The 72,089-nt window shown below is 39.4% G+C and overlaps 2 protein-coding genes across 3 annotated transcripts; one reads left to right on the forward strand and one right to left on the reverse strand.

The window, feature by feature from the left end:
• Positions 1-13,983: 13,983 nt before the first annotated feature.
• GNPDA2 (glucosamine-6-phosphate deaminase 2) lies at positions 13,984-21,713 on the forward strand. The gene is made up of 7 exons (XM_068188424.1): positions 13,984-14,115; positions 15,501-15,668; positions 15,970-16,067; positions 16,544-16,726; positions 17,039-17,223; positions 17,317-17,491; positions 20,695-21,713. Exons 2-7 carry the CDS (start codon positions 15,541-15,543, stop codon positions 20,751-20,753), a joined length of 828 nt encoding a protein of 275 aa, XP_068044525.1. The 5' UTR covers positions 13,984-14,115; positions 15,501-15,540; the 3' UTR covers positions 20,754-21,713.
• Positions 21,714-24,718: 3,005 nt separating this feature from the next.
• On the reverse strand, positions 24,719-43,466 carry GUF1 (GTP binding elongation factor GUF1). 2 transcript variants are annotated; one of them, XM_068188421.1, is made up of 17 exons: positions 43,249-43,466; positions 41,976-42,087; positions 40,946-41,094; positions 40,670-40,750; positions 40,262-40,339; positions 39,342-39,425; positions 38,853-38,917; positions 36,883-37,086; positions 35,248-35,387; positions 33,953-34,076; positions 33,464-33,596; positions 31,987-32,130; positions 30,979-31,112; positions 29,060-29,161; positions 26,995-27,114; positions 26,075-26,111; positions 24,719-25,068 (listed from the first exon to the last, which is right to left on the reverse strand). In XM_068188421.1, the coding sequence occupies exons 1-17, from the start codon at positions 43,378-43,380 to the stop codon at positions 24,931-24,933; spliced, it is 1,977 nt and encodes a 658-aa protein (XP_068044522.1). In that variant the 5' UTR covers positions 43,381-43,466; the 3' UTR covers positions 24,719-24,930. The 2 variants fall into 2 exon arrangements, with proteins under 2 accessions (XP_068044522.1, XP_068044524.1); XM_068188423.1 differs by lacking the exons at positions 38,853-38,917; positions 39,342-39,425; positions 40,262-40,339; ... (2 more) ...; positions 41,976-42,087; positions 43,249-43,466 and adding an exon at positions 36,393-36,538 and having other exon boundaries at positions 36,883-37,018.
• Between the last annotated feature and the right edge of the window lie 28,623 nt (positions 43,467-72,089).

Below are 72,089 nucleotides of genomic sequence, written 5' to 3' on the forward strand. Positions count from 1 at the left end.
AAGACCTATCACCATGTTTTCCAGAATGTCTCATTTAGCCCAAAGTGGTCCAGAATTGTTCCCAGAATGGAAATGAAGTAATTGGCAGAGACAGCAGCAGAACTGTCAACAATTTAGTCATTTTATTAGTGGCTATACAAGTGTTTCATCTCATATATTATGCAACTGTACTTATGACTGCCTAACTTCAATGACACCAGAAGAGAAAGGACAGCCCAATACAATTGCAGAAGAAGAAAAACAAGCTCTTCCTTTAAACACTATCAAAAGATCTTGATTTCATGCTTGGGTTGCTGTTGTCTGTGAAGGGATCCTTATCATGCTGCAAGTTACGTAAGCTAGCACTGGCAGAAGAAAACAGTGGACTAAAAAAATAATCTGAAAGAGAAATTGCAGCTTTCATGCACTGAGATTGCACAAAGATTTGTAGGTAGAAAAGGCATTTTAGGAGAACCAAACCCCCTATATTCACAAGAACAACATGCAAATCTCCGGAATTCTTGCCGTGGTTCTCAAGCACAGCTTTCTAATGTCTTGGTGTACATTTTCAGGCTGCAACCAGAAAGTCAGCATTCAGAAGGCACATCTCCTAAGTGCCCAGTTTGCTGGGCACGCATCTGTCTGCACTTTGCATTGCTGAGGGACTCTTGATCAGCATTAACACACAGAAAAGTAGCCAGAACACCTGGCTACTTTTGAGACCACTAACAGAGGGATTATCTCTGATAAAGGTGCTATAATTTTACCCAGATGTAGAAAGGAGCATAGGATATTTTTGAGAAATTATCCCAGACCATGTGTGTTACTGGGAGACAGAGAAATGTGGGCACAGCAGGATTTTCTTGGTGAAAATCCTGAACTGCCTTGCACAGATCACTGGACAGTTTGAGAAGAATTATCCACAGCAGCCTCTGTAATCTTCTTCTTGACATTTTCCAATGAAAAAAAAAAAACTTTATGAATTAAAGACCTTAGAATTTCTGCTGCATCTCCAACAGCCAAAAACAACAATATGAACTTGCCCATACCTTTGAGGAGTCTGAGTACGTGTCCATGAGAAATAACCCTCCAGCAACAGAGTGTCTGGAATGCTTTTGCCTTCCTACCTGCAAAGCAGCAGGAACAGCTGTGTGTGATTACGTGACTGCTTTCACTGGGCTGTGGCCTTCCTAGCTAGGAGCACAGGTAAAAACAGAAAAAAGGCCAAGGCTTGGGTCAATTATATGTGATGGTCTCAAATAACTGTGACATATTGTGTATGATATGTAATTGGGTCAAGAAAAAAGTTTTTTTCCTCACTGGCTTCCACAGAAATTCTCAAGTTCTGGCTGTTTTTCTCTCCAACAGCTTTGAAAAAACAAAAACAAGCAAACAAAAAAAAAAAAAAAAAAAAAAAAAAAACAAACCAAAAACCCACCCTTTTTTTATTGCCACACTTTACCTTTTCTTTTTACTCAGAAATATCCTCCTAGGATGGTGTGTACATTCCACTTTTGTTGTGATAATACATAGATACTGTGTCACTGTGATATTACTATGGCAGTGTCTCTGCCATAGTAATATCACAGTGACATTGCATTTATTGAAAATGACAGTCTGTCAGATGGTAGGGCAAACCCTTTAATCCTAGTTCTTTGCAGTATAGTACATTGTACATCTGATGCCAAAGAATGTTTTCCTCCTGTATGCAAATACATGTGCTCCCTGAAGCCTTCAGACTCCTGAAGAAATGATGGAAGTGTTTCAGTTCAGCAAAAAACACCATGCACCCTCAGATGGTCAATCAAATATCTTTGGTTTGATAGGTATTACATGGTATTGCACCTTACTAGCTGAAGAGTTAGAAAGATAAGAAGAGGGAAAGACAGCTTTTGAGGAGAAGTTTTCAAAAAGTTCCTTCTGTGCAAGTGTCAGGACACAGCAGCTGACTGCTGTAAGAGGCTACAGGAGATCACACGGCACATACAGGACAACCAGTGGATCAGGTCCAGCCAGCATGAGTTTGTGAAAGGCAGGATCTCCTTGACCAACCTGATCCCCTTCTATGGCAAGGTGACATGCTGAGTGGAATGAGGAAAGGCTGTAGATGCTGTCTATGTGGACTTTAGTAAACCTTCTGACACCATTTCCCACAGCATTCTCCTGGAGAAACTGCTCATGGCTTCGATGGGTGCACTGTTCACCAGGTAAAAACTGTCTAGGTGGCTGGGCCAGTGCTGGTGGTGAATGGAGCTGGCAGCCAGTCATGAGAGATGTTCCCCAGGGCTCAGTGTTGGGGACCAGTCCTGCTCAGGATCTTTATTGATGATCTGGATGGGGGTCTCAAGGGCATCCTCAGTCAGTTTGCAGATGACACCAAATTGGGTAGTTTCCAAGCATTGAAACAGGCTTCCCAGGAAAGTGGTGAAATCAGCACCCCTAAAAGTATTCAGAAACACCTAGGTGTGGTGCTTAGATACATGGTTTGGTGGTGCACTTGACGGTGTCAAGTTAATGGTTGGACTTTATGATCTTAGAGGTCTTTTCTAACCTTAATGATCCTATGATTCTGTGAGTAAAATGGTCTTTCATGGAACATATTTCAAGTCAACAAGTGTCAGAATTAAGAAATCAGAAAAATAAGATGCACAAGCAATTTTTCTTTTCATTACAAAAAAAAAAAAAAAAAAAAATCAAATTTTTCCCAAATAACAATAATTAGGCTGAAAGGAAGAAAAAAAACCGGTAAAAGCCAGCAACATTTCCTTGTCTGGGGCTTTTTTTTTCCTGTTTATTTCCATATAAACAATACAGATAAACTCCAAAGAAGGTAGGGTAGGCAATATAAATTACAAATGGTTTGGCAATCCTTCCCCTGAATCAAAATTTTACTTCACAATTACTGTCCAAATAAACTTACATCCTTAAATAGCACAGCATAACATATCTTTGTGATCCTATGCACTGGAGGATCATCAGAGGAATTTCCAAGCCAAAAGTTTGGTGTCTCCCAACCTAGGAGATATGCAGGAAAGGCAGCACCTTTCAGAACAACCTCAGAACTATGCAGTGAAATATGTAACTGTTTAGGTGTTGCTTACCCCAAATCCACTGCTTTACCAGGGTGTCAGCAGTTGGGACTCAAGTGAGGAGTTTCAGATTTGGAGTGTCTCTTGCTAACCCATTGCCTCTCACTGAAGTATACACCCACTGCCCTAAAAACCATGCAGACCATCTGCACTATGAATTTGGAGAGAGGTGGAGGTATGAGGCATTTAAGCTGAGAACTGGGGAAGGAAAAGAAATCACAGCATTTTGGGCTTTGATGGGGAAACAGAAGGGTGAACTGGAAAAAGAGGAGTTTTTTGGGGGAAATTCATTTAAATGAGATGGGCTAGCTCAAGAAGCACAGTTAAACTTGTACAAGTAAAATTAATTGCAAATTAAATGCATGTGCACTTCTGAAAACCTGCAAAGAGTAACTTAAACACTGACACAAAATTGTTTTGGACCACTGTGCACAGAAATGAAACCCAACTCATGCAGAATGGGTTCTGTGTTTTGGAGGCAGTAAAACCATACTTTTCCTCTTTATCACCTTCTCTGTATCTCTCTAGTGGTTCTCTCCCACAAGCCCATCTTCACTTTTCTCTTAGGTTCTCTCAGATTTTCTTTGTATTTCCAGCTTCCACTGCTTTTCCATGGCATTAACCAACAGTATCTTCTTCTCAGCTGGCTTCTTCTGTGTCAGGAATGTTCCTCATCTGCAGATAAACTCTAAGACAACCAAATTTTAATTTCCTAATTAAATTTTAACTTTATATAATCATATTAATTCTATATAATAAAATATAATATTTATAATTATATTTTAATTTTATAGTTAAAGATTTCATAAGAATACAAGAACAGCTGGAATGGATCAAAGCAAAGATCCATCTAGTCCAGTAGGTTCTATGATGAGAAGAAGAATTTAGCATAGTTTTTGAATTAGAAGCAGCTAAAAGGATGGAGGCAACTGTCCCTTATTCTTCGTCAAAGAGCATTTGACATACCTCCAGAATGAACAGAGAAGGTGTTCTTTAAGCAAATGGCCAACTGTATGCAAAAAGCCATCCACATGACTTGTTCTCAGTACACCCCTACCACACATCAGTGAATCAGTTATGAGCTGACTCCTTCCAACCGTTTGTGGCTTCTTGTTTGTGGATTCATGCCTTGCCTAAATTGAAATCAGCAGGAGCACCTACTCCTAGACATAATCTGGCTGTGTCAGTTGCCAGCAGCAATTATGGGAACTCATGGGGAACATTGGCTGCAGGTTATTGAAACAGATGTCAGTTGTAACAACACAGGCATGAGACTGATTTCAGAGCGCAAGCAGCCCAAGGTGCCATGTGCAAGTTCCAACAGGTCCAGCCACAAATCAGACCACCACCTAAAAATCACAATTTGTAACAATCATTCATATTCAGAGCAAGCCCTACTTTCATCTGCCTCATGGAATCACAAACATTAAAATGCTTTTTTATTTCCTGCTAAGGCTTTTTAACCTTACCAGAGGTATGAAAAGGAGAGGGGTGGAGATGTGACAACAATCAATTGGAAACAAAAGCTTATTGCTATTGCAGGAGGACAGTCATTCTAGGAATAAGGCTAATAAAATTTAGAGATTAATTGTACTGGAAGACTTCTTTTTAATTTATTGAATTTTAAAGTGAATGAAGCCAAGAAATGTTTCTGAAAGTTTTTGCTACCATCACTCACAAATGTGCACCATTTATAATTCACATCTCTGCTCTGCATAGGTGAAAAGAGGAAAACATCTTGAAAATGCCAAATATGCTTATGCAAATAATCAGTACAGGCCTGTCTGCCACATGTTAAGACCTGTCCTGAGCCTGCCTCACCTTGTTTTCTATTCAATCTTACAGCTACAACAGAGGCCCCTGTCCTTCCAAGGTAAAAACCCCTAAGGTGAGAGCAGGATGAACATAGCAGTGAGTTTTACCACAGCTTACATTGCATCACAAGTCAGGCCTGGGTCTGCAAATTCTTCAAATATTTCACAAACCCACTGGTCATCCTAGCTCCCAGGGTATACCCTGTACTCTCTGAGTACCCCTTCTCCCCTAGGGAAAGCCACAGCAGGTAATATGTAGCCTGTTTTCCGCATGATCTAAACATCCTGGGGGGTGCTAGGGCAGAAAGCAGCCTGAAGAAAACAGCTCCCCCATAGCGGCTGTTGTCCCACTACACACAGGCAGCCACCAATCTGAAACTTCTGAAAGGAGTTCAGCACAAAGTACATGTTTTCCACTAACAAACAAAACATTCAAATCACTGATAACATACAATTTAACTGAAATGGGCCATTGTCATAAACATTGCCTAGGAAAAAGACTAGTTTTATAGTTAGCTAAGCAAATTACCCACTGAAAACTGTCTTTAGCTTCTACCTACATCGTTCAAACAAAGACTAGGAGAGGCCCCATCCTTCCTGCCAGAGAAGGACATCAAGCACTGTAAAACCTCAGCAGGGAAAGACCATGAGAGGAAAGTGGAAAGAGTGTGATGTTTAAGGGTGGCACACTGAGCATGGAGAGGCAAACTCATAAAGCCTTGTGTGCAAACCCTTAAGCAAAGAGCAGTGACACCCTAAGTCCCTGCTCGGCTGAGTCGGATCGCCTGTGCCACCCTTACATCCGCGTCCACAGGGAGAGTGGTTACTCCTTTTGTCAAATTGTTGCAGGTGCAACCATAAGTGTCAGGAAAGCTCAGCAAACATTAGCCATCCTAAATATTTTCCTGTGTTTTCCAGCTTTTTCTACTTTGTGACTATTTGATTTGTCCCCATGTGCCCCTGGAAGATGCAGGAGATGCTGGAGTGGTGGATACTTTCTGCCTGCTCTGCCTGCCTAAGTCAGATCCTGGCACAGTTTCAAGCTTGCTCAAGTGTCTGCTATAAACAACAGTTAAAACCAAAGGTAATGTCAACCAAAAATGTATTTCCTTTCACAAACTGCACTAACCTTGAGGTGAATTAAGACATGTACATTTTTTTTAATTCTGCGCCAGTATTATTCCACCTGTAGAGTATGAATAGATTTTATAGGTTTTGAAGTAAATGGGTTGCATTTTGTATATTTTTAGATCTTAAAAAAGGAATATGTATTTGGAAAGCCTGACTCTTCACAGACCTCCTTAAAGAAATACAGGATATAATGTTAGAGAGCCAGGGACAAATCTGGCCTCAGGTCTTTCACCTCCTATGCTGCTGATCACCATCCTCTTGGCTTGAGAGGTGGCAACAGAGATCTGACAAGTCAAATAAAATAACAAAGTGTTTTACACTCATACAGACACACACACACATATATGTGCCAAACCATTAGTTTGGTATAATTAAATATGCTTTCTGGAGGCTTTGTCACCAGAATAGTCTCTCAACCCACATTTTATCACATAACTGCCAAAGCTAAGGTAGTTTTAAGACATATAAATGCATTTCTAAAGGGACCCTTTAACTTTGTTACAATTTATCTCTCTCGGTTCAAAATTATACTAAAAAGTTGATGAGAATAAGTGCTTGAGGGAAGTTTTGATTGGTTCCAGGATAGGGGTAGAATAGGTGGGAACAGCAACACACTTGCATTGCTATAGGAGATCTCTAAGTCCTCATATAAGCACAAAAATCACACCAAAAAAGCAGTCAGTAATGCACTAAGAGAGAAAAAGCGTTTATAAATGGGAGTTCTTTTGTAACATCCCCAGCTTGGGCAGGAAGCATTATCTCCCCTTTTGGAAAAGGGACCCAGGCAGGACCCACACTTCAGCAGCTGCACGGTGTGATAACCATTTTCGAAGATCTACACGATAATGGGCTGCTGCAGACAAGTGTGCGTAGACTGAAAATGTCTGTAGTTAAAATGGTAGCACAGAAAACAAGTGAGTCCAGATAAACACCCATCAGCAGTTCGGTGTACATTTTCCAAGCTAGGTGTAAATATATTTCGGATCTGTTCGAGCCACGCCTCAGCCTAGACAGAGAGCATGGCCCCCACAGCAGAGGACACCAGCAGAGCTCCCAAAAATAAAATTCTATGTGTGTGAAAGAAATCAGCTGTAAAAAAACAATATATGAATCCCACTTCACTGGAGTGTTTTACGTAGATATAGATACAAATTGATTTATGTTTGCAGGGGGTCTAAAGGTGATTCTGTGCGTTCGACGGCAGCTGTCGGAAGGCAGGCAGGCGGCGGCCAGAGCGAGGAACACCGGGAATTCCAGGGACGGCCGGGCCAGGGCCGCGCGGGCCGCTGCTGCCACCTGGCGGCCGCGCCGCGCCATCGCCCCGCGCCGGGCAGCCCCAGCAGCCACCCTGCCCAAAGAGCGGCACCTGGGCAGTAAAAAAGGCTGAGACAAAAACAAACCCAAAGCTGATATTTGAAACGTTTATTCGGTACAGCGATAATAGGTCCAAATTAAATTTCTTGAATATGTTTTATAACTGATCTCTCCAAACTTTTATGAAAACAAAAAATGCAAAAGGCAAAGTCCATTGCACCAAAAAAGCAACAATCTTAATTGGGATGCAACATTATTTTCTTTTCAAGTGCTTGTTGACACTTACTGACTTCTCTGGTTAGCTCCCAACATCTGCGAATACCTAGCATGAAACTTTAAATCCCGGTTTAGTTTTGCACAAACACAGTCAAATGAGAATATTTTCATAAGCACGAAGGATTTATAAAGTTTCTTGATACTCACAAATAACACATACCCAGAAACAAGCCTAAGCACTCAGCTGGTTGGCATAGAATGACCTGGCTGCATAAATAGGGAACCTATTTCCCATCTGCACGTCTGGAGTACCATGGAGTATTAAACACATCCTGTATATTTCTGTGCCCAGTCTAAACTGTGTACTCTGAAAGGAACAGGCTTTAACAGCAGCTGAGAGCACTATCAGAAATTTCTCTCAACACCCCTGCTTACACCCAGAATGTTCCACACTGCAGGGGCACAGCCAACCATCCATAAGTACACCCATACTTGTGATGCAGCTGACACATCAGTAAAAGGGAAAGATCTGATGTGGAGGGAATGTAGCAGGCACCTCTGCCTGCTTGTTCTGGCAGAGAGTCTTGCAGAGAAATAGCCTGGTACTTCAGGCACACAGGAAAATGATCAGCATCAGATCTCTTCTACATGGCAAAATGAAGCAGTACCAAGTAGCAAACTCCCACACTGAACCCTTACTCTCAGAAGTACTGCAGAGTTCACCAGCAAAAAGTAAAAGGGTGATGGTACAATAAATACTCTTCTCATCACCTCTACTGTTTACTCTGTAGTAACCACCTCTTACATTCAGAACCAGCTGGAACTGAGTGACTGTTTTGGTACAGACTCCACCAGAATCCATGTAGGAAGCACCAACACATTGCAAGAACAAATACAGAAAACAAAAGCATAGGGTATGTATCTGTTACTGTGTAGAGCTTCACAAACTGACTCAAAGCCTTGCCTATGAAAATTAAGATGGTACTAAATATTAGCTAGGTGCTTCATTTGTGAATCTGCTGACACAGTCCTGGCATCACAGAATCTCATGTTTCCTCTTTCACTGGGAAATGGTACTCCTGGGCTGGTTGCATAAAACACAACTGAAAAGACATGATATGCCATGTACAGCCCAGCTGATAGAAACATGGTAATATCTAACCAGTGAAGTTTTGAAGAAAGCTGTGACAAGTACAGGGATGTAATGCACATGTGAAACTATCTTCAGTCTTTGTGAGAAATAAGCAAAGCTGCCAAGTGGATTTGATCCCCTCAGGCTTATGTCCAGAAGAGAAATGAAGTTAGCAGAAATTCAGTCTGTTTTAATGGCAGGCAAACAGCAGGCTATTGACCCCGTGGCATTAAATGAACTACCATGTGGGAATCCAGAGCATCCCTCTGGCTGCCCTGGAAGGGCTGGGACCCTGGCAGGGGGTCAGGAGCCCCCCTGTACAGAGCCCCGAGATACACTGTCTCTGATCTCTGCCCATGGAAAAGATCTTTCAATCTTACAGGATGAATTACAAGCTCTGAGTGTTTGATGTAAGTAGTAATTAGCGTGGCATGGGTGCAAAAGTAGAATTTTAGGATCCTAGGTGAGGGGTTCAAAGGAGGCAAGATGGAGGAAACTGGGCGTGCCTTGTCCTTTTTCTTCTTCTTCAGCCCTCCATGTTTCTCTGTGGTGTTGGCATTTTTCTATTGGTTTAGGCTGGGGACACACTGTAAACAAGGGTGATGGGTATTGGCACATTATTGTAAATATACCACATGTAGTTTTTGGTATATAATGTTTATAACATCCCACTGAGGGGCAGAACCCCGCACACTGTCCTGCAAGATAGACCTGCTGCAGGTCAGAGAAAAAATATTTTAGAGAAGAAAGAATAAACAACCTTGAAGACCAGCACAGACAAATTATGAGTCCTTCTTTGGCAGCAGGACTGAAAGACAGAGACTTTCTACAATCTCGGGACCATCTAAATATCACAGATCCCGACACTACCAGGGGCAACAACCACTGTCTTCACATTCTTTCAGAGTTCTGAAAATTAGAAAAAAAAAACCAAAAAAACTTCACTGCAGCTTTTCCCCTTTTCCCCACACAGTTAACCACCTAAAAGGTCTCAGCTGCTATGTTATTTTGTGTCTTTATGCTTGATTGCACAGGTGTTACATAGCAGAATTGTGGTGGGTTGGCCCTGGCTGGACACCAGGTGCTGACCAAGCCCCTCTATCACTCCCCTTCTCAGCAGGACAGTGTGGGAGAAAATGAAGATGGACAAAATCCTCATGGATCAAGATAAAGGCAGTTTGATTTAAAAAAGGTTGTGTATGGAAGCAAATAAAGACACAAGATTTGTTCTCTACTTCCCATCAGCAGGTGATGTCCAGCTATTTCCTGGGAAGCAGGGCTTCAGTGTGTGTACCAGTTGCTTTGGAAGACAAACATCATTAATAACAAATACCTGGCTCTCTCCTCCCCACACCCTTCCTTCTCCAGCCTTCTCTTAAATGTTCTATCTGAGCAGATATCTTGCATTACAGAATATCCTCTGGTCAGTGGGTCAGCTGTCCTGGCTGTGTCCCCTCCCAAGCTCTTGCTCACCTCAGTCTCCTGGCTAGGGGGAGTGCTGGAGAGACAGCCTTGATGCTGTGGAGGGCTACTCAGCAGCAGCCAAAACACTGGAGTGTTACTGACACCCTTCTAGCTACCAATAGCACAGCACAGTGAGAGATACTATGGAAAAATTATCCCACCTCAGCCAGACTCAACAGAAGTGTTTAATTCAGCAAGGTAATAAGAGTGAGTATACTTTTTTAAGTCTTTTTTTCAGCAATTACTTGTTTCTCAATCTCTGCATTTAATGCCTTGGCAAGTATTTTCATTGCAACCTTTTTGTTTTGTTCTGAGAGTCTTTCCCACATGTCAACATCCATATGAGTAATTTTCCTTCACAGGTCCCAGCTTTGTGCAGGATCCTTTGTTCTTCCAGCTAAATCAGAGGGAATCGGAAGGAACAGAGCTAGCTTGTTAAAAGTCTGAATTCACCTGAAATTGAGGTGGTCCTCCTCAGGTAAAACTCAACATAGTTTGGGTACTATTGAAGTACATCCAATTTAAATTCATAGTTACTTAAACACAGGTTTAAAAAAAACAATTTGATCATAGCAGATGTATACAAATCCGATAACCATGAGTACAGTAAATAAATTAATACTTAAAAGAAGGGGCCATTTAGAAAACAAAAGAAAAAAAAACGCAGAAAGACTGTTTCCAAAAGCAACAGATACTTATAATAAATAACTGTGAGACTTTGAAATCTCTAGTTATGCAACTCAATAAAATGTAATAAGGAACTAATTTGTTTTTTTTAGCAGCATCTTAATTAGTTATCATTAGCTACAGTGTTCAGTGCATATAAAGCATTTTTCATCTGCTACTAATTAGAAAGGAAAATCTGAAGAATGACTTGGAAAATCATCCCCTAGGTATTAGCATACAAACAATGAGAGTAAGAATTGAATATATTTACAAAAGACAGGGCATTTGTTTATCTAATAGAAACAGTTGATAGCATTGTGAAGTTTGCTAAAAGGCAACAGACAAGCTGCTGTTCCAAATTTAGGGGCAGTAGGGAAAAGGACAAGTTCCACTGAGTGTGGAACAGTACATCATATATTCTCAGACCCCCTGGAGAACATGCAACAACTATTACCTGAATTTTAAGAGTTCTTCTGTAGTGATTAAAAAAAAAAAAGAGTATTTTCAAGTTGTGGAAACCAACAAAGCTTTTGGGGGAGGGGTGTGATTTCAGGCCTGTAGGTACCTAAGTGTGTAGTAATACCAAATAAATGTGTTAACTAGTCTGCTGTAGGCAGAAGTTACCAGGGAGGTGTTACATGCAGTCCACAGAGGTAGAAAAAAAAAACAGAATTGAAATCTAGAGGCAAAACTTAGATTGTTACATAGAATCTGAAAATCACTTCCACTGCAAGTATACTCCAAAACAATGACAGCAGCAGAGGCTCAGAGCATGACTCAAGAAAAGGTGCAAAACATTATTCTTTAGGACCTGGTAAAATTTCTGAGATAAAGACTTTATCAGAAGAACATGCAGGAATTAAAATTGTTTATATTAGAAAGTTAAATTCAAATGAAAGGCCAGTTTTGAAACAAAAGGTATTTTTATTGGTTGCCTGATAAGCCCCAGAGACCTCAGAAAGACATATTTTCCCTCACAAGCTTGCAAACACACCTTTCATGCCCTTGGCAAAGTATTTCTCAATCTTTCTAAACCTTGCTAGACAGGCTTATGGAATCACAGAATATACGGAGTTGGAAGGGATCTGCAAGGATGGGTCTTAAATTAATGACCTATATGGGGATCAAACCCACATTAAAACCTTGGCATTACTAGCATCATGCTCTAACAAACTGAGCTAAACTCAGATTTGCAAAAAAAAAAATGTATCATTATGTTCATGTATGACCCTAGATCTATTTTTTTTTCTTAAATACACACTCCCCTTTATTAGCTTCCCTTGTTTTACCCTTCAGTCATGTTTCTCCTCCGACAATTATGGTCCTGCCCAGTAAAGATTTATCCTGGTCTTCTATTATGGTAAGGCCTGAGTGAAGCCTACAAGCATGTGCATACACATATAATGAGAATTATGTGGCTTGCTCACTCTCCTACTCCAGTTTTCCCACTCCAGACTGAAGCACTGCCCTTTCAGACTACTAGCCCTTTCCAAACATCAAAATCTATCACCCCACACCTGTTTAATTACAGGTTAGGTAAGGCTGTGGAATTACTTGACTGCTTTTAAAGCAAAAAGAGAATCACTGAATTGTTAGGGTTGGAAAGGACCTCTGGAGATCATCGGGTCCAACCCCCCCTGCTGAGGCAAGGGTCACTTGGAGCAGGTGACACAGGAATGTGTCCAGGTGGGTTTTTCATCTCCAGAGATGGGGAAACTCCACGACCTCCCTGGGTAGCCTGCTCCAGTGCTTTGCCATTCTCAAGGTAAAGAAGTTCTTCACGTCAAGGTGGAATTTCTTGTTTTAGTTGATGGCCATTACTCCTCTTCCTGTCGCTGGGCACCACCAGAAAGGGTCTGGCACCATCCTCTGACACCAGCCTTTGAGATATTTACATGCACTCTCCAGACCCCCTCCCAGTTTTCTCCTCTGCAGACTAAACAGTCCCAGCTCCTGCAGTCTCTCCTCAAGAGACGCTCAGGACCTCTCATCATCCTTGCGGCCTCCACTGGACCCTCTCCAGTAGCTCCTTGCCTTTCTTGTAGTGAGGAGCCCAGAACTGGACACGTCACCCCAGATGTGGCCTCACCAGGGCTGACCGGAGTGGCAGGATCACCCTCGCCCTGCTGGCCACACTGTTCCAGATCCACCCCCAGGATACCACTGCCTTTCCTGCCCACAAGGGCACTGCCGGGTTATGGTCAGCCTGTGATTCACCAAGACGTTGATGCTTCACCTCATTAATCTTCTCCAGTAACTACACACGGCTTTTGCAGCTGCATCATGCAAACATTTAGGTTATAGGGTGTTATAAACGCCAATCACTTGGTTTTTAAAATTTTAAACGTTTAATAATAATAAAATAGTTATAAAAATAGTAATACAATTAGAGTAATGAAAATTTAGAGTTAGGACAATTACAAGACAATAAAAAGCAAAGAATTACGGACGTCCGGATGCTCTCAGGCACTTAAGCCCAATAAGCATGCCTTGTGAACAAAGGAATAATCTTTAAAAGCAGTAGCCTGTTGCATATTCATACATCTCATACATGATGCATAAATTCCTTGCAAATTAAGAACTTTTCTGGTTTTTGTCAACTTCTTCCCCTTAATCCTGGTGGTTCCATAAAGACGGAGAGAAGGTGGAAGAATGTTTGTCTTTTCCGATAAGGAGGCAGTAATTCTTTATGGGCCCCCATCATTGGCATCTCTGTGTGAAGAGTTTCTTCATTATCTCATCTCTTGCTTGATCTAGTAAAAAAAAAAACCCACATACATAGGCTCTATTTTAACTACAAAACTACATATACCATACTATTAAAATGTTAATACAGCACTTCTAATCAATATAACATAATACATATAGTATTCAATTCAATATTTGCGAAAAGCCAATCATAAAATATGCATTTTTCACATAGGGGAACCTTTTTCCATTGTGATCTCAATGTGCTCCACAGCAGAGGGGCTGCAAAGGAGCTCTCGAGCACAGCCGCGCTCCAGGCTGGAGCGCCCCGAGCGCCCCGTAGCTGCCGGACCCCTCGGCTGGGGCCGGCCGAGCGCCCCCCGACTCCCGGACGCACAGGCCGGAAACGCAGCGGGGCCAAGGAGCCATTTCCCGTCCTCCCTGGCGCTTCCGGGTCGCGCGCCGGGTTCCGCTGGAGGCGGCGGGGCGGGAGCTGCGGGGCGGGCGGCTGTTCCCGTCCTCCTCCTCCTCCTCCTCCTCCTCCTCCTCCTCCTCCTCCTCCTCCTCCGCTTCATCTCGTCCTCGTCCTGGTGCCGCTCGTGACCGCCGCGGGCTGTCCCGGGTGAGCGGGGCCGGGCAGGGCGCGCCGTCGCCGGCCGTGCGAGTGCCCGCGGGCGGGGAAGGGGAGGCCGCGGGGACCCGGGGCTCTGTGCCGGCGGCGCTCCGGCTGCAGGTCTCTTCCTCTGCCAGTATAGGTTTATCACCTCTCCCTCCCCACCATCGCCAAACAAAACAAAGAAAAAGTGTCCTTTGCAGAGAATTCGCCGTGGTTCTGCTGCTGTCCGTGGGTCCCTGCTCTCGAGAGCATCCTCGTGTTCCCAGCGTAAAATTGCTGGGATTTTATAAAACCGGCCTAAAGTGTGTTCCTGCTGGCCTGCTTTTCCTTCTCGGGGATATGCGTTAACTCTTTTGGGTATGTGCGAATAGCGTTTCCTCGGCAAAGGTGAGTTCGACTTGTCACGGCTCAGCTGTCCAGGGAGATGGAGCGGCACAGGCAGCAGACGGTGATGATAACTTTGGTCCTTCTTTAGCGGGACAAACATGGTACCCTGTTAAGTACTTTAATTCATGTTTGTTTTGAAACAGCCACTCATTTTGGGTCAGCTAAAAGTAGTGTGGTCTGTCACACCGGTGGCCCCAGGCTTCTGGCAACTGTGTTGTGTTCTGGCTAATGCCGAGCACACCCAGCCGTGGGAAAAGAAGAGTAACGCATCTCAAACTGGGGAAAGAGCCTCAGTCTTTCTGGAGTAATTACCGGACTCTGTTAAGCAGAAATTAATGGAAAATAAATTTCACTTAAATGCAGGAGATGCATGTATACTTCTAGCAACCAAGCTTGTTTTCTGGATATTCATCTTAAAAGTTGATACAATTGCACTCAAAGCCTTTTAAATTTCTGTGAGTATTTTTTCTTGTGAATTTTAAACATTTCAAATATCTCTAATGCTTTAACTTTTTTTTTTTTGCAGATTAATAAACTTACTGAAGCATTGTTAAGGAGCTAGAATGGGAGTGAAAATTTAATCCCAATTAGGTATTTTGATTATAGGAACATGGGATTACTCTGGGTCTTGTTTTCAAAGTTGTAGGCATTCAGCTGGTTATAAGAAACAGGAATTAATCGTGATATTTAAGTATTTCCTCTTTTCTCATGGTAACGACAAAAATACTGAAGTTCAAAATGGTTTGTTCTCATCTTGTTTTAGCTTTTTCCTATTAATTGCTTTAAATTAGTCTGTGGACTTTAATAAATATTTGACTGCAATCTATCATCTGGATTCCGTAGCTTTTCTGTTTATTGTCCAGCTTGAACTAGGACTGCAAGAGTGTGGTATGCTAATGCAAGTCATTGGTATGGAAGATGATTTTTTTAATCTCCTCTGTAATCTAAGAGTTTTACAACTACTTATATGGTGCTTATTTTTAAAATTACAACATTCTCTCCAGGTTTAAGTTTTTTTTATCATACAAGTTCTTCACTGCCATAATGAGGCTAGTAATTCTTGAAGATTATGATCAGGCTAGTGAATGGGCAGCCAAATACATCTGTAATCGTATTATCCAGTTCAAGCCAAGTCAAGGAAGATACTTCACACTTGGTCTACCAACAGGCAAGTTTTATTCTAAGTCTTTGTAAATAACTAAGCCTAGAACAAAGTTTGTATCACTGGTAGCACGTACAGTATTTAAAAGAACATAAGTATTTTTGGTAATATTCTAACTTTTTTTTTTAAATACGGATTTGATTTCTGTGAAAAGTTTTGATAGTTTGAGAAACTGATAAATACTAAATGAGAAACAGCAGACTGCTTGTATGTTGAAAAGCACTGTAGCAAAATTTGACTGTGAAAGTATTTAAATACACTGAAAATGTGCAGATACGCAGAACAGTAGAAAAATTTTATTTAACAGGGAGTACACCTTTGGGATGCTACAAAAAGCTGATAGAATATCACAAAAATGGAGATCTCTCTTTCAAATATGTAAAGACTTTCAACATGGATGAATATGTAGGTAAGATGTGCTATTATTTGAGAACATACTGTACTGTTATTAATTTTTTTCCTCATAAAAACTATTAAATACTTTTTCAAAGTACCAGGTTATTCTAATATGTTTGTATTCCTATATTGGACTGGTGTCCCAGCATTTTTCTCTACAAAATTGCTTTATCTACAAAAATGCAGAAATAAACACCGGGCTAAATCCAGTGCTTCATAGTACTTCTGTAGAAATTATGTTGTCATGTAATGCTGGGACTGCATTCCTATTGAAGACTTTACACTCTGGGATAAGATGTATGTGGAGGGAATGTAAACCAGTTACTTTGTATGTGCCAACAGGAAACCTTTCTTCTCGATGTAGTTTCAAATTGTGCTTTATTTGACTCAGGTTTGCCTTGCATGTCCTACATCTGTTACATACAGACTAGAATTAAGACTGTTTGGTTAAATCCTGTCATATAGTAATTTCACTATAAATCATTTCAGGGCTTCCCAGAAATCATCCAGAGAGCTATCACTCCTATATGTGGAATAACTTTTTTAAGCATATTGACATAGATCCGAATAATGCTCATATCCTTGATGGGAATGCACCAGACTTACAGGCGGAATGTGATGCATTTGAAAAGAAAATTGAAGAAGCAGGGGGGATTGATCTGTTTGTTGGAGGTATGAGGAAATGCTCTATGGTTAGTTACAATTCAAGCACATACACTGATTCTTTAATCAATAATTTTTTGACTTGACTAAAACCCAGTTTTTTTAGTTATTGTGTAAGGAAGTTCTGTGTCTAACAAAGAATCAGTATAAATTCCAAAACCAGAATGGTTGGTGTCCAGGTTACTAATGACTTAAGTAGGTTTTTGCTGAAAATGGGGAAGCAAAAGGAAAAGATGAGCCCTTTTTTATTCATTTACAATGTTTGAGGATATGTGTTGACTTTCAGGTCTGGAATGATTTATTTTTTTTAACTTTGAAAAGGCATTGGTCCAGATGGCCACATTGCATTCAATGAACCCGGATCAAGTTTGTCTTCACGAACAAGATTAAAGACTTTAGCAATGGACACCATTTTGGCAAATGCTAAATACTTTGATGGAGACTTATCTAAAGTACCAACTATGGCGCTAACTGTTGGTGTGGGTACAGTGATGGATGCTAGAGAAGTAAGAACTCATTTAGTTCTAGTTGCATGTGTGTTTTCAAGATAAGTTGGTATTGATACTGGGATTGAAAGTAAAGAGACCTTTGTTTTGCAGGTGATGATTCTTATAACAGGTGCACATAAGGCTTTTGCATTGTACAAAGCAATTGAAGAAGGAGTCAATCATATGTGGACAGTTTCCGCTTTCCAACAACACCCTCGCACTATCTTTGTGTGTGATGAAGATGCTACTTTAGAACTAAGAGTTAAAACTGTGAAGTACTTTAAAGGTGAGCACTGAATCAGAGGTCACACGTTTACGCAAAACCGACAGCTTTGAAATTATATTGATTTAAATCTGAGCCTTCCAACACTTTCCAGTCACTAATTATAATGTTATATATTCAAAATATAAATACTACCTTATTTCTTGTGTTTGGAAAATTGCCAGGAGGCATAGCTTGTGCTACCTACATTCCAGACAAATCTACTTGGGAAGAGTATTTCCTTTGCTTTCAGTTTGAAACAATAGTTTAGTAATCTTTACCTTTAAACAGCAGCAATCTGGTGTTCCAGAATACAAGTCTTAAGTATACTGGAAAGATTAGTTTAAAAAAAATCTTAATACATTTATTAATCCTGATACATTTCCATGCTGCTTTTACTATGTGCTGTAATGTGATGTCTAGTAAACTGTGATACAGAGTTTGAAGCCACCTGAGAACATTTTTCATGTGCAATTAGCATAACAATCTATACTGCCTTTGAAAACATTGCACCCTTTTACTGTGTGTGTTTTTTGTATTTCTAGAAGGTATATTGGGGCAAACTTAAAGTAAGTCAGGATATTTGATAGTAATGGAGACTTCCTAGACTGAATTCTGTTTGACTGAGACAGTAGAAGCTGAGAAAAGTAGTTTTCTCCTGACTGTACTAGCACAGGACGTGCAGTTGTGTGACTCAGTTGTTAGTCACACTAGCGTAGGTACCTGTAGTATCTGAGGTATCAGAGATAAAGATTGTCATTTATTAAATTCTTTTATAGAGCATTATATCACCAGTCCTCATATAGGTACTGGTTTGCAATTTGGACATTTCTGTGATATTTATCCTGATACCTCTTGTGGCCAGCTTGTAAATTTTGTATTTTTCAGTATGTTGTTCTCTGCTATGTATTTGTGGGGTAGGAGGGAGGGTTAGTCTTTTCTTGTATCACACTGCTAGATAGCACTTACTGTTGTTTTCAAAGATAAACTTCTCTAACTGCTTGGATAAGTTTTAAACATTATCCTGTATTTTACATAAGCAGAGGCTTTGCTTGGGAAACACAAACCTGATGTAGAATCACTAAATACAAATGACACTGAACATTGCTTTAAAAAACATCAAGGGCTATTTTATGTTTATTTATATTACTAACATCAAGGGCTAATTTATGAATGTGTGCTATTGTCTCACTGTATTTACCCTGTAATACAGAGCAGTAGAACTTTTAAAAAGATGGTTTATTTTAAACTTACTTAATTTTACCTACTCTCAAATCAGTGAGATTTTTTTCCCCTTATAAGATGGAGGAGAAGTCAGTGTGGGTCAAATTTTGAATTATTTTTGAATCTTGATCTTCAGGTTAGACTTCTTAGGGAAGCTAGGAAATTAATAATATTGCTGTTTATGGTAGTGATTTATGGAGATTTTTCAACACTTAAAACTTTCATTATGAAACTGCTTTTTTTTTTTTGTTTTATGATGATGTACCACACGGTCTGGTAAATAGATTAACCTATCCCATTTTTTCTAACCTTCTGAAAACCTATAATAGGCTAAAATTATCAAGTGTGCTTATGGTCTTACTTGCAACTTTCTTGAAGAATCAAACAGAAAATGAATTTTGAATTTTCTGATTTTTCTGCAGATAAGTTAGTTCAGGATAGTTTTTTCCATACTTACACATGCTCCTCTTAAACCTGTGTGCAGAAATATGTTTATTCAAAGCATACTTGAATATCCAGTGGGACTTTCCTTTGAAGTAATTGTTTTGGCATCTAGCAAGTCTGGTGCATTCCTTTAAAAAAATCGTTTGTTTCTCACTGTTTTTCCTGTAACATTTTCACTAACAGGATTTAAATATCCTTCATTAAGTATGACAGAAGCTATACTTTGTAACCATTTTTCATACATCTAGGAAGTGGGTAATTATTTCATTTCCCCTTTTTAGAAGAGGAAAATATTGGTAGGAAGTTAAATGTTTTAAAGCTCAAAACATGTTTCTAGTTTGCATAGTGTATGCAGCTGTTACTCTTTCTGGACAAATGACTTTTATGTCAAATGTATATTTAAGTTTTTGTCACTGTTAAACTGAAAAAATATTATACTTGATCTGACATCTGTATTTTATATTAAATAATCACATAGTGATTAGTAATAGATGCTGCATAAATGCCTTTTTTTATGGTCACCTACAGTAATGACCTTAGATTGTATAGTTAACTCAAATTTCATGTTGCTGCAGTGACACCAAGGTTGCCACCAGCTGCATCATGTAGCAAAGGTATTTGAATATTCTTTGCCATAGTTAATAAATATGCCATACTGTGAAATTTCTTTCATGGTTTTTAAGAAAATTACTTTTAGTGTTTAGTGCATATTTTAATTCTAGAAGTTAAATCTTTAGTTCAATATTAAAATGTACTTTTACTGTGCAGATTGTGAGCACTGATCATTACTGTTATTAGTCCTCAAGGTGAAATGAGGTTAAAAACCTGCCAGTGATCCAATGTCGTACATACCTAGATGTAGGTACCATTTTTACTAAGTTATAGCAAAGTTAAGAAGGAAGCATCTTTTTTTATTAATTGCACTTCAGCATTTATCAGAATTAAAGCAGTTGAAGAGGAAAAAAAATAATCCCCCTAATCATAGCTATGGAGGACTTGTATAGAAAGAAAGAAAAACAAAAAGCCCAGCTACAACAGAAAACAGTTCAACTGCTGAAATTGAGTCTGCACTAAGAGTCTGGATAATTTAATTTGATTTTGCCTGTCTAGGACCACAAGTACATGATAACTACAGAGACATCACCACAGTGCTAGAACATTGCAAAAGAACTCAAGCTGTCAAAGTCTTACTGTGTGTGCATCTGATTTTTATGGCAAATTGTGGTGTGAGGGACTTACTTTGCTGTTACACAGTTTTTAATACATGGAAGATACATTCAGTTCATTTGGAAGTATTCCAGATGTGTTTTTTGGGTCTGTTATCAGGGAACTATCTGGTCCTTGCTTAGCTGATACTGAATATGTCAATAGTATGCAAGTGATACAGGAATATTTCTGCTGTCTCTGACTCTGAACTACTTTAAATAGCCATTGTTGTTCTCTTCAATGAACTATTTAAATGTATACTTTGAAGCAAATTCCAAATAAAAATGTGGATAGAAGAACATGTTAACAAAGTATAACTAATGTAAAGCTGGCATTGTTGCTTTCCCCCCAAGGTTTAATGCATGTGCACAATAAGCTTGTGGACCCACTGTACAGTATGAAAGAAAACTGAAAGAAGACTGAAGAGGAACTCCATGTGGGTCAGCAGCAACAGTTTTAGGTAGCAGATGAGTTCACTGCTATGCAATATGCTGAAAACTGTTTAAAATGGGAAATCCTAGGTACTGTATTTTCAAAAAGGTCCAATATCTGTACATTCACATTCCATCTGTTTGCTGTGTTGTGCATTTTGCTTTAACATTTGGAGCTCTGCTGTTGGCTGACATCACTAAATGGCAAAGAACAAACTTGGGAGAGACTGCACGTTATGTAGAGAGGGGAAAAGCAGAGCACTTACTCTAGCACAGCAATGTATTGCATCTGCCTCATGTTAGAGATGATGACACTTCATTTCCCAGAATTCTTAATTTTTGGCTTGGTTAGTGTAATTTACATTTTGCATTTGTGTCTCTAGGCAGAATGGTTTTGGCCTTTCCTAATACTATGGACTTGTAATAGTTGTACAATTTCTACTATGAAATGTTCTGTTTACACGTATCTTATGTACACTGAGCTTTTGCACTTGGTTGCCTTAAATTTGTCTTAAACAGTTTTTGGGCATCTCAAATCCTGCTGTATATTTTGGGCAAATGAAGATACAAAAACAGTGCCTAAAAATGCACCAAATTCTTTGAAGTTACAAATCGCTCCATGGATAAAAATATTAAACTTCTACAATAGCACTTTCTCCTCTCATGTACTTCAAATTACTTTAGGATTTTTATATTTTTGGTAATCAAGCTTTATACATAAGGAAGAAATCTCAGCGTTCCTTCCTGGAGGTACCTGGTCAATTATATAACTGATGTTACAATTAAACGCCTGAAAAGGGCTTAATTTACAGGACTATAATGTCTGCAAATGATCATTTAAAGCCAACAGTTAATCACTTTTTCATTGTATCATTGTAGACACTGAGCTGTTACAAGGAATGTTATTTCCTACTTTGAATATAAGTAAAACCTAAATATAAGTCTCTTAGTTTCAAAATTGTTTCATTTCAAATATAAATTGTCATGACCAAATACTTCAGAGTTTCAGGGAGTGATTAGGTACCAAAAGAGAAAGATAAGAATTTACTGATGAAGACTTGTTTTGGGAAAGCCCTTGTTAAAAATACTCACTGCAAGAAAGTACAACTAAGCAGAACTTCAACAATTTAACTTTTCACCTAAATGACAGGGATGTAGTCCTTATTACAAAATCACATTATCTCCCCAGGGATGTGGCAGGCTCACCTTTCATCTAGGTGACTTTTCTAGACTTATCTAGGCTCACCTTTCTCATAAATGGTCTTGCAGAATACTTTCAAATCTGGACTGTTCTCTGATTCTGTGAAATTACAAAAGCATGGAAGAATCAGTCTGTAGCAGTGTAGGAAGCCAGGCCTAGTGTTTCAATTCTCAACAGCACACTGAACATCCACACATTTAAAACAGGCTTTCAGTTTTGAGGCTCAGTTTATGCATGTGTATTTTTGAAGCAAAATGCAACACTGTGGGAGAAAAAGTTGAAAAGACTGCTTTTCAGAGAAATGCTGTTACAGGTAATGTATGACTCAAAACACAGTGTTAGGTTTGCCATTAGCCTTTACTGCTAAGCAAGTTTATAAGCAATTCTATTACAAAAAGCATGAAACTAAAAGTAGTAATGAATTTAGGTTAGTATTGAAGTAATTGAATCAGGTTTCATCTTGATGATGATCATACTTCACATGGCAAAGTGGAGAATTCTTTTTAAACAATATTCTTGTTCTTTATTCCAGCACACCTTTCAGTCACGTGCCTTGCCTAGCACCCTTACTCATTAAAGCCCTTTGTGTTCTCAAGATGTGTGAGATCACAGAATTAGTGTCTTTCTCCATTTTCAACTACCCGACCTTCTGTGAAACACAGGCCAGTTTAAATACTGGTTCAGCAGAACCTCTCTGTCCTTGAGTGGGTCTGGGACTGTTACTGTCTCTTTTAATGCAGTTTTTCGTTGTTCTCGAGATTGTTTCTCTTGTTAAACTATTTTTTTTTAATTTTGACTGCTATATTATGTATTTTTTTTAAGTACTACCATGTTGTTTCCATTATTTCATTCTTTAAGATACTTCCAATCATTTTATGAAATATCATTTCTTCAGGAGAGTACCTTCCAAGCTTGTCAAGTTCTAAGAGCAAGTCAACCCTTTAAGTTGCATAAGATTTAACCTGTTACTCTGCAGTAATGGCAAAGCAAGCATTTTCAAGTTCAGGAGGTCTTGAAAGTAAATTCTAAGTTAGCCTAGCACATCAAGGTTACCATTTTATTCTTCTTCTCATTTTAAGATATTTCCAAAGGAAAGGAGGAAACAAAAAAGTAACTAGATAGAATCAGGTACATTTGTGTCAAAAACTAATATTTCATATACCAGTTCATTTAAAGTTCTTGTTCTCAAAACTGATATATGTACAAGTCCTCTCAGAATTAAGACTACAATTTGTTTTTTTTTTTTTCTGCCTCAGGTGACTATAGTAAAGCTAAAACAGATTCTCAAGGCAGCTCTATCTATCCATGTAACTCATTTAATTAGGTAGCATACACTTGATGTGTCTGTCACTCAGCAAGGACATGATTTACTGTTTGGATAATGTCTCGCTCACCTTTAGCTTCTGCCTTATTCCTCAGTACAGAACCAGTGCTGGTAGGTCTAGTTCAAGGAGTGGGGAGGACATTGTTTTAGCTCCTTGGCTCCTAGCATGTATCCCTGCAGCTCTAGTTCCTTAAACGCTAGCTTTTACAGGGGAGGAATAACAAATGTGTTAGAGAGCCTTTATCCACAGCATCCTTCCTTTTTTCAGGGTCAGTAGCAGCAGCTTAGGTACCTTTATTAAAGGTACAGATACCTTGTTCACATCCAGATCTTTGGTTTTTCAGTGCACCTGAAACAGCCTCAAATAAATAAAAACCAAAACACAACCAAACAGAAAAAAGCCCCAACAAGTCATTAAAGTATCAGAATTCCCTGTCCCCATTTTCTGTACTCTGAAACTAATACAGGTTGAAAGGGAACATGTCCTGTTCAATTCCATCCCTCCAAAGATTTTCCCAATTCCTCCTTGTACACAGGCTGAAATAAAACTAGCTTATGACTAAAGTGTAGGTACAAGCCTAAATTTAAGGGCCGACTTTCCTGGTGATTGAGTACTTTAGTAGGTATGACTAGCAATTTGTTCTCTAATAAATATTTAATAACAAGAAATTAAGATCTGTGAAGAGCAAAACTAGTCCCTGAAGCTCAAAAAAGCAGCTCAAAAGCTTTTGGAGGTGGGTAAACCATTGTAAATACAGTACACAGTAGGGTCATTAACTTATGTTTATAATTGCTTTGTGTATACTTCCAAAAGTAACACCTCATGTTATGCACACCACACTGCAGCATTTTACTGGGGATGCACTGGCAAACTTTAGTATGTAAACAATATAAATGAAACTTAACGAGCTACACCAAAATATGCTATAACCAAACCTTCATGTTAAATAATTTTTTTAAGGCCTGAATTGGTCTTACTAGTGGAACAGTTACAGATCCTGTGTTTTCCTCTATGAAAACTTACCATTTCCCTGGTGATGAGCACAGATAGGCTGAACTAATGGTAAACTTACACACTTCAACTGGTTTAAAATAAACAGCATGGTAAATTTTAAAAGTTTTGATTTTTTCATCTGATGTGGTTTCCCAGCATCACAATTTCCTGACAACAGCAACTTTAGAGAAAGTGAAACAGGAAACAGCTTGATCCTTTTGTGTCAACAGTTCAAACTTTAAAAGAAAAAAAAAAAAAAAACCAATACAGCATTGTTTGTCTATATATACCTTTAAATTATTTTTATAACCTTTTGCCATATGGTTCCTTTCTGTGTATAGAGACTTGCAATGCAAAGAACCCCCAAAATTATATTAAGTGTTAAAAGTATAAAAACAGTGGAATAAAATGAAAAAACAATATAATGTGAACTTTTAGATGCAGTCAAGTAACTTTAATTTCATAATAATCTGCAAATATATGTACATTTTTAAGTCAATTCATCTTCCAGCATATACTAAATTCATACCATTTACATTCAAGTATGTTCCCTCTCACAGTGATAAATCCTGTATTAGCTCACTTTGCTACTGTCTGCAAAAAGCCGACATGATCTGGAAGATCAGATGTCACTGATCTCTATTTGTCAGTTTCTCTCTTTAGAACACGTATAAAGGCATCTCTTGGAACCTCAACATTGCCGATTTTTCTCATCAACCTCTTGCCTTCTGCTTGCCTCCTTAAAAGCTTCATTCTTCTTGTAATGTCGCCACCATACTGTGGAAAAAAAAATTATTTACTAAGCCTAAACTACAACTGCAGCTACAGTACATTCCAGCCACAAAAAACTCTAGGGTTTAAAAATAGTCAGAAAGGCTGGTTATATTTTGACAAAAAGATTACTTTATACTTCCAATAGTTTGGCCTAAAGGCCACTAGTTAGAAAGGAAGCAAATAAGCACATTAATTTGGACAATTGAGTGTTGAACTGTCACCTAAATATATACATTCCTATAAGCCTGGCTGACACTAGGCAACACATTAGATCCAAATCCCTTTGGAATAGCAGCAGGATACCAGCTCAGATACACTGTGGCATCTTGACTAGCACTAGGTGCTTACATCTAGAAAAATGACCTAAACCCTTGTACAGTGTTGAACAGACTCCATCCCACAGCTGTGCTTAGCAGAATTCTATTGCAGTTGTGAGAAAGGGACACTTGTTTAATATTTTCCAGTATGTTCACTTCAGGAAGTTAAATCCAAGATAAATAAGAGGTTTCCAATAGCTTTGTTGAGTCTTGTCCATAGTCAGCTATTGCACATTTAAAGCTTTATTGCAATGTATTACTGCAAACCTAAGTAGAAGTCTAATCACAATCAAGTCTCAAAATAAGCAAATTTATATTTTCTTCTGTCACCTAAAACCCAATTTAGGAAACATGAAGTTACCTATATGCCTGTGTACACACACACACACATATTTACTGTGTGCCTACAACTATTAGAAAATGATGAGGAGATGAAACAGATACTCAAAGTGTGTGACTGAAAACACCACCACTTTATCTGATCCACTCTTCAAGCTGCAGCAAGAGGTTACAAGAGTTGGATTTTAAAATAAAAGCTTAAAAGTATCTGTTAGAATTCCACAGACACTTAGGAGCACAAATAGAATATGTCTTTGCTGTGTTTCTAGGAAGAGAGGGGCATATCATCTTAGCAGGACTCTAAGGTTTACAAATGTCAGAAACATAAAGAAAAGAGAAAAAAAATAACCTACACATTTTGCCACAACATTTTTTCTGTAAGGTTTCAGCCTGCAAAATAAAATAACACATACACTTTAACATATTAGAACATCTGCATGTGAAGCTAAGTACTTACGTTGTTAAAATGTTACTTGTTTTTGTACTAGTTTTGTAAGATGCTTTGGCATCATAACATTTTCAGGTTTTGTGTACAAAAGATGAAGCTTTAAACAGAAGATGAAATTCACAGTTTTCAATTCTAGAAATATCACTTAGGGCATATAATATGTACATAAAGAAATCACAATCTTGGCTTTTTATCTGGAATTTCGGCAGTGTCTCACAGGAAGTGTTACATCCATGTGTATATACATGTATAAACAAATTCTTATAGCACCTCTGCCTGAATTCTGACCTTTAATTATTTTACCACTATTTAAATCCTATTTAAACAGCAACAGAAAAATGTGATGAGAAACACAACATCAAGGAAATGGTTTACTTTAAAGAAGCATGTGCTAGGAAAATGTTTTTGTGTTCAGCTGCAACATATTTCCTTTGGAACAGCACAAATCAGCTATTTTTTTGCTGACTCTCATAGCAAAGTATTCCACAACTAGCTGATTCTTTTCAGTAGTAAGAAACTTTTTCCACTGCCAGAGGAAGTGGATACATGTGGTGGAAGTTACACTTTATCCACTAAGTGCAAATCTGACCCCAAGCACCCTACAATAAAAATAGTTTCTTTGTATAAATTTAAATGTTTAATCAATAGTCACTGCTCAAATGTGGTTTTTTTTTTCAAGTAGCATATATCAAGAAAAATACAACTTTATAGCAAAATTCAAGTCCTGTAACGTATAAAACTAGGTAAGACTTCACAAGTCTGTATTTTACATATCTTAAAATATGGACAGAAAAAAAACAAGGGGAATAAAAAGGCTTCACTTACGTTTCTCTTGCAATGATCTTCTTGCCAATGGCAGCCTGGATGGCTATTTCAAACAACTGTCTAGGAATAGTCTCTTTTAAACGTTCACACAGAAGTTTACCAGCAGCATAGGCTTTATCTCTGAAAAAAAGGTCAGCAACACTAAAAATATATCCATAAATCAAACTCTGAATGAAGGATTTTATTAGAGGTTTTCCTCTTCTTAACTCAGAAGATAAGCTGATCAGATCAAATTTTACATCTAATTAGTGGTTTCTGTATGTCACCTGTTTCATGCTAGCAAGTGATAAGACTGTATTAACTTCAGTATATAACACTGTATAAAGTATTTATAAAAAACACCCTGATTATCCATCACAAATGAAGATATTTTGAATACTGCCACAGCTTCAAGTGAAATTTTAAACTAGGTCAAGGAGAATTTTCATTCATCGTGGGCTCAAGCGCTTAAAATATACATATTACAGAATGCTTTCAAAGTCTGGTTTTGTATCACAAGAAAAAAATAACATACTCTTGTCATCTGCTAATAAAAATTATCGAACTATATTCAGCATCTGCATATACTTCAGGTTTTGGACAGAGAAAACAACAAAAGGTCTAAAGAAGCTACTAACAGATACTTTCATAAGCTATTAGAAAGAAATGGGTCTATCCTTATAAAAATATCCATATTTAGCAGACATTCTTTACCAACATACATGCTTTCAGGTAGTGGCAATGTGACTCCTTGCTACCTGTATAGAGCAAACAGTTTAAACATGAAGTACTTAAGTCAGGTTCACTCAGCATTACAGTTTTAAGAGGTACATATATTTACTACTACAGTAAGAACAAATGATGACTATCTTAATACCAAGCTTACAGTAATCTCTGCAATGCTTTCTCTATAAATGTAATTCAGCATAATTCTTACAGATGCAGTTTTTACAGTGGGAAGACTGAGAATACCTGCAGCAAGAGCAAAATGAGTGCAACTATGAGTTTAAAAAAAAAAAAACAAAAACAACGGAAATCTAAAGCCTAAAGAAAGGTTGTCAGTTTTAGTGAGTAAAACAGTTCAGGGTACAAGCGAAATTGATCAAAAAATACACGTTAAAGCAGTAACTAACTTTTGCAAAGTGGCCCACTCCATTTTGCATCTTTTCAGGTAGAAATTTGAGACATGCATTAACTAGCAATTGTATGCAAGACAGTTAGTCCCCTTCAGCCCCGTGATCCTTCTGAACAAGGCAAGAGGTTTATTTTCCTATGTCAGCCTTCTGGAGTTACAGAATTCTAAGGATTTCAAGATTGCAGTTATGTAAAAATAGGAAAATATACAAATACTTAGCAACTACAAGTATTTTAAGAAGGAAAACCAAAAAACCCACAAAAGTAGGCATTATTGGAAAGAGATGCTGAAGTTACAGAAGGGAGCCTTGTAAAAACTTTGTGAGAAGACAGGGGACAGGCTGGAAACAGGAAAGGCATTATTCTCACCTCTAATGCCTGAAATGCTCATAGAAATGGAATAATTTTAGCAAAAAATTCTGAGGTAATTGCATCCAGTAAATATTTACATTCTCCTGGTACTCTCTCTGGAAACAATGTAATAACAAACTTCTATGGAACAGGAACTACTGGGAGAACAAAATCATTTTTTGTCAGTATTAAGCATCATAAATGATTCATCTAGAATCTCACAGATTGGTATGCACTTAAATTTTTCCAGCCCTTTAGAAGATTGGCATTTTGCATTTCTTTCTGTCTGCCCGGCATTTTCCACAAAAATATGATATCCAGAATTTAAGCTAAGAAAGGGAAGTAAAAAAATGGCTATTAATTATTTCCTCATTTTCATACTAAAAAATGCTTCTCTTTTTCAGTGGTAATGAAGGTGGTCATATGGAAAAATCTTCAATGCAAATCTTCAAACAGATTTATTCAGAGTAACACATATACCTAGAGTCATTTAGAATCATATAAACATTTAGGCCAGAAAAGACCTTAAGATCATCAAGTCCTATTAACAGGCAATGTTTTCACTGTTATTCCTTTTGAATAAGGGATCCAGTAAACCTACTTGTGTATGATAGTTGCCAGTTCTTCAACTGGATTTCCGTTTAGAAGAATATCCATTTTGATTAGGTCTGCTGATTGGTAACCTGCATCTTCATAATCAAAACTAAAAAAATAAAAGCAGATCAAAAATTAGTTATGATCTTGTATAAATTATATTTTGCATTCTTTGTTCCATAGATTTTATAGACACATTTCTTAATAAAACACTTGAACTTTTTAATATAATGGGAGTACAGTTTTTAGAAGTCTCTCCATACATCTTCATGCTAGAAATGTACTGCATGTAATGTCCCATCAATGCAGAAAGATGTCATCTTGACTTCAAGGATGTCTTTCCAATCTAATCAGCAATTAGAAATCTACATGCTTAACTCAGTCTTAAAGAACCCTTCAACACAGCTTTTGAACACTCAATGTCCTGAATTTCACAGGAATCAAACACCGATCCAGGGCTGTCTTCTTTTCATCCTCTTATCTGACAAACTTTTTATGTGACCCCTATTATCACTGTCTCTGGTTTTCACTTAGTTTCCAAACCAGATTTCTTCTTTGGTAGGTGTGGGCATTGCTGTCTGTGTGGTAGTTTACAAAAATTCTTAAAATGGAAGAGATTTAGAGGTGATGTATGCAATAGATAGATAGATAGATAAATGGAGATAAATAGACAAATGGATCTTGCATGTAAGTATAATTGTGGAGGATCATCAGTATTGCTGTAATGGGGTCAAATATGAAATACCAGAAAAGGGGGGTAAAATCTTTCAAGATTATTTCAAAGTACTTCTGTCTTGGTTGGGTTAATAACCACAGATGTGTGAATGGATCCATATAACAGAAATATGATTACCGAGAGCACTACATACACAAGCTGTATTAAGGAGTCAATTAAGAAATACAAACTAATAAATAAATAATGCAACATTGTTGGCAATCATCCATGAATCAATGGAAACCCAGCATAATTCTGCTAATGAGACAGGTTCTTGATAAACAGGTTAGGTTTTATGTAGTGGGGGAGCTAGATCCAGAGAGGAAATTCCATCGCTCCGTTTCTTCTACCTTGCCTTTCCACTTTTGTTTATGCTTTTGTTGCATATATATATATAAACCTGGGCAAGACATGTCTTATGTACATTTATAAGGCATAATTATAGAAAACATAAACTCAAAGCAAACTCAGTCCTTCAATAAAATTCATTTTTATGTTTATAAAATAAATAATGTAATTAGGTATACCAGTTCCTGCTGTGTTAGCATATCCCATTAACATACCACGTTTGTGAGAGCTATTGAGCCTCCTGGGGCAGAAGCTCATCACCATGCAACATTTTCCCTTCCATTAACCTCACAAAGGCTCTTCACAAACATCTGAGCACTGTACTAGACTCTGAATTCATAGCAGCCACCCACAACAGAAAATTTTGTCTCAAAATACATGATTTTATTTTTTCACATAATAAAGCATGTATGTAAAGTAAGTACTGTTTGTTTTAAATACCATGTTGTTTTTACTAGCTTTAAACAATCAATGTTTTCCTTTTTCCACGAGGAGCCAGTTCATACAGTAAGTAGTACAGTTTCAGTGATTCCATTGAAAAAAATTGTACAGTGTCACTTCAGACAAGGAAAGACCATTTAGGTCTAACTCATACAGATAAGCCAGTGCCACTCCAGAGGGTGCCCTTGAAAAATACATGCACTGCCAAACGATTATTAGGTATTGACACACTTTTCATGTTTTTCAGACTTATTTCCATCCATTTTCACAGTGAAGAGAGACTAGATTTGCAGCACCACCATAAAGGAATATTCTTTACTTGTGCCCTTCCACAGCTGTTCCTCAGGCCTTTTTTTACCATACCACCCCCCTTCAGGGTCCAGGGTGGGAGGAGGAGAAGGGGGAACAGGGGAGGTAGTTACCTTGCATAGCCAGAAGACAGAGACTTAAGAGCATCATAAAAATCCACCACAATTTCATTCAGTGGAAAGAGGTATTTTAGCATAACCCTGTTTTCATCAATGTACAACATATCTTTCTGGACTGCCCTACGATCCTAGACAAATAAAAATTGTTTTAGTTTCCCTTGAAATTTTCTATAAAAAAACACAAAGCAAATTAAAATGAACAGCAATCAAGCTACACAAGAGAACTCCTGTACTTAAGCCCCAAGGTAACTTTCTTATTGGTAGTTTGCTGAAGTGCCAGGACAAATTGCAGCACTGTAAAAAATGAAGTGGTTACAACTAATGCTGAATTTCTGCTTCTGCTTACTGCTGCCACAGTAGGACTTGCAGGCTCATCTTCTTTCCTCCCAGGAGGATGTTCTTAAAGTTATTTTAGAAATTCTTTTTAATAAATTTTATTCTTCACTGTACTGATTTGTATTATGCATTTTGGAATGTTAAAAGCCAAGAAAATATTGTGAAGAAATAATATAAATACAATATGCATGGCAGTTAAAACATTTTCAATTAGAAGTATTCCAAATACAGTAAGGCAAATTTGGCCATCACTATCCTAAATTTACTTTCAGTGAAGTACTGAAAAAAGTACACAGGCACATAGTCAGAAATGCTGGCAGAAGTTGTATTCCCGTGAATATACTTCTAAAAAAACCAATACATCTTATTCCCCTGCTGCAGACTCCATTCATTCAGGAGACCAGAACTATGAATTAGTCTAGTACACACTAAGCACTTTGTCGTCACTGAAATTCATCATTATCTTTTCAGTTTATGGATTCTGTAGTTCAGAATTTTACAAATAAAATGTTAAAAATTATTTTATCTTTCAAAAGTATTCAATAATTACTTCAAAGACACTATTTAAGTAGTAATATCTATTATCATACTATCTTGTGTCTTCACTTTAAGTATGAGGTGAAGAGCTTAAAAAGGCAAAGGACAAAATTAAAATTACACACCAACCTGACACAAGGTAATTATTTTCCCAATATATTCATGAGGTGTTACAATAGTACCAAGAACAGTTGGCTCCAAATACTCTGATACTGAAAGTTTATCAGGAAATTGAGCAGGGTTGATAATAGTAATCTGGTCTTTTCCATACTCCTGAAAACAAACAAATAAACCAGATATTGTAATTTTAAAAGTAAGTAAAATGAACAGCAAAGGAGACAAATACTGCATTGAACAAATGCTAAAAAATTGCCTGAAAACATTGGTGCATTATCCAACCCAAGTTTAAACCAAGGACGATTTTAGAAGAGATTTTTATAAAACATATAGAAGTCCATTATCAGCATATCCTTAAGTATCATCATGCAGAAATTAGCTTTTTACTTGGGAAATGATAGAAATGCAAAAAAACTTTATATCCGTCTTTCCAGATCTCTCCCTGTAAATTGAGAATCTTCCTTTTTACTTCGTCCTGATCCTCTAAGTTACTACTACACAGCTTCAACAGAAGACCTGCTCTAAATATTTCAGAGTTCAGTGGTGGGGACCTTCTCCTCTAAGTAGAACTTTGGGTTCAGGTTCCCTCACATGCTGAAGTGGATTTAGAAATTAAGTTTTTGATTCCTGTGTAAGTGCTTTCATTACCTACTTTTTCCAGTCCAACATCCCAGTAAAGGCTGGCGTTACCCTTCTGAGGTAAAAGGAAGGTTATGCTACTTTTTGTGTAAATGCAACTTCCCTCTCCTCCAAAGCAAGTGATTACATCATTCCCACTGACAGGGGACCCAACTTCCAGCATTGTTTGAAAGGAATCCCACATCAACAGTCCAGAATCACACACCAAATGTGTCAGCTACTTCATTCAGCTGTTATACTGTCTGAGTAAGAAACCAAAACAACCAAAGAGATAAAAGGTCTATGCCTCACACCTTGCAAGTACAGAAACCTTCCTTATACAAGTTTTTAGTAATTTACAGAACAATCAGCCAATTTGCAGCCTCCTCTGTCAGCAGGTGCTCTAAGTCTACCTCTTTCTCTCTCTAAAACTCAAAACACAGTATTTCTACTTGCACCCAGTTTAATGAAGTTAGCACATGCCCATTTAATTGTGATGAAAAAAATCTCACTTTTTTTCACCAGTCCCTGCCAATCTACAGTATCATGACAATCTATTCCTAGACACGTTCATGTTTTCTGACAGATAAAGACTGGAAGATTATTTCACCTGCTTTTAATGCAGTCCAGTCAGTAAGCACTTAAAAGAATACAGCAAGATATGTGTGCTATACTCCCATTTTCAAGGAAAAGTATAAGACATAAAAAGAGAGTGCTTGAAATGAAATGGGAAAGAGAGGTTAACATCCTTAAGAAAATTAAAAACTATTTAAGTAATATACTGGTGTTTCTGATGCTTACTATAAAATACAGTACTAGCCTACATTGAAAAAGACACTCTAGATGTTATATTTACGTAACTTTTACATACCTTTATCAACTTTGCTGAGGAAAGAACAGCTTTATATGGAACTGTAGGTGCAGTCAAAATAACAGACATGTTATACTCTTGCTCCAAACGCTGATTAAAGACTTCCATATGTAGAAGACCAAGGAAGCCCAATCTGGAAAGTAAATACCCTGTTGGTAGAAGTATTTCTGTATCCTCTAGAATTTCACAGTGGTCTTTTTCACCCTCCAGCATGTTTACAGTGCTAGTATCAGGCAGAGCAAACAACCTTCAAGGGACCAAATAATCCTACAGTTGAATTAAGTCTTGGAGAACAAAAACTATTAATCACAAAAATTTTCATTCTCTGTGCAATCAGAAAATGTAAAAAAATCAAATGCTTTTGATCTTTATCATTAATTTGAATTACAGCTTCCAATTTTGAATTAAGTTTAATTCTATCTTCAGTTTATTTAAACATGCACTAACTTATGAAGGGTTTCAACAATGAAAGCAGCACAAAAACCTCACCTCCATCCAGCTCCTAAGGCAAGGCTACTGTCACGATGAACAGTTACACTGGAGTCATTCAATGTCAGCCTTTCCAAAGCACTTTTGAGATTATTATATTCTGTTTGATCTGTTGGATACATTCCTGTCAAAATAGATTAAACAGAAGTGATGTGACAGAGAGCTTTAGCTACGGTGTACCTGGCTTTCAAATATGCCACTTACAGTTAACAGAGTAATAAAATCAGGAATAGTTACTTTCTGCTCCATCAGTTTTTAAATGTGAAAAACATCATAAGGATTCTTCATTCCTCAAGAAAAAAATTAGTCAAAACATAAAAATGTTTTAGATTACCTCAGAATTAACATCTAAACCATAATGGCAGAATCACTGTGGAAGATTCACAGTTGAGTATAACCACAGTTTTGCAGTGTAAATGTACAGACTTCACTGAGATGTTCCCTCAAAGCTAAGAGTAAGTGAAAAATAAAAAGCATCATTTCAGAATTGCAAATATTCCTCTATTCTTTCGAAATTAATAAAAACAGCTGTTTGTATAACTACTGCCTGAAACAGATTCTACTGTATCACTTTTCACATGTTTGTATGCTCAGAAAATGCCATCTACATCAAGAAGCAACGCACATGCACACAAAAATATTATTTATAAGATTAGACTTTTCAACAGTCACTGAGAGACTGCCTAGTCTCCATGAGACAGTTCAAGTGAGTTTTACACACTGCTTCACAACAGGTCTAGAAAATTAGTTACATTATTAAATTATTTACAGAATTTTTTATAAAGCCACCTTCTGTAGTATTTGTAGTAGTTACTGAAGCTAGTGGCAATAGCTCAACAGAACTATTCAAGCTCAAAAAGTCAAATATTTTACAGGATCATTCTGCATATTAGCTCTGGCAGTTTACCATGTTTAACAAAAATGAAACAGCTGTTAAATTTTAAAAGAAGAAAAACCAACATAATAATTACGGAAACCTAATTATCAAGACAAATCATTCCCTCTTTTTTTTTTTTTTAATTTCAACCCTTCTTTTCCAGCTATTAAGAGTTTACTGGCATTAGAAACAATAATCATGTTTGTGTTGTATTCATGTACAATCAGTCAGCATTTATTACTAATCCTGTTAAGTCACAGGGAAAACACACAAATCTACGTAAGTGACAAACCTCGGCTAAAATTCTAATCCTCCCAACTCTAAATATATATGTCTTCTTTTAAAAGCTCTAACAGCTCTTACTCTTGTCAATGGAAAAAAGTAACTCCACTTTATACCTGATTGATTTACTCCTCACCTGCAAAAACCATTGGCTTCGCTGACTTAAAGCCAGGCAAAGGCTCCACTGGCTGTTTATACAAAAACAGTGTGTCTCCTATTTGGGCTTCCGTTACTTCTTTCATTCCAGCAATCAGGTACCCCACCTGTCCTGCATAGCTAAATAAAATTGTTATTATATGGACATGACTGTTGGCATTAGCAGTATTTCTATTATTTTCCTATTTGATTTAGCCCAGTCAGAAATTCAAATAAATCACCCCTTTAAAGCCCATATCCAATGTCCAGAAGTGAGATTTAAGTTGTTTCACCTCTGAGTTGTGAACAGTCTCACAGTTCTTTTCTGAACAGTACATTTATGATCCTGGATTTTGAATATGGTGTTGCTCCCAGTTTAAAAGCCTGAGGTAGACCTTGAGAAGGTCCTAAGAGAAAGAAACTAGAACAGTTCCCAGCTGCCAGCCCAGCAAGTTTCATATACCAGCAGGATGAAACTAGACAAACACTTTTCATCAGCACATTATGCTAATAGGAGGTGAATACATGGTAAATATTGAGCAAAACACAGTGTACTGGTTTTGGCTGGGATGGAGTAACTTTCTTCAAAGCAGCCTTGTATGAAGCTGTGCTTTGGAATTGTGACTAAAACAAGTGCTGATAACATACCAATGTTTAGGTATTGCTAAACAGCCCCTCTGGGTTTCTCACTGTGCCCCTGCAAGCAAACAGACTGGGAGTGTGCAAGAGACTGGGAGGTGACACAGCCAGGACAACAGTCTCAAACTGGCCAAAAGGGCATTCCACACCACAGATCATCATGCTTAGCAATAAAAAGGAAGTGTAGTCTTTCCAAGACTTCTACTTGTAGACCAGCAGGACATCAGTCTGCTTGTGGAAAGTGGTGAATAATGGACTGTTTTTGCATCACTTGTTTTTATTTCTTTTTTTTTTCTCCTTCATTTATTAAACTGTCTTTATCTCAATCCACAAGTACCTTCTCAGTTCTCATCCTGCTAGGGTTGGAGAGTGAGCAGGGGGCTGGCTGGGTTGCTGGCTGGGTTCAACACACCAGACACAGTAATGTAACCTGAGAATGCCCCCAATAAAGTTATTAACATTTATTTGGTTGCAAACTGGTAAAACTTCTCCACTAATTCTAAGTACCTGATTTTCTTCCCACTGCTGCCATTGAGAAGCCAGTTTCTGGAAGCTGTTGCATTCATGGATTTTAAGTTTTCCACCCTCAAAATATGCTGCAGCAATAACTAAGATGAAGCCCCATTCCCTTCCACTCTCAAACAAGGCAGCTCCTAGAAATAAATTGGACAGCTGAGTAAGAATATAGAACACTAGCCTTTAAACACCTAGCTGTCCATATGTTCCATGTAGTACAGAAGATAATGGATTCCTCCCACAACAAGGCCCAAAAAGCACTCCCTAAAACCTTCTGCCTCAGCATGCCCAAAATAAAAAATGACACAGAGCATTAAACTGCAAACAGTAATTATTTAAAAAACCCACCACCAAAGAACAAGAACAAAAACTTAGACATCTCCCTGTTTTAACCTCTCAAAGCAAAAAACATACAGAAATGCAGGACATTGTAGCTTACCCCAACAGATGATTTGTTCCACTGTAAGAAGTTTTTACTTACAGTTTATGTGTTGGCTGTTCATCTGGAGTCAGAATTCCAACTTCATTTACTTCGTATCTTTTCTTAGTGTGTGCCGACACAATTTTCTGTCCTTTTGCAATCTCCCCACCAAAGAGCGCAATGTTAGCTATGACACCTCGGTAGTGGTCAAAGGTAGAGTCAAATACTAAGGCTTTCAATGGCTCAGCAGTATTACATTGGGGTCTGTCACCAAAAAAATTAGAACAATGTATTATGCAGTGTGTTTTCATTCAGTATTGAATGAGCAGCATGCCCACCCCAAACACTTTCACAGAATCATACCAGGTTGGAAGGGATTTCCAGTACCACCTGATCCAACTTTTCTTGGCAAAAACACAGGCTTAACAAGATGGCCCAGCACCCTGCCCAAACAAAGCAGAGAGTGTGTCCAATGGTGGGGAATCCACCACCTTCCTGGAAAGATTATTCCAACAGCTCTTTGTAGCTACTGTTTAAATACCACAACACGACAAAAGGTCTTCCTTAAGCCTTCTTTTCTCAAGGCTGCCCTTTCCTTAAAGGGCAGGCTGCCCAGTCTTTTGATCATCTCTGTGGCTCTTCTGTGGCCCTCTTCAGCCTGTCCACATTTTCTACAAAAGAAGGGACCAAAACCAAACACAGTATTCCAGGTATGGACTGACCACCACTGAGCAGAGTGGGATAATGACTTCTCCATCTCTGCTGTTGATATCCTTGTTGAGGCAACACAGCATGCTGCTGTCTTCTTTGCTGCAGCAGCACACTGTTCACTCGTATGGACTTTGGTGTCCACAAAGACTTCTGGGTCCATTTCCACAGAGCTGCTCCCCAGCTAGGTTGATTCCAGCCTGTGCTGTGCTCCTGAATTATGTATTCCCAGGTGCAAGACCTTTGCCTCTGTTGAATTTCATAAGGTTCTTTTTAGCCCACTCTTCCAGCAAAGTTGCTCCCCCTTTCTGAAGTGTCTTATTTCCCCTCTCAGTTTGGTATCACTGGCAAACTTCACTAGGGTACACATCCCAACTTCCATGATGATAATAAACAGCATTGAACCCAATGTGGAACCCTGGTAGACCCTACTTGTGGCCAGGCTGTAAAGGAGCTATTTACCACCACCCTGTGGGTGCAGCCTGTCAGACAGTTCCCATGACACAGACCCACTCCAGACTGTAACACAGTGGCTTCGCCAGGAGGCTGTGAGAAACCTTATCAAAAACCTTAACGATCCAGGTAAAGAGAAACCCAGGTTGCCAGTGTCACTCACACTACACAGCAGGTTACTCTGCTGTAGAAGGTGATCAGGTTTGTCAAGCACAATACGCCCTTGGCGAATCCCTGCTCACTTTTCCCAATCACTTACTTCATCTGACTTGTCATAGGCCCCAGGAGGATTTGTTCCATACCATTTCCAGGGACTGCAGTAAGACTGATGGGCCTACAAATTCCTGGATCCTCCTTTAAGCTCTTCTTTTAAATTGGATATTAGAATTCTTCCAGTCTTCTGGGATGCCCCCTGATCTCCACGGCTTCTCAAAGATTATGAAGAGCAGCTTTGCACAGGAACAGCCAGCTCTCCTACAATCCTCAGGTGGATACTCTCAGGGCCAATGCATGCACAGGGGTCAGGCTCCTCTAATAGTTCACATACCAACTCCTTCTTTGCTGACAGTGGGTCTGTGCATTGACCTGCATTTTTGTTCCCCAGGCCTAAAGCCCAACACTGCTGGTAAAGACAGAGGTAAAGAAAATGTCCCTCTGCTTTTCAGACTCGCTGGTGACTAATTCACCTCTCCTGTTTCAGCACAAGTCACTATTTTCCTTCTGTTTCTCCTACACCTCTCTATAAAATATTTTCTTTAAATCAGATGCCTATTAAGTGTAAAACTACTGCCAATACCATATAAATGCAACTCATGATTTTCTAATTACTTTATAAGGCTAATTAGATACATAATTAAATACAGACTTACGGTGGGATCTTCTCAATGACCTTTTGAAGAACTTTTTCAACATTTGTTCCTTGTTTAGCAGAAATCTAAAACAAATCCAACAACAACTTTATAAGACACATCTTACACTTATTAATTAAATGGGGTCATGTTTACTTAGACAGTTTGGGTGGGACCCATAAAAGCACTCAAAAGGAGACTCTAGAATGCTCTTACTAAAAAATACTGTTTTTTCTTTTGTGAATGGCAATTATTTTTATGATAGAAACAAAAACTATTTATGGATTGACAGTGAGAAATAATTTAAAGTCCTGGATTCCATTCCTCAAAACATACTAGAATCTTTAGCTGACAGTTATTTTTTCCACTCTTACAGGAGACAAAATTTAAAGAATTCTTATGTCAGACAAGAACAGGCAGACAGATAGCACTCTCTTAATTTACAACATGTGCATGTCACTCATTAGTTAGTTATATTATCAGCCATGTTATAAAACTTAAAGATCTTACCCTTATACATTCATCTGTAGGGATATCAAACAGCTTCTCAATTTGTTTTTCAACTCTTTCAGGGTCTGCATTTTTCAAGTCAATCTACAAAACAACAAACTGCTAAATATACAAGAAATCACACCTCCCACATCATCCAGTACTGTAGCTTTCAAAAGTGCAACAAAGAACCTTTATGTATTTATGAGTAAATATTGCCCATCTTTAGGAAAAGATCAATATTCATTCTATAAAGTCTTCCTTTATTGATTTTGGGAAGGATCCCATCTGTAACCAGTCTAGTTTTGGCTTGTTTCATTAGGGAAAACACCTTTGTCCAAGAGTTGGCAAAAATCTTTAGTTTACAAAGTCATTTGAAATCATTAAGTGCTACCTACACTGTTTATATAATCACATATTAAGTACAATATAAATCTACAAAAAGCAATTAACATAAGCTGAGCAGTAATTAATCTTGTGATTCCAATAACACAGCTCTCAAAATTGTATAGAAAGTAATGCTTAGAATTTCATTTAAAATTAAGACTCCACTTTTTAAATATTGGCATTTTAAATACTGACAAACATTTAAATATGTTGTTTCCTCAATATTAATGAACTTTTAACATCACCAATTCCAACCATAAACCCAGCACTGCAAAGTCCACCACACTAAGCACGTCCTTAAGTGCTACATATTTAAATACCTAAATGTATTTCATGAAATTAAAAATTTCACAGCAGTTACTGTAAAATTTTACACAGACAGCAAATACAGAAAATTCCTATTACATTCTAATAATGTTATAACTAAATCCTATAAATATTATAATAAATAACTTTCTTTGTTATGTACTTCTCTTTAAGGTTACATTTCTGATCAGCACTACATACATTTAAACAACCCAAGTATTTATAGAAAACACTAAAAATTTTATTACCTTGTTTATGACAGGGATTACTGAAAGCTGTGCTTCAAAGGCAAGATAGAAGTTTGCCACTGTCTGAGCCTGAATACCCTAGAAAATAACATTGTAAAGTTTAACACAAAAACCTTCTCAGTTTTGGTGTGGTTCTGGGGAGTATCTTTAGGCATACTATACAATTTAAGATTGCTTTGCCATTCTATCAACTCTTTTCATCTAGGAGATGGATAAAAAAAGATTATTAATTATAAGCAACTGCTTTAAAATCACATTATTCTTTTTCTGCAAGGTAATACTTTCATGGAGATAGACCAGGGGCAAAAAAACTGCCAGAAAAAACAAAAAAAACCCCACAACCTAGTTTCCCTCTAGCTTAAGGAAATCCTGAAATACTAAATATAAAAGAAGAATTAAGTACTACACCTCATTTGCATCCACTACAAGTATGACACCTTGACAGGCAGATAGTGATCGCGATACTTCATAGCTGAAATCTACATGGCCCTACGGAGAAAACAAATGTTTACAATTTCAGGTATTTTTGCAAAGATTTCTGTACCAAGTTGTTTCCATTTGTATGTAAGTTCACATTCTTATAAAAGAGCAATTGAATAAACACAGGAAGCCAGAAATCTCCTACTTTTAACTATAAAGACATTTGGATTTGTGTGATTTCAACACTGTTTATGTTTAACTTACTGGCGTGTCAATAAGATTTAAGAGGTAGTTAATTCCTTCATGATTGTAAAAGAGAGATGCAGATTGGGCTTTAACTGTAATTCCTCTTTCACGTTCCACTTGAAGTTTATCCAGCACTTGTTTATTACGGTCAGTTTTAGAAATTGTTCCTAAAAATAAGAAAAAAAAAGTTTTATTACCTAATTTATTACATAAATCTTGAAAATGCCATTAACCAAAAGTTAACCAAGAGCAAATGAATCTTTCCCATACAATTAAGCTAAACAAAGATTTTCAATCAAAAACAAAACAGCGCATCAACTCTTTACATTTGTCAAATGAAGTTTACAAAATAAAGTTACATAAAATACTATCCTGAATAAGCAGGATAAAAAACATTATCTAAGAGATTAAGAAGAAGCAAACATTCCCTTGAATTGTAAATAATTTTGATACCTAGGGAAACTCCCCCTCCTATCACTGAAGAAGAGTGGAGCATTAACATAAAGTGACAGACCTGAAATCAAAATCCCATTCTAGCACAGGCATCAGGCAAAAATGCTCATAGTGATACATGGGAGGTAATCATAAAAAATAGCTTTGATCAGAAGTTTCTCTCCCTGTTTTTTTTTTTTCATTCACCCTCAAATGAGAGTCCAGAATTGCCAGGTCATGACAGTCCCACCCCTTCTGTCCACCTCAACCACCAGCAGTAAACATCATAAACTTAACATGTACTGTTCTAATGGGTGACTGGTTAGAATGACAGAAGTGACATCTTGAACAAGGAAGATGTTGAAAAAAGGAACATCCTGAAACTCCATTTCAGTCTCTTTCCAAAATACTCTTCTCTAATGAATTACACACTGCCTTATGCAGATCTCAACCACAAAGTCCGTGTGTCTGTAACACTGCATAGCTGAGAGCTTAAAAGCACAAGCAACAGTAGAAGAGCAAAAATATTAGAAATTTTAGTAATAATCAATGGTACAGAAACTTAAGATGCCACCTTTCATGTCAGGAAAAGGTAATATAAAATGAGAATGCTTACCTGTAATTTCCAGCAATCTGTCTGCTAGTGTACTTTTGCCATGATCCACGTGAGCTATAATACTGAAGTTTCTAATGCTTTCAACAGGATATGCTGCCATATCTAATTTTTCCTGAAAAACAGCAATTTCTTTTCATAAATCAAGGTTACAGTCTCTATATAGCATATGACCTGGCCTTTAAAAAACCAAATTAATTATTTTAATGTTTTTTCTCTAGAGGAAGCACAAGTTGAACAAAGATACAAAAGCCTGAATGGTCACCATTGTTTAAAATGTCAGCATTTCACTTCAGTCATATAGACACATGTATTCTTTTATCACTAAACAATCACCAACTACGCTGGAAAGTGTGTAAAAGGTACTATGTTCCTATGTACATAGAGAGGCGGAAAACTTTGTTTTACAGTTTCACATTTGTGAAACTACTAAACTTAAGGATTAAGAAAACTGCATTCAGAGGACCATTAAGGACATGATTCTTCACAAGCAGGATATGAATACAGAGCCATTACCCAGAGACTCAGCAAGAAGTGACCTTATGAGGAGCAAGCAGACAGTGAAAAAGGATGCTATAGAGTGCAAGAAGCCAATCCACACACTAAAGTCAAAGTATTTTATTTATTTACAGTTCTATGCAGAAAGGGGCACTTGGTGGAAAATCCACGAAGCCAGCAAACAACTATCAAAACTTTATACTATTTATACATTTTACCAAACAAAGGCATTAATATACACTACCTAAAAGTTATATAGTTGTCTTTTAATTCGTATTCTGTTGGTTAAATGATTCCCTCACTTCTTATGCTAGTTAGCCAGCATGTTCTCTTTCTCTTGAGTTGGTGGGTTTCTTGGCTCTGTTGTCGTGATCGTCCCCTGCCAGAACTACCTTTTTACCCAGCCAGAGCCGATTTCAGCACACTTGCCAAGTTGGCTTTGCTAGCTCCTTTCTTGTCCTGGGAGTTCTGTCAAATGTCCTTCTGGCCCGTGAATTCTGCATTCTTTGTGCCCACTTCTAACAGCTAACAGTACATCCTTGTCTCCAAGCTCTGTTAACCTGTCCCTAGAACTGAGATGACTGAAACATGTCAAGGCCTACACCTCAGCAAGGCAACTCTACCAAGGAGTAACGCGTCCTTCTCACCGCCGGACGCCAGCGCGGGCTGCCCGGCAGTGCCGCGAGCCCCAGGGGCCGGCAGGAGCCGGCCTCGGGCAGGAGCCGGCCTCGGGCAGGAGCCGGCCTCGGGCAGGAGCGTGGGCTGCCCGCGGACTCACCTTGCCGCCGCAGCTGTAGGGCCGCCCGCACGCCGCGGGCAGCCAGGCCGGACGGCAGAGCGGGGCGGCGGCGGGGCAGGGGCTCGGCAGCCGCGCCCCCCAGCGCACAGCCGCCCTGCCGGCGAGGGCCATGGCGCTGGCAGCAGCTCAGCTCAGCTCAGCTGCGCTCAGTTCAGCCCAGCTCAGCCCAGCTCAGCCCAGCCCTGCCCGCCGTGGCCCGCTGCCCTCAGCCGCGCCAGGCGCGCCGCGCGGGGCGGGCGCAGCGCCCCGGAAGGGACGGGACGGGACGGGGGCGGCGGCCGCGGCCGCGCTGTGACGCGGCGGAAGCGCTGCCGGGGCCGTCGGAGCGGGGGCCGCTGCTGCCGCCACTTGCTGCTCTGCTGGCACTGCAGACGGGTGTGCTGCATGGCATGCCGGCTGCTCTGCCGGCATCTGGCTGTTGTGGCCGTCAGAGCTGCGCTTTGTTAAATTCTGGAAGCAGGAGAATGGAAGAATGTTGTCGTATTCTCAGATGCGTTTTCCGTGTGTTGCTCTTCATCACCGTCTTTGCGGGTCTTCCAGATATTTTTCTAGCTTGTATCTTTCCTAGTTTGGCGTTTATAGATGCGTATTCTCTGTGGGTTTTTTTTTTTGTTTTTTGTTTGTTTGTTTGTTTGTTTGTTGGGGTTTTGTTTGTTTGTTTGTTTGTTTGTTTTCCCCTTGCAATTTTTGCATTAAGGTTTCACAGGCCTGGGAAAACGTGCAGGCAAGAGTCACTGTTCTCTTTACATATATTGGCTCCTCCTTTCTCTTTTGCTCAGTCTAATTAAGATTTCAGCTGTAGCTATGTAAAATATTTCAGAAATGCCAGCAGACCACTTAGCTAAGAAAACTGCCAATATGTAATCAGTTTCACACTCTAGAGATGTGCCAAATAAAGCAAGACAGGAAATTTTGAGGGCAAAATCATTTACAGGAGGTTTAATTTCAGGATATAAGTATAAAATTCGTAGTCCTTTTTAAGTTAGAAGGATTTGGTCTCAAAAGGCTGCATAAAAGTGATAGGTAGTACAGACAGCAGGAGTTACATGTAAAATGACTTAGGATTGTGCAGTAATGAATTTGCTAACATAGTTCACTGCTGGGCTGATCCCATGGGATCTGGGTAGTAATAGACAAAGACGGTCTTTTGGCAAATTCATGAAAATGCATAGAGAAGGAGAAGTATGTCCCTGAATGGTGAATGAATGCAACAGGAACCAAGAATCCAAAGCTGTGATCCAGAGCAGGCGTACAAGTATAGGAGGTGTATTTGGAGGAAAACATTCTCCCTGCTGCACGCAGATTAAATTTGATGCACTGTAGGTATTGGCTTACCTGTGTGCAATAATAGAGAACACCAGTACATGGCAATACTGTCATTCCTAAAGGGCTAATTGTCTTCACTGTCCTAACGTACATGAATATCAAAAAATCTAAGAAAGTGCTCTGTTACCAGGAATTAAACTAATACGCTTTACATACTGTGTTAAAGAGAGAGCGCTCTAGCACTGAGCAATTTATATAGATGGCAGATTTCAGCAATTCCAGAGGAACAGCAGCAGGGGTAGCTAAACCACATGTTTACACTACCAGGACATGTAGGGATGTGCAAAATCACATAATCTCAAAAATAACTAAAAAGCATAATTCAAACCAAATAGGTTGCACTTGCACTCCATATCTACACCTTAGAGAACAAAGGCTTGTGTTTACACCACATGCACACTCAGCTGGCTGGATTCAAGGAGCTGTGTTGGAGTAACTGAATGAGGTCATAAGTTGCATCTTCATCCTGGAACTTGTTCTTGTCCTATTGTCATCGAGTGAACAGCTCTGGAGTGACTGCTGGTCCATGCTGTGAGACAGCAGCCCTTAATGTAAAGCTATTTGCAGGTATTTTAGAGTTCTGAGGTAGATGAAGAAAAACTGGAATAGAACTGCATTTCAAGTATGACTCCTAATCATATGAACAAAATATATTAACTAGAATTTCAGATTGGAGGTTCATCATAAGCTAGGATAGAGCACAGAAGAATTACAGTCATCTGTCTTTATTTTCACTTTTCAGGTCAGATAAATACATGTATCAAATATTAAGATTTTTGATCAATTTGAGCTCTATATGCAATTTAGAACACATTCACTGGAAATATTATAGAATGATGTACACTTCATCAGAATAATAAATATTAAAGTATCTATATGACAGCAAGCCAGAAGCAAGAAATATTAATTTCCAAGTGATCATTTACATGTCAAAATATGATGGATGAATGCACACATTTCCTGAACATCAAAAGGCATTTGTTGTAATGAGGATAAATTAAATGTACCTGTCACTTGCTGCCTTTACTAATACTGAAGCCAACCATATAAATGGTAAATTCAGATACTTACAGATTCCTGACTGAAAAGGTGAAAACAAAATACAAGCATGTCTGATTCCCAAGTATCTTGTTTCAGCTACACTTGACTGCAGGTGTTGAATGTCCTATCAGTAACCATTTCAGTTGAAGACATAATGTAATTGCCACAAATGCAAACCAGTTAGTGTTATGTATTATTTCCTGGCAGCTATGTTCAATAGAAACAAATATACTCCCTAATTGACATGGTTTCATAACCTGAGTTTTAACAGGAATTGTGTTTTCCCTTAAAGTGCAAAATTAGGCATTTACCCAGTCAGGAATCAGAGTCATCTGCTAAACTTCTGTGACAGTCACACAGGGTGAAATAGCACACCCTAATACAAATGAGCAATACAAAAGGTAAAGAAGCATTTCCTTGGTAGTGAAGCATGAGCTGATAAAATGCAACTAGGATTTCATAGTGTAAGGTATGTATGCATGCAGAAAGCCAAACAGATCCATAATCAGTGGCATCTGTGAAACACAGCAGAGACTGCACTGCTTGCTACTTGGTCATTAGTGCACCTCATTTGGAAGCATTCTTTGGTAGCATTTTGAGATTGTGGAAATACAGAAAAAAAGAACAAAGCAACATTCAATAGCTGTAAGTAAAAAAAAAACAAAGAGAATATTTCTTTATTTCATTGGTGAGGATTTCTGTAACAGAACAGATTTCTATTTTCTACAAGTACTTACTGTGCAAATGAAATAGCTGTGACAAAAGCCTTTCTTGTCACTGGAAGCACTGCTGCCAGCAGATGCTAAAAGGGAATTACTACCTAAAAGATAACATTGGCAGAAATTTCACCATCTGTAAAATGCATTCTCTTAAGCCAATTTCAAAGATTTTATATTGCACAGTAATGACCTGAATTAAAAAGTTTACCTTACCCTGAAAAAAACCTGAAGTCTTAAACTGAACATATTACAGGACAGTCACTAACGTTCATCTTCTAAATAAATGTCTACATGGCAGACTGAGGTGCCTGAACAGACACCTTAATTAACTAACCTGGTCTGCCAGTTTTTTAACTGGAGTAGTCACCCAGTTTTCCTCAGGGTATTTGAGTTTGACAGGCCCTTTTTCTTGGAAGGACAAAATCTAGCAAATCCTTTTCCTTCCTTCTTTTCTTTTCTCCCTTTTTTTTTTTTTTTTTTTTTTTTTTGACATCAAAAAGTGCCCTGTGCAATATCCACACTTTGTGTTGTATCTGCTTATCTGCTTTACACCTTTCTTAACCAAAGTAATGATGGACAAAGGGGCAGCAGTGACTGGAGTTAATATTTTGCCTCTTAGGACAAATTTCCATTTTGGAGCTGTTCGTTGATTCTGACTTGTCAGATTACCAAGTTCTTCTCCAATTGTGATTGAAAATGCAGTTTAATCTTTTATTTCTTGGTACTTCATTATGCTGATGGCCAAATATTTCTGTTGTAACCAAGCTGACAAAAGTAGCAGACACATATATACTTCTTGCCTTAAAAATAAAGCAGAAAAGGAAGTTAGTATCTTCCTGTCTAATCTTCAGCAGTCACGGCAGAAACTGAGGAAAATGTCAGTATTTTAGTCTGTGAAAGAAAGCATCTGAGATTATTGATGTCTGTCTAATAAAAAGAAAATAATGCATTTTTCCTTGTTTCTATAAATAGTGACAAACTGCATGTTTCTAGGCCATAACCTGCAGAGGAAAAAGAATATATAGTGAAATATATAACAGAAAAATTGCTATTTTTCTTTATATTGGAAACTTCTTTCATTTAAGACATGTATCTCCTATATTCTGCTTACCAGAAAGACACTATGTAAGAATTATATTCTGTTTACTTCCTTGGGCTCGTAATTTGAACATATTTTTAGTAAGTAGTGATTAAGAAAGTTTCTTCCCTTTCTTATCCCCTATATTATATTCTTGGTATACAGAGCTTTGATGCGTTTACTAGTCCAATGGAAATTTGCCTATTTTAAGATTTTCTTGGAGGGCTTAATAAATATTAGATGGTTTAAATATTAGCTTGATTTGTGTTTACAAAACAGTTTGAACATAATTAATAGGTTCATTCCTGTTGATATGAGATTGGGGATGAACAGTTTGAGAGCAGCCCTGCCGAGAAGGACTTGGGGGTGCTGGTGGATGAGAGGCTGGACACGACCCAGCCATGTGCTCTTACAGCCCAGAGAGCCAAACATGTCCTGGGCTGCATCCAGAGCCCCGTGGGCAGCAGGGGAGGGAGGGGAATCTGTCTTTCTGCTCTGCTCTGGTGAGACCCCACCTGGGGTGCTGTGTCCAGCTCTGAGGTCCCAGCACAGGAAGGACATAGACCTGTTGGAGAGAGGTCCAGAGAAAGGCCATGAAGATGATCAGAGGGCTGGAGCATCTTTCCTGTGGGGAAAGGCTGAGTGAGCTGGAGGTATTTAGCCTGGAGAAAAGAAGGCTCCAGGGAGACCTCAGTGTAGCCTTTCAGTACTTGAACAGTCTCTTGTTAGGATCCAATTTAAGCTAAATCTCTGTGTATAAACCAGAAGGAACTTAGGAGGTTCAAAATATATCCAAAAATGAGATTAAAGCCAAATGAGGTTAGATGTTGGTACCAAACAATTTTTGCATTTTATTTAATAGTAAAAGAGGCAAAGGGAAAGAAAGCAGAAAAAAAAAAGAAATAGAAAAAGAGATGTGCGTGGGGGATGGGGGGACGAGGGGAGAGTAACAGGGATTAGGTGGATGCATGTCACCTATCTGTGGGTCCCAATGACGTCTCACTGCTCCTCTCTATCTGATCTTCTTGGTGGTGAAGGTCCCCCACCTTGGCCGCACCACACCACACCACGCTGCCACACGCCAAAGACTACCATGGGTCAATATACACTTTGGGCCAGGTGGGAACACCCTTGCAACACTGTCCCTTGCAACACACAGGACCTGTTGCATCATCTTTTATGCTCTGGTGCAGGGTCTGGGGACCCCTCTGGGGACCCTTTTGAACATTGTCACCTCCTTCTGCTGCGGATAAGCTTTCCCTCAGAAGAGCCCCACAGCTGGGCTGGTCTGCACATCGGAGGATGGGCAGTCACTGCCTCTCACCAGAGGCTTCCCAGCACACACCCAAAGCCTCTCTCCCCTCCACCCTTCGGTGTGAGGGTCTCTGTGAGTCTGGAAGTTGATAGCCCCGGGGCTGTCATCTCCTCCCTGAAGGAGCTAAGCTGTGCTTTGAGAATGTCCCTATCCTGAGGGATTATTACTTTATCTTATCTTCATTACGGAATGGTGTAGGGCCTCTCAGTGCACCCATTCAGGGTGAGGTGATCATCTCTGCAGCTTTTGTAACACAGTTCTGCTATAATAGCCAAAAGTTTTTCATGAAAATCTTTAAGTCATAAAATATAATATTTCAGTCTCTGACAGGTCTTAAACAAAGATGGAAGACAAAATTATTTTTGTCAGAGTAATGAAGTTAAATTCAAAGAGGGCTAATGTAGATTAGAAGTTTTTAACAGTGAGGGTGGTGAAACACTGGAACAGGTGAGCCAGGGAGGTGGTAGATGCCCCATCCTAGGAAATATTCAACATCAGGTCCAACAAGGCTCTGAGCAAACAGATCTGGTTGAAGATGTCACTGCTGATTGTAGGAGGATTGGAGTGGATGACCTTTAAAGGTCCCTTCCAAACTAAACTATTCTATGATTTCATTACTTTAACAAACTACATGTTGAGAAAAATGTTTTTTTTATATTTCTAGTGAAGTAGCTTTTTCATAGAAATGTAGCATTTTAAAATGTATTTTCACCCTTCTATTATCCAGTTCGTTTTATTGAGAATGCTCTAAATCTTAGAGGATATTTCATAAGGATCATATTATAGCATTCTTAACAGAAAAAAACATAAAGTTAATGAAGTAAATTGAACTTATCCAAAGTTCATTCTAAGCATTTCAAAATATTCAAAAAAGCATCTGTATCTAGACAGAAGGGAAAAGTCTTTCATGTTTCACCTGCACTTAAGACTTTCTAGTACTTTCTGGATTTAATTCTTCTTTGCACTATAATACAATTACTAATAAAAACTAAAGAGTCTTGATTTAGAAGGCTGTTAGTGATGCAGAATACTTTGCACTGGATGGTTACTCTAACAGATGCCTAGTTTTAGATCTTTAAAAAGGTGTAATCATATCTGTTCTGAATTACTAAGCATCTTGTTGCCAGGACTGAAAAGATCATCTGGAAAGATTCTCTTTTTTGTAAGTTCTTACCTGAATAGTAGCCCCCTCACTTAAGGTCTTTGTAAGCCAGACTAAGTTCCCTAAGGTTTCGATGGAAGCAATTACATTTCTTTTATTGTTTTCCTTTATTTCCCAGGTAATCAATTTTCCTATCACATTTGCATTGCTCTCTATTAACGATTTTTTAATGAGAAAAGGCTAGTAGCATAGCTTTCCCTTCCTCATTATTGAACTAATCATGTGTTAAAGGGTAATCGTGTTGCCACAAAATTTCTGAAGCTGATGCTGCTGCCATAGAAGCAGAAACCTCTTTCTTTATAGCTAGATGGGTAACTACATTTGGCCCCATCACAAATAGCAGGTCTGATAATGCTGACCCTACAGTACAATTCAGATTGCTTTGTATCAGTGATTTATGCTTCTCATTATCTAAATAATCCTCAATCTTTGTGTTATTTTAAATTGTGTTAGAAATTGTTTTCCTAGAAATAATAAACAGAATTTTTTAAATGTTTATAAGCAAGGAAAAGCTCTCCTAGACTTCTGCTAGACACACAAATACATGATGATCATTTCCTCAAACCAAACTTTTGAAACCTAGCAAGTACACCAATCCATTTGATGTTCAGTTAAAAAGTTTTGTTGCAATTTTATAATAAAAATTAGCATGTTATTAAAGTTACATACCAAAAAGAAATCAACATATTTTGTATTGAGAGTGTTACCACCACTGTCAACTTAACTTGTAACCTTATTTTAAACAAGAAATAAAATTATTTTGATGAAGTATATTTTTCATAAATCCAAGTTGACTGGCACTAATTATGTTATCCTTCTTTAATTCTTGATTATAGTCCTGTAGCATCCGTTCCATTATTTTGCATATGATTGGCATCTAGCTGACAGGTCTATAATTGCTCTCTTTAAAACCTTAAACACATTTCCTCTCTGTCACTGTTCTTGAGCTGACAGCATTTCAAGAGTTGCTGGAAAGCCATGTTAATGGTTCACAGAGCTTGTCAGGCAGTATTAAAAGTTTGTATGCAAATTATCTGGATACAGCTATTTTAAAATCGAACCACACAATGTTTTCTAGTATTGCTATTAGAATAACAAATTTAACCCTCCTTATTGTGTGACATACATATATAAAAGTTGCTGGATAGGATTTTGAGAAAAAATAAGTGTTCTTTATTAATAAGATAAATATTATTTTTCTTCTAAAAGATGAATCACCTAATGTATAAATATGATTGGAGATTTTTTCTCCTGAGGAATGGATTTTGTTCCCTGAAAATATTAGAGTCAGCAATGAATCACCTTTAAATTTCCTAAAGAATTCTCTTATCAAGCATATGTAGTTCTCCTTATTTACAGTAATTATCGACACCTTATACCTTCTTTCACTTCTTGTTTATTTTTTTTTCCTTATACTTCTTCTTCCATTCTAAGATTTATGGTTTGTTGAACCAGTGTGACTTTCTGTCTTTGCTGAGTGCCCTGCAGCTCTTTTGGCACTGCTATTGCCAGTGTTCTGGACTGCAGCTGGAGCTCTGTCACCTAGGCCCATATTTTGTCCTTTTGGTTTTTAAGATGAGTTAAAGGCATAGCACCCTACAAGTTGCTTTGTTTTAAGATGTTAACAGTTGTCTTATTCTCTCAAAAACAAATCAAATTTTTGGAGTTGCCATGTCAAGGCAGCCAAGCCTTAGCCATTCTCCAAGGAATCCCAGTTGTGGAACGCTACTCTGCATTTGTTCATTTCCCCATCCATTCCAAAAAGGTATGGAAATACTTTTGTTTTCCCCAAAAACCATTTCCTTTTTCCTCCTGCAAAACATAAGCAGTATGGACAGAATTGATGAACCCAGATTTGCCACATGGACAATTAATAATTGATTCGTGGTGAAGAAGATACAGTTTGATTAACTTTGTAGTTCTGTCTTCTGTTAGTGTAAGTAGATGAAGGTCAGCAAAGTACTTTTCAAGAACATCTTAAAATGCCTCATGAAAACATTGTCTTTACACCTTTTTTGTTTTTAAAAAGCCATTAATAGTTGTGAGGCCATGAGTTACATAACCTGCAGGTACAGTGAAAGAAAACTAGTTAAAAAACCTAGCAGGCACATCAGTAATTGTGAGATTGTTATGGTTTAGGAGGTCTTGACTAGGTGTATGACAAAATAATGAATTTAATATTATATTTACCTTGTATTTCCTTCCTTCTATATGATACTGAAAGTTTTGTAGCTTATTTAGTATTGAATAGTTTCTGCTCTTTCGCTTTGTTTAATATGTTCTGTTTCAGTTAATGTTGTGCTTTTTCTATAGTTCAGCCATTATGTGCGTGTTAATATTTAATAGGAATATTGCAAGAGACATTCTGTGATTAGGCATGAGTAAACAGAGCTAGGAAAGGCAAAAGATTCACTTGTACTATAAAACACTGATTCTCTGGGCATGGATACCTAGTTTGTAGAACATAAAAATGTGCCTTGGTCCATCACAAGTGTTTTTTAACAATTTAATAAATACGCTGCTTAAACTTATAAAAAATAACAACAGCATTTTTAAGAATGGGGCTCATAAACATTAAAAAAAATGCTCTTTATCTTTTTCATAGTTCACATATTTTACTTATCATCTACCAAGGTGGAGGAAATGTATTGCTTTTTTAGACTACTTACAATGGACCTGAATTTTCCTAGATTTGTGGCTTTGATTCTGCTTTTTCATGGGGACTTTCAACAAACTTCAGTCAGTGTGTACTAACCTGAAGAAAATTCAGTTCTTTGTATGAAACCTATTTTACATTTATATCATCACAATAGATGCCTGGAAATCAAGTGATTCAATGATAATTAGAAAGGAGCAAAAAAAAATTATTTAAGCAAACAATCGAAAAAATGTTGTATGTATGAAAAGCCAAAAGACTTTTGTTAAAAAATACAGCTTCAGTCAGACAGAGAGGATAAGTCAGTGAAGCAGCAATATCTTTCACCTACCAGCAGTACATGAGAATGAGTACCTACTAGTTATAGATGTTTTGAGCAGTAGAGCAACTGCAGCATCAAAGTGATAATTATTTCCACATTTTTGTCTAATTTCATATTAAATCTGGTGCTGGGAGGGGTGTGGGGTATGTGTGTCCCAAGTTTGCCTTTGATGTAAGATTGCAAGTGCCTCTGTACATGTGGTGATTTTAATTACCTCTGCTTCAGTGAGAATAAAAATTGCTGCTAAGCTGTAATATGCTGTATGCCTTGTCTATTATATACAAGGCCTGGAGACACATTTTCAGGATGCCAGAGGTCTGCTCAGTGATGTGTTTATCAATCCATTTTACCTATTGCTAAAGCTTCTTTCCCATGGCACTAAAAGAATAAGGTTATGAAGGGTGAGAGTCTATGGAGAAAACAGCTCATTTGCATTATTACTTGTCCTTGAGATGTCACAAAGACAGGCAGTTCTCCTTAGAGAAGGACAGACCTAACAGCACGAAGAGGAAAAAGTCATCACTCACTTTGATATCCAGAAAAACATTAGTACTAACTATTTAATTTGGAATGTCCATTAAAAAAAAAAAGAAACTAAAAAAAAAAAAAAAAAGGGGGACCTTACTCCTCCTGTTTCCATGAGCTTGTGTATTTAGAGTTTATATAGACAGCAATCCTGTGAAGTGGCCCTGGTCCAGCTCCACCTGCAAAAGACAGTTTCTGAACGACTCCAGCCTGCTGAGCATTTGGCATCTTTTCATTTTCTTTGAGACCTAGGCCTTTTGGCTGGATTTGTTTGAAGTCTGAGCAAGTCCTGCTTCTAAGCTCTTCAAGGAAATAGGTATTTCCTTTGTTGTTGCTGTAAATAAGTCAGTCACTGTCTGCTGCAGTATCTTGTCCATTTGGCTTCCTTCCAAGGCAGATGTGTGATATCTGTCCTCATTTTATGAGTTCCCTGACTTTGTGCTGTAACAAAATGTCTTGTGTGCCACTTGAAGTGTGGCATGCTATGGCATAATGTATGTCCCCCTTTTCCCTACACCCTCAGGTCTTTCCTCTTGTATGGTTGGATCCATTCCGTTCTCCTGCCCATCTTCTACCTGAGGTTAACCCTTTCATTGCATTTAGTAATTATAAAACAATTGCTTTAACTGGGAATATTTGTGGGAATACAATACTGCAGTCATTCTTCTTCCTTCAGTACGGGTGTCTCAGGGACTCAGTACTTCACCATAACAGCCTAGCAAAGAAATAACATTTTCTTAAAACTAGTGTTTGGTTTGGTGCAGCCAGCGTCAAGAAGTTTCTGACTAAATGTAGGAACTCCAGAGTATAGGAACAATTAAACTAAGATATTTAGAAAATAAATTTTCCAAAATTATAAAAACTTTAACAAAATAGACAAAACATATTAAAAAAAAGTTAAAATTTTCTAGTTTCCTAGAAAAAGGAAAGCTAGCCAGTGACTGCATGGCCTGTGTACTTAGCAATGTAGTTGCCCATGCAGAGCCCATATCTGATAGGCTTGCCTAGGGCAAAAGCCATGTTTCCTCATCAACCTCCCACCAGCCCAGCTGCCCTCGCAGCCATATCATACTTCTCACCACTTTAGTGAATGGGGAGCTGCTAGGTTTTTGTCTCAAGGAAGCATTGGTCACCTCTGGCAGCCCAATGCATACTTTGCCATACATTGTACATTGTACAGGGGTAGCAGGAGGATGGAGATTGATTGGAACACTAGCCTTTCTTATAGTTGAAAAAAATCGAAGACAGTATATACAGCTTAATATGGCTAATTTCATTATCCATAAAAAAATGTCCTCACTTTAATTTCTACATATTTATAATAGAAAAAGACCTTACAAAACTCATCAGACCTGACTCACCTCCATCTTTCCATCGATTAAATGTATACTTTAGGATAACTTAAAACCATAGCTGAAAACAGTAAGAACATAAGAAGTGCCTTTCTCGGCGAGATGAATGCTTTGCCCAGAGCAGTATTTTTCCTTCAGCAGCTGAAGCAGGAGGTGCTACTTACTGGGAGCACACAGGCTTGGCCAAGGCCTTCTGTGCATTCCTCTTGCCCTCAATCATGTCTCTCCTTTTTTCCAGTGTGAAGAATTCCGGCCTCCATCCTTTTCATCATTATGAAAATATGATGCTAGCAATGTGCCTTGGTGGCCAAGAAGGCCAATGGCATCCTGGTCTGCATTAGGAATTGTGTGACCAGCAGGAGTAGGGAGGTCATTCTTCCCCTGTACTCGGCACTGGTGAGACCGCATCTTGAGTGCGGTGTTCAGTTCTGGGCCCCTCAGTTTAGGAAGAACATTGAGGTGCTTGAGCGTGTCCAGAGGAGGGCAACAAGGCTGGTGACGGGCTTGGAACACAAGCCCTGTGAGGAACGTTTGAAGGAGCTGGGGTTGTTTAGCCTGGAGAAGAGGAGGCTCAGAGGTGACCTTATTGCTCTCTACAACTTCCTGAAGGGAGTTGTAGACAGGTGGGGGTCAGTCCCTTTCACCAGGCAGCAACTGACAGAATAAGAGGACACAGTCTCAAGCTATGTCAGGGAAGGTACAGGTTGGATATTAGGAAGAAATTTTTCACCAAAAGAATAATAAAGTACTGGAATTGTCTTCCCAGGGAGGTGCTAGAATCACCATCTCTGGATGTGTTTAAAAAAAGACTGGACATGGTACTTGGTGCTACAATCTAATTGAGGTGTTAGGGCATAGGTTGGGCTCGATGATCTTAGAGGTCTCTTCCAACCTCATTATTCTGTGATTCTGTGATTTTTCTTGACATTCATTATATCCTCTTTAATTCCATTGGCTTGCCATCTCTTCTTAAGAGCTTAGTTTTGGAAACAGAAAAGATAATTTAGCACTTTATTGTTTAAAAATTAGGTCCTAATGACTGGGACAGTCCTGAGGATGACAACAGAGTTCATTTAGCCATGTGAATCATGTCTGGAGGAACACAGTCCACGTACCTTGCTGTGATTTAGTTCCCTCCAGACATAGATCAGGCCAAGGTCATTAATCCCAATTTTAATTGCTTTTCTCTCTCATTAAGTTGGCTGTGTTAGAAAGCTAGATCCATCCAGCTGTATAGAAGAGACAATTAAAACCCTTTTTGAAAAGGGTTGCAAGTAAAGAAAATATTTTTGAGCAGAAGAGAAAGAATTGTTCATACTGGACATATGTATGAAAGGTATTCCAAAAGGACAGCTTTGAGGATTTGATTTTCAAAACACAGCATCTTGGGAATGATAATTGTATTCCTGCTTTTTATTTTCAATAACAATAGAAGGATACATACCTTCTGAACCATGTACGTAACTTTTTGGTCTATATAAGTTTCCTGTGAGCTAGCACTATCTATATTCTATGACTTGTCCAGCCCAATAAATTAATGTCTCTGTTTGAAAATTACATTATATTTCTGGATATTTCTTCATTCTGTATCAATAAATAAGAATTGCCTAATAGTAAAATATATGAGAGTCTTTTTATCTTTCAGGAAAGAGTTTTAAAAGGAGTAAACTGGAAAAAAGCAAGCACTTTAGTAAATCTTATAAACTTTTACATTTTTTCCTTTCTTAGTTATCTCAGCAGAACTGTTTTTTAATTATTTTCTCTTTCTTTATCTTCATGTTAAAATAAAGATAACAGTAGAGAGCAATCATTTTAATAAGCATTTTTGGAAACAATTAATCTTTTTGAATTTTGACTCTCATGTTTCTACACCTATAGTTGTAGTATTTACTTTCTTTTATTTATTCCACTGTCAATCTTTTCTAGGTTGAGAAGAAAAAAATTACCTTGACTCCCTGTTGGTGGAATGTCTGCTGCTGGCTTTTAGCCAGTAAATTTCTTCTTGTTTCTGTATCTGTATCTTACAATGTGATCTGTGATGTAGAGTAACAGCACATAAAACCTGGGCTAAGGAAATGAAGTCTGAAAACATTAGGAGTGAGATCCTACATACAAATATAATTTGAATTATACTGCTCACTCATTTTCATTCTTGATCGAATACTTTTAATTTTATAACCATTTTTTTAGTTATTTCTAAAATTATTTTCAGAAAACAGTGAGCATTTTTCCCAATTCAGTTCACCTTGAAAATAAAACATATGGGAAGTCTCATCCCGGATGCTTAAGACTTTGCAAATTTATAAGCAGCAAGGTCTTTATGTAAGGTCTTTAATCACAGTGTGGACTGTGGCACTAATCCCTTGCTTGGATTACAACTGAGTGTACAGTCTGTGTCATAACAAGCCTGCACCCTGGATGACCTTGGCTGGGATGAATCCTGGGCTCACAGATCCCTGCCGCTCCATTTTGGCCTCCAGCATTCCAAGAGTGTGTGGAATTTGCTTCTAAACAAATGTGGCTCATATCTTTTTCCTATTCAAATTGGGCTGGGCCCAGGAAGGTCCCACCTGCAAGGACAGATTTGGCCTCTCCAGGGAAGAGAGCCTGTGCCTCTAGCCCCTTCCTTTCTATTAGTAGCCTGTGGGATATGTGTGGCATCTCTCTGATGTCTGGGCAAGGTCAGAATATATTCAGCCAAATAGAAATTGATTAGGATGCCCAGTTTAACTAATAGTAAATGTTTCTCTGGTGATTTAGGTTTATTTCCAAGATTTGGATTTATTTCCTCTTCTCTTCCCTCCCCTTTTGTCAGAGCAAAATAGAAACAGGCAACAAAGGCTTTTAATCTATGGGTTTCTCTTAGTTTAACATTTCTGTCCTATGAGACCACTACATAGGTATTATCATACAAAACAGCAAATATATCGACAGGTCTACAGGTCTACTGCAAGTTTTACAAATCACCAACATCTTTTTTATGTTCTTCATCTGGTTCCAAGCCTGGCTGTATTGCTATGTACATAATTACTCCAGGCACAGACAAGAAGCTGAAATTTTGCCTGAGAAGCCCTTTAAGGATGCCAAATTAATTTATAAGTTTTTTCCAAAAAAGTAATACTCACTTTATGGAGGTAACATTCCCTTTAGGCAATTTGTGATCAATAGATTATTGACACAAACTGCTGTAACTGCACTTTTGAAACATTTATAGCTTACGCAGTCTGTATAGGCTTATTCTAAAGAAATAATTACAGCTGCCCTTAGGAGCTTTGTGACCTCCTCAGAGAAGAAACTTCTTTTCTTTCATAAATATTGCCATATCTCCTGTTCCTAGTTCAATTTTGGAATAACAACTATGCCTATGCAGGATGCAGTATTGCAGTTTTGTTACTTCAAGAGGCCCATGAAAAGCAGATGTGCAACACATTTCTGAAATTTTGAATATCTTTATTGTGATTGTTTAAATAAACAGTTAAATAAGGTTGACTAAGCTCCATTTTCAGTATACCAGTGATGATACCTCCTTCCTGCATAAGACCCTTCACATTCCATTGAGCAAAAGCCCTACCACAACAACAACAAAAAAATTAAAAATTGTATTTTCTGTACATTGATTTTTGGTTCAGTATTCCTGAAAATTTATTTAATGCAAGGATAAGCCAATATAATTAGATATTTGCACTTCAAACAAGTTTACCTCAAGAAACAAGTTTTCTATTCTATATCCTTAATTGTAATTTTTTTTCCAAATAGAGTTTTCTTGCAATGTAAATACATATTGTATTTTATATGCCTCTATATATTGATTGTCCACAAGAAAAGGAAGATTTGAAAGAAACTGTGCTACAGTGACACAACAGAAAGGATACAAGAAAAGAAAAAAAAGAAAAATAAATTAATCAAGATTTATTTATTGCTATCTTTTTTATTACATACAAACTAAATAAATTAAGATTTATTTGTTTACATACATACAAACCTTTATTTCTTAAGGACAAAGTATTGCTGCACCATATTCCTTGTCTACCTGTTTTGGCATTCTCCACGACAATTTTGAATTTGTTAGGTAATTTTAAATATGTTGAACAGAGAGGGAGAGCTCTTAATGCTAATAAAATTTCTACAAATGTCATGAAAATAGGCAACTACTAGGAGTTAAGAAATTGTGTTAGTACATACACTAATCAAAACATAAAAACATCACTCATGCTTATTAGACATCAAAGAATCAAGCTGCTAACCAGCTCTTGTCTGTGATTCATACATCAAAAAAAGGCTTCATCTGAAGGGGATTTTTTTTTGTGGTTTTGTTCATTGGTTTGTTGGTTTGGTTTTGGCTTTGCTTTTTTGGCACTTCTGATAGAAAAAAGGTCTGAATGGAGAAGAGATATGTTATGAATCTGAAACTGGAAGTCAGCTAACTCACAAGAGAGGTGGGAGAACAAGGACTCCAATCAGAAGTAAAAACTGAGTGGAAGGGAAAGTATCACAGATGTCATACAAAGCAGTGTTTGGTAATTGTTAGAAGTCAGCAAATTCAGCCCATGTGGAATTAAGGACGTTATGGTCGTATGCAGTGAGTTTCTTCCCTGTTCTTAGATTTGAATCTGTAATCTTTTGTGTCACTTTCCTCCTTCACAAGCATAAAGGATTTGAATGGTCATGTAAGTTAAAAGAGAAACTCCCTGTTTAACAATGACGATGAATGACGATGATTGAATACACAAAGATGATCATGAATTCTTCCCTTAAATATTTTTCTAGTCTTCTACCAATTCTTGAGCTGCAATTGGCTTCTTGAGCTGCATAGTGTTTCTATACATTCAGTAATTTCCACCAGTCTGTTACCCATGAACCTTTGTTTTTTTCCTAGTTTTGAACACTTTGTGAATTTTGTTTCTCTTACAGAAGAAAGAGGCCCCAGCTTTTCCCTACCCAGCAGTCCCTGTCACACAGTTTCATAAACCCCAATTAATCATTGCTTCTCCAGCCCGAGGACCTGACCTGGTTGTTGTGACATGGAGCCTGTTCCACACACACCTCCCCTGCTCTTCTCTCAGCATCTCACCATCCTTGCAAATTCTTTCTGAGGGAGCACAGCTAGAACTGCTTACAATATTCGACTTGTCAGTGAATCACAGATACATGCAGTGATATAATGATGCCCTCTGTTTTACTGTCTTTTCCTAATAATGACTAGCAGGAGAATTGTGTGTTTGATTTGTAATGTGTATTGATAGGTACAATTACTCATGCAGGAACCTGTAACTTCTCACTTGTTTGTTCAAGTGGCAGCTGTAGGAAAGTCTCAAACACAGTATCTTAGATAGAAAAAGGAAGTAGGTGGCTGTTCCTGTTCATTGACAAAAGTGATAGGGGAGAAACATGACCTCAGATGAGAGGCCATATCTCCAAGGCTGGAGAAAGGTACATATTTTGGCATATAAATGGGCTTATTTTATACTGTGAAGGAGTAGCAGCTGAGGTAGCAATTGCTCTTAATCCCTGGTGTGAGCAGATTGCCTTGGGGATCATCTAAACTGCCCTGTCTGAGAAAGGAGTTTCGGTTTGCTTAGAATTCATGTGCGTGCAGAAAACAGCTAGAAAAAAGTTCTGCTTCATGTTGTTAGGAAACTTTACTTGCTTTTCACATCCCATGAACCTCTGTTGCCTCTAGATCTTTTATTTTAAAGTGTCTGTGTTCCTCCTTGCACTCACTGCTCTCACTGTACAGTCTTTTTGAGGAAGTGTGAACTACCTACCCCCAAACTGTGGAAAAAGGCTGCAGTAATGGCTGGGCTCTTGCTGCTTTGTGATTATTTGCAGCAGACAAATGAGAATCCCTTTTGGCACAAAGGACTCCTAAGAGTGAGCAGTAGATGAGATTTTGTAGAGAGGAGGAGATCATGATTGAAAGGCTGGAAGAAGGGAACCATCCCTTCTCTTGACTGTCAGGGTGCCAGGATATCCCAGTGCTGTGAAAACACGGGAGGAACGAAAGAAGAAAAAGCAACTTCCAGATTTTCTCCCTTTCTTTATGTCCATTGATAACAGTACTCAATCTGTCTGGAAAACTAAAGGGTATAAGCTTGACTGAATGTGCACTCCAGGGATGGGCTGGTGAGTGTATGAAGATATGAAAGCTGGGGAAGAGGATTTTTGAAAGTTGTTAATTAGGAGAAGTCGGAATTACTCAGCCAGAAAGAGGAAGCAGTGATCCTCATCTGGTCCCATGTGCTTTGGTAAGCAGGGCATAAGCTGTGGGTTCTATCCTGCTTGTACAGATTTGCCTGTGTGTCCTATGAAGACAGGCTGAGAGAGCTGGGACTGTTGGTCTGTAGAGGAGGTAGCTTTGGGGAGCCCTTACAGCAGCCTTCCAGTACTTAACGGGGTATAAATAAGGGAGAGTGATGCTTTACATGGCCAAATAGAGATGGGATAAGAGGGCACAGTTTAAAAGAGATTTACATTAAATGTAAGAGAGAAATTCCCTGTGAAGGTGGTGAGACACTGGATCAGGCAGTCCAGAGAAGCTGTGGCTGCCCCATCCCCAGAAATGCTCAGGGTCAGGCTGGATGGGGCTCTGAGCAACCTGGTCTAGTGGAAGGTGTCCCTGCCCATGACAGAGGGTTGGAGTGACATGAGCTTTAAGGTTCCTCCCAACCCAAACGATTCTGTGGTTCCCACCCACTTGCTGATGCAGATTTGTTACCTTCAAGAAAAAGATAACACATGTTTTCAGTGTGTTGGTAACAGTGAATCAGCTTCTATTTGCTCAGGAGTTGGAATGCAAGCTGTGTTCAAGTCCAATAAATCATAATAGAAGGCTTGTTTTTCTCAGTAAATGATTTAAAAAATCCTAAATTGGGCAATGAGAAAGGATACAAATAGGAATTAGTTCTTCTTTAATCTCAAAAAGCAAAGCTAAATATTAGAAGAGAGGGAGCAGAAAAGTTTGTTTTCCCAGGTCACTGGTTCCCATGTTGCTATGCTTGTGTAGGTCAGTAACCAGGCAGTGGCCACAACAGCTCCCAGAGATCTTTAATCACTCGGAGCCTTTCTGGACAAACCACTTGATGCTTGCCAGTAAGTGCTGAAATCTGGAAGCAACCTCATCTGCTGAGGAATTTGGCAAGTGGGAGAGCAAGTGGCAGCTCAGGGACGCTTCCCACAAGGTCAGATTGTGGTGACCAGGCCGTGCTCCAGGACGTGGCTGGCAGCAGGCGGATGAAGCCAGAACAAAAATCTTTCTCTGGGATTAGGTCAGATGGGAGAACTTGTGAGGGCTGCCTTTAAGGGCTGGGATCCAAAAAGTGTTTTGACGGTTTTGGTGCTGAAAGTGGCAGTCTTGATCTTTGGGGTGGATGTGAAGTGTGAAGATGACTGCTGTGGGGTGGGGGACAATGAGCTCTGCTTTCCACAGCTTCCTGCATGGCAACCAACTCCCTCAGCCAGAGGGGAACAGCAGGAGCTTTGTGCCTTGTCAGTCCCTGCTTTGCTTTGCTGTTTTTTGTAGCATGGATGATGCTTCAACCTAAAGACCCCTGAGTTTTGCTTTGTTTTGTGCATAATAGAACTAAAAGAGAGCAAAGGTGATTTCTTTGACAGTGCACCCAGGGAAGAGCCAGTGGCCTGTGTCTGGTCATACCTGTGAGCCCAGGCAGTCACTGAGGACACAGGAGCCCTGCTTTGGGCTCTCTGCAGTGCCCTGAGGGGCTTCAAACCCCCCTCCTGAGTGCACTAACCACCACGGCAGGAAAAATTCCGTTTTCTTGCTCCAAAACTCCTTGCTGCTGCTGGAAATAACACGCTGTTCGCAGGGACAAGGGCAGAAGGAGGTCAGCTCCATTCCCAGAGGAAGAGAGGGGAAGCTAGGGCTTTCTTGGAAGACCAGAGAAACCTTTCTCCTTGTGTTTGTGCAGCCTCATGTAGAAGGGCGGAGAGAAATCCTGCCTCAAAACAGTATTGCAATTAGGTCTTTCCCAGGATATAAGGCATTTTCCTGTGATGAGAAAGACAGGGGTGGTGAGTCCTCAGGGAAGAGAGTTCTGAAGCCTTGTGAGCACTGTAACTCCCCTGCTCCTTCAGCGCTGCCTTTCTGCATTAATTCTGATTTACAGAGCAATAAGCAATACAGGTTTGAGGAGGCCTGAAGATGCTCCCAGTGGGAACTGAACAACCAGTACTGTGATACCCAATCCTGGATGCTGAGCTGGAGATCCACGGGGGTGCAATGGGATGCTCAGGGGGCTGTAGGGTGGGAAATGAAGGTACCTATGGAGCCCTGCTGGCTGCAAGGTCAAAGGGCAGCTAAGCAGCATTTCTCAGAATGCAAAATTGAACAGGGAGGCATCATTAGAACATCCTCCATGGAGGCCTACACTGCTGAGCTGAGCTGTCAGCCAAGAGCCATCCCCACAGTCTGTTCCTGCTCCTCTTACACTGCATGCCACACAGCCAGGATTAAGCAAGCTGCTCATTAATGATGTTTTACAGCTTCCTGGCTTAGATCCCTCAACAGAGCTGACTGTCCAAACTGCCCTGGAAAAGTTCTAGATCTGATCACAGAGATGGAGAGCATGTAGAGCTGTTCCTGTTTCCCTAGGTGCAGCATGCCCTGACAGCTTTGGGAAGATAAATGATCCCCCTTGGTTGAGCTGCTTAGGGTCTGGTGGGGCTGGTGGCTTGGTCTGTAGTAACACTGCTGCTGCTGTTTGGGTTTTGGAGCCCTGCCTGGCACTACAGACAGAATAATGAGTGATCAAGAAGTAACAGTGGAACAATAATGCAAACTGCAATAAATACAGATGCATTATTAATGGGACAGTAAAACCAAAAGGGTAAGTAGAGCAAATTGTATGCTGGTAGCTCAACAGCTCTGCAGAAAAATCCCAGGGCTGTCCCTTAAAAAAAATTTAAAAAAAATCAATGCTCTGTGCAACATTTTGAGTTCTTCTGCTTTCTGTTTTACACTGTTTGTTCTGCCTGGGAGCCTGGGTTATTTCTGGAAGATGCAGACTTTGAGATGCATTTTAGCCCCAGTAGCTTCCTGAGAGTAAATAAGGCTACAAACCAGAGCAGTGCCCTCAATTAACTTAATGGATCTTTAATTTTGGGTTAAGCTACAGAACTGGATTTTACAGGAGTGGAAAGACAGCAGAATCTGAATTACTGCTTTTGCAAAGATCAGGCAGGACTTTGAGGCTGGACCCAGACTGGTACCATGAGGGGCAGCGGCAGGAAGGGCTCATTTCATCCCCTCTTTGCATAAACTCCAGCACTGGGGACAAATTTATGTAATTTCACAGTAACTGAAGCTCAGGGAGAAGCTTTTGGCTTTGCCTCATGTTTTGAGGCTGGTCCAGAGCTCTGGGGAGAAAAGAGCTCCTGAAACAGCTCTTTTAAGGTGCTGATGCTTCCACACCTCCACCCACCATGCTGCAGATCTGCTCAGTTATCTCTAGTACAGCCAGATCACGACAAACCCATCTTCCTCCATCAGAGACAGATCATGCCCATGGATGTGCTCCAGCTGAACAGGCCAGCAGCAACTGGGTGACACAAAGCATGTGGTGGGAGCACAGAGAGGATTTACCCCTTTACCTTCACCACAGGGCTCTCATTGATCCAACTCTTTGCCACCAAGTGGCTCCAGATCTCTCTGTTGGCCCCTTGAAGCCCAGTCCTCCCCAGGCAGTGTTTTTACAGTCTCTCAGCATTACCTTCCACTTGCAGAGGTTTCATAAGAGTGGCTTTGGCTTGCACAAACAGATCTGGCAGCTCAGTCTCCAGCCAGGTCAAACATAACCATGTTCAGCTTAACTGCATTTCCCTGCTGTATTCCTGGCCCCGCAGTTTCCCAAAAGCCTCGCTCTTGCTTGGTGGTGATAATCCTTTCCAGAAGGCCATGACAGGGTTACCACTCCTGTGATTCATGCTGGCCTGTCCAAGCTGCTGCTGGGGCTGGTGCTCTGGGCAAGGGGAGTGTTGTGCCCCGTGCTGCTGCCAGGGAGGGCATGGGTCACTGCTGCCTTCCCCTTGTGCTGCCCAAATGCTTCCCCCTCTCTTACCAACACTGAAACCTGTCCCTCCCTTCCTTTGTGTCAAATTCAAGGAACTGAAATAAATTCGGTTTTTCTTTTTTCTGTTTCCTGTCAACATCTGTCATACCAAACTGTTTTCACACTAAGCTACTTATGAGAATGAGTCTGCTCATTTTGGGGATGAAATGGGAGACCTGCATGGAGAATGAAGGACTCATGGCACATCCACCTGGTCAGGCCATGGAGTGTAAAGTCAGGCTGGGATTCATCCACTGCAGCTAATCCCAACATTACAGCCCTGGAGTCTGTGTTTCCCAGGGCCCCTCTGACTGTGACTCTAAGTTGGTGGCTGGGTTTAATTCCACACCGTCCTACAAAGCCATGTGAGGCAAATATTTTATCCTCCTGGTATTCATGGGTATTCTTTTAAAGGAAATGTTCAAAATTAATCATAGAATCATTTAGGTTGGAAAAGACCTCCAAGATCATTGAGTGCAACCCTTGACCTTTTATTTTTTTTCAGCTTAGATGACTCCTGTGGTGGTAACAGTGTTTTATGTCATGTGGTGTTCGGGAAATTCTCTCTGAGTTTGAATTCCTTGAAAATATTTGGGATTTCTTTTTGCAAAGAAGTTTCATACTGTGATGGTTACTATTAAGGACTTCACCATAAGAACTCAGATCATTAAAGGCAGAAAACAAAGTAAACTCAAGAGATGTTACCTTTAAGAAATATTATGGTATCAGGTAGCCTCAGAAAATGAATATCTGAGATCATTATTAACAAAAAGAAGCAAATACTTAATTTAATCAGTAGTAAAGACCTTGGAAAATTGAAAAGGACACAGGTGAATGAACAGAAGAACTAATGATCTGAGTTTCTGATAAGCAAATCAGAAAACCTCTTTTCAATGGAAAGATGGAAATCCACATACCATAGGCTTTCAAAACACAAAAGATCAAACCATCAAGTGGGTTTGTAGCCCTGGGTTTATGAGGTACACTGTGTCCTGAGCCACTTTTGTGGCCAACAACCTCCTGCTGACAGTTTTGACAAAGAGGTTTTGCCATCCATTGCCTTCCTAAGCCACCCCACCCTGTCCACCACTCTTCTGGCTTGGTGGGAGCTTCCAGGAAGGTTCCTTTCCCAGGTAAGGATTACTTTTTTTCCTGCTTGGAAAATCTGCTGCTAAAGATGTGAATGGCAAATGCTGACTCATCATGGTGAAGAAGGTCAATGTCCATCCTCTCCAAACTCCCCTGCACTTGCTGGGTGAGCCTGCCCCAGCTCTCAAAAAGTGGCCAGGCCTTTGTACCCAGTGTGAGGTGAGAGAGTTAATTATTACTTTCTAGAACAAAATGTGAGACCCAGAGGTGAGGTTTTACTGTCTGGGATAAATCAATACACGGAATTTACCTTGGTAACATCAGAGAGGGCTGGTAGCCAACACAGCTCTCCACAGCATCGGCCAGAGAGGGGTCAGACAAGGCTGAGACGTCCTGAATTCCCAATGATCCTCAGTCCTGCTGCCTCTGCACCTTCTTTAGTGTACCCCTTGAAACATTTCTGGCTGCATCCCCCTCCTTCCCACCACCTCTCACTCAGCATGTTACCCATGACTCAGGCATCACCTGTGGTGGGGCCTGTCTCCCATTTCTGGGCTGTGAGTCAACACATGCTGAGGATATCAAATATGTGCAGCTGATTGTTCTGCTGCTGATTGGGCCCTCACTGCTTTTCATTCATTAAATCCCCAAACCTCCAGTCCTTTGTCAGAGCCATCTGAAATCACCTCCCAGGCCTAAAAGATGCCAGGACTGGGGACACAACAGGGCTTGCAGAGGCTGTTTTTGAAGACAAATCAAACCTTAAAAAAAAAAAAAAAAAGAAGAAAGATGTGATGAGGATTTGATACTGGCTTAATCCAGGGCTTAAATGCCAGTGCTGAGTTAGGACACAGCATGGGTTGTGCTCAGCAAGGAGGAAGAAGGGGAAGCTGAAGGGCAGGAAAGTACCTTTAGAAAGGGCTTTCTGCTCCCATTTCCTCACTGCTGGTCTGGATCCTGATACAAGCAGCTGTGTTAACCTTTATACTTATAATATTATATATATATTAGTTATTTATACATGTAATATAATATGTATAAATATAATATATATTATACTATGATATATATTAAAATTATAATATATAGTATATAATATATAATATATATTAGTTATTTATACATATATATGTATATTATTAAAAAATATTCCTTCAGTTGTGCCTTAGGCAGAATTTCACCCTGCTAAACCCAGCTGCAGTGAGCAGGGGGTTGATCAGAGCCAGCCCAAATCCACCACCTTGCTTTGCAAGCAGTGTGTGCCAGCTGAGCAGAGCAAAGGGCAGCAGGGCAGCAGAGCTGCTCCTCCTCTTCTCCTCTGTGGAGGTGTGTGCAGGACAGCAGCACCCCAGTGCTGGTCACAACTTCACAGTGGCTGTGAGATGTCCCCATGTGTGGCAGGCTTCCTTGGAAAGGGACTCCACAGTTTTAAATAAAACCTACTCCTTCCAAGCACAGCTCATGAAAAAGAATCCCAGAATTATGGAAAGATTTGGGTCGGAAGGCACCGTTACAGGTTACCTAGTCCAAACCCCACAGTAAGCAGGGACATTCTCAACTAGCTCAGGTTGCTCAGAGCTCTGTCCCACCTGGCCTTGAATGTTTCTGAGGATAGGGCATCCACCACCTTTCTTGGCAACCTGTGCCAGGGTTTTACCACCTTCATTGTAAAAAACCTCTTCCTTATATCTAATGCAAATCACCCCTCTTTTAGTTTAAAACAATTACCATTAGCCCTTGTCCTATCAATGGGGACACTGCCAGTAGCTGACATTCAATTAAATATTGCATGCAAAGCTGACAACAAATTAAAATGAGCAGGCAGATCATCATCTCACTTCTCAGAAGTTCCTAATTTCACAGAGCAAGCACTTTTCTTCCCCTTCCTATTCCAACCTGATGACTTCCTCTCTCCATCATGCTGTGCTCCCATGTTTTGCTCCAGGCAGCAGGTAGGAGAGATAGGAAGCAGCTAAGAATTTCTCCAAGGACACGTTATGGTTGGATTCTGCCAGGTGCCAGCTCTGAAACATCAGGCAGTTTGCACTCAGGCTTAGGAATACAGTGAGGACAATGATGTGCTATTTGTACTGCACCATGCTATTTTTAAAAGTCCTGCCCCTAAGCTGAGACACAGACCTTTTGTTATGGCTCTTAGAAGAGACACTGTGATCTCATGGATCCTTCCTCTTTTTAAAATTAATTCTTTTAAAATTCTCAATGTGGTCCCTTTTTGTTAGCAAAAGCATAACAGGTTATCTCCAAACTATGATCTAAATATATGTATGTGTGTATATATATGTGTATGTTAAAATACATATTTTTTGATGCATCACTTCAACTTTTCATGAAAGATTGAGATGCAAATAATATTCCTGAGGAAATCAGAATAGAAGCGTTGGACCCAGCAATCCAGCTTTAAACAAACTGGGCAGCTCTGAGCATGCATATAATTATGCATATAAATACAGATAAATAAAAGACTTCTCAGTAATGAAAAAGTTAATTACAGTGATTTCTTTGCAGAGCAATAACTCTATGCAAATAATCTTGAAATTTGCCTGAACACCTGTCAGCTCAATTGTTTTGACACGGTGCAACAAGACAGTTTATTCATGGTGCCTTTGCAAGTCTGGGAATGAGCAGTTGTGAAGGCCTTGAGACTGAATTCCTCATGGCACTGCACATGTGGATGCTTTTAAATCCAGTTTGACTAAGGGGCAAAGGAGGAATTTCCTGGGAGAGTCAAAAGCTGTGGCTTTTCTGGCTCTGCTGAGGATGGAAAACCAGAGCTCTGCATTGGAAAAGACACATCTGAGTGATGGAAAGCTATGGAAAATGTGATTCATGATGAGGTTTAAATGTTGCAGCTGGAAAGTTTGGCTGGGTGAGGAGAACAAGTTGATCCAACCACCAAGAGAGGAGAGATAAAAATCACCCAGAGTATTTTTGCCAAACACTTATTTGGCTGAGAATTCAAAATCACCAGTTCTGGGGTAATGTTTAATCATTGACTATCTATAAGGAAAGGCTCCTTCTGTGGTGTATCTGCATTCAGTGGAGAAACACACACCTGAAAAATCATGCAAAATTTGACCTGGGATATTCTAGCTTCCCTCCCCAGTTCCAGGTTTGATATGAAATGCCCAGCCCGAGGCAGATGGGTGCACCATGGCAGCAACCTCTCACTTCCCCTGAAATTCATTCATACTTTGGCCCAAGAGTCGGGTGAATGATTTCCCAAATTCCCATTCCTTTCCCACACAGATTTTTTAACAGCTGCTGAGCACATGGAACTCGATCCTTGCCGTTTGAACATCCTCCACCCCAGCAGCAGCACCAGGGCTCTCACCCAGACACTGCAGGCTTTGCCTTTGGAGGATGTTGGCAAGAAACAGCTTTACTCACGTGAAAGGAAACCATTTCACACCCAGCAAGCATTAAACCAAGGAAATCCTTGCCACAAGATCTGTCAGAGAAGAAAATTCCGAAGGGGTTTAAGAAGAGATTAGGCCAGTTCATAGAGGGCAGGGCCCTCAGGAGCTCTGGGGCCCACAGGCCTGGTCACCTCAGCCTCTGCTTCAGGAAATCCTTCCATCAGTTATGGCCAAGGTCTGGGAAATAATAACAGAGAAAGGATCACCCTCTCCCTGCCCTGTTTTTTAGTGGTGCTGTTGGAAAGTTATACTGGGCTATGGACATTTTTAACTAGACCCCATGTAGGTATTTTTCTGGGGTTGCCAGATGAAACCCTGTGCCTGAGCTGGTTGTGTGTGGCTGTTTGAAGCCGTGGTGAGGAGACATCAGGCTGATTTTATGGTGGCATTTTACAATTATTTGATGCTGGCACAATTAACTGGTTCGGGGCAATATCATTTCACCCATTACACACCAACAAGAGTTTCCATTTTATAACACTGCACAACAACACCCGCACAACGGTGGTGTCAGGGTACTCCTGCCACACCTTAAACAAGCCAAATGCAGTCCCTGTGCTTTGCACCACCACAAAAAACCCAAATCTTTTAAGTCATGTGGTTGTTTCAATATTTTCTTTATCTTTTTTCAGTCTTTGGCCATTGACACTGACAGTGTTGAAACACAAAGAGCTATATCTTTGCTCAGTGGTTTTGGCTCCCAAATTGCTACAGCTCTGGGGGAAGATGAGCTTTCAGAAGGATGTCTCTGTGCTGTGATGCACTGCCTTGGTCTCCCTTTCTGTTTCTGGGGAACATGACCATGCTACAGACCCTTGTAGCCAGCCATGAGGTTTTCCTGGTTTTCTGAGCCTGCCCCTCTGATGTTGCCTTGCCCCCAGGGTTCAGTGCAGCCTGTTATTTCACTGACTTCTTTGTCCAGACTGCTGGGTTGGGAGATTAGAGCCCCTGAGTTTCTGCCCAATGGTCCTCACAGCTTCTCTTCTCCATCACCTTCATCTCCTTCCTGGCAGCTTTAGCTACTCAGAAATGCCATTGCCATAGTTAGTCCTGGCTCAAGGCAGGAGGTGGAACAAATGGTCTCCCCCTTTCCTTCAGTCTGAACTATACCCTTCCTATTTATGTTTCATGGTTGGGGTGCTGGGTTATCCCTTGCAGTGGAGAGCTAAATTTACACTAAGCACTGTGTGATTGTCCTCCCTGCCTCTGGATCCACCAGCATCCAGTGCAGTGCAGGTGACTCTGGAAGTGCTTTCCTCTACATCCCCTTCTCAAAGGCCATAAGGCTGCTTTAGGCTTCAGGTCTGACCCTCAGTAATAACTGTGCCATCAGGCTGTTGGCATCGTACAAGGCAGGGTGGCTCTTGCTTCAACAAGAGGAGTCAGGTGAGGGCTGTGCAGAGTTAGAGGCTGGTGCTAAGGCTGCTGACTCTGTGGCTGCTGGCAACACCTCCAGCAAGCTTCCCCTCAGAAACAACAAGACCAAACCCAGCCAGGCTGTAGTCTAAGGCAGCATGGTGGAAAAAGCTGTTTTCTAATTCAGCTCATTAAATTCCCAGCACATATGTATGCTCCAGCACAGCTGAGCTTAACAAAACCATAAATTTAGACCATTTGATATCTGGCCATAAAAAATGATGAACTGATGATTGAATGAATTATTTTTTTCTTTCATCCTATCTGGACTCTCATCTACATTAACTAAACTAGTCGGTGCAACTTTTCTAAATTGATTTTAAATAGACCTAATTAAAGAAGTAAGAGTACATAATGGAGATGTACTTAACCTAATTTAACCCTTCCTTAAATCAATTGCACTAGAATTCAGTAATTTGCAGGCAGAAGCTAAAACAAATTAAGAGAGAGTTGGGACAGGTTAAGAACCCTTGTAGTGCAAATACACTGAAGACCTCAGAGGAATGGAGAACATGCTGGTGCAAACTACCCATGGCTATAGCTGCAAATATCACCTGAGCTTCCCATCTGAGTTAGTCCAGATTCAGCTCAGCCCATTTCTTCTGCTGCTCTTTCTTTACCATTAAAGTGGTCTTTAGCACTTTCATGAAGGGCTTGCTTTTCTCTTCTCCCTGAAAGGAGAGAAGGAGTGAAGGTATATCCACCTTTTCATCATTGTAAGCAATGCTGCCATCCCTGACTAGTAATTGGTATTGTTAAAGATAATCAGTAAAGTCAAAATTATCATTACATGGCAGTGAGTAGGCTGGATGGGAGAGTGCCCTCCAAACCACAACGACATCATTAATTAGGGTTTAATAAGTACCTTTGCTGAGGGATGCATGTGACTTACAGAAGATTAGGTTGAAGGGATGGGGAAATCCTTGTTGTGTTGCTCTACCCTCTAGAAGTGGCAACTCAGTCACTCATCACCTCCTCATTCCTTTGATGAACTGAATTCTTCTCCAACTGGTCCATAAAGGCACCCTCCAGTTCCTTCCTGGCCTCTTTCCAGCCAAGTATCAACTCTCTCTTCCAGAAATCAGGGAGCTAAACATAAACCCACATGAGAGGGAGAAGGAGAAAAGGAAGCAAGAATTTACTAAGAAGCCAAGCATGTGGAGATAAAGCCCCAGGAGAAATAGAAAGAGGCAATGAGTGAGGAAGAGATGGGAACAGCCACTGGGCCACTCCATACGGACAGCAGACAAGTATCTACTGCTGCTCTGGGCAAGAAAGCACCTGAGCAGAAACCACAGCCAGCACAAGCTGCAGACCA

Source organism: Anomalospiza imberbis, chromosome 4 (assembly GCF_031753505.1).
Source record: "Anomalospiza imberbis isolate Cuckoo-Finch-1a 21T00152 chromosome 4, ASM3175350v1, whole genome shotgun sequence".
NCBI lineage: Eukaryota > Metazoa > Chordata > Aves > Passeriformes > Viduidae > Anomalospiza > Anomalospiza imberbis.

What these genes read in the sequence shown, in the direction of transcription:
- GNPDA2 (XM_068188424.1), top strand. Translation starts at nt 15,541, where the DNA reads ATGAGGCTAGTAATTCTTGAAGATTATGATCAGGCTAGTGAATGGGCA. An exon ending in CAACATGGATGAATATGTAG is followed by an intron (nt 16,068 to 16,543) that starts GTAAGATGTGCT and finishes AAATCATTTCAG; the next exon opens with GGCTTCCCAGAAATCATCCA. An exon ending in AACTGTGAAGTACTTTAAAG is followed by an intron (nt 17,492 to 20,694) that starts GTGAGCACTGAA and finishes TTTCCCCCCAAG; the next exon opens with GTTTAATGCATGTGCACAAT.
- GUF1 (XM_068188421.1), bottom strand. Translation starts at nt 43,380, where the DNA reads ATGGCCCTCGCCGGCAGGGCGGCTGTGCGCTGGGGGGCGCGGCTGCCG. An exon ending in AAATAATTACCTTGTGTCAG is followed by an intron (nt 31,113 to 31,986) that starts GTTGGTGTGTAA and finishes TTATTTGTCTAG; the next exon opens with GATCGTAGGGCAGTCCAGAA. An exon ending in AAAATGTTGTGGCAAAATGT is followed by an intron (nt 25,069 to 26,074) that starts GTAGGTTATTTT and finishes TTTTTTCCACAG; the next exon opens with TATGGTGGCGACATTACAAG.